Raw genomic sequence first — 53,016 nt, 5'->3', positions numbered from 1 at the left:
CGGGAAGCGCCGCCGCCGCTAGCCCCCGGGGACGACCCAGACGACTCTGATGCCGACTCCGCCGCCGATTAGGCTTTTTGTAGCAGTTTCTTTCTTTTGTTGTTGTCTTGGATGGATGTAAATATGGGAGTGATCCCTCGGAAATGCTTGTATTTTCCTTGTGAATATAATGGCAGCTTTTCTTTTGGCTCGCAACTCCAGTGTTCCTGAGTACTTAGTATTGCTTCCGATGTTTTGCCTTGAAGCCCCGGGGAGTACTCAGTCGGACCGTTCCTGACCTTTCCGTCCCCGAGAACGAAGTCGTTCCGATCGTCGCTCTTGGCTCGTTCAGCCCCCGAGCCCTCGCGAGTCCGCATCGTCTAAGCCAAAAGACAAAGACACGAACTTCTTTGCTCGGGAGATGGATCGATCCAGCACGGAACACGCCATGACCGGTGAATACTCTTTCATCTCGTGACCACTCGGTCAGCAGACCGGAGACGCGCACGGGCGGGAATGCGACCAAGAGTCCTCATGGTTCGGTGGTGCCCGGGCTTAAGACGGACCGAACCGAGCACCGACAGCCCGCCCCCGAGGCCTAGGCTCCGGACTACTTGAGTGGCTCGAGCGATAGGATTACCCAGGGCACCCAGGGACTCGGTAGTGCTCGGGGCCCTTAAAAGCGGACCGAACACCACAACCACCACGGAGGACTTCGGTCGGACATTACCGCACGTACGGTACACCTTTCTATGGACCGTTCTGTCGTTCTAGGAAAAAGTAGACACACGGTAGGGTTTTGTGTGCGAGGAGATCATCTCACCGGGTAGATTAGAATGCGAGGGCCCCCGAGGGCGACTCGGGAACAAAATATTATCGAGCGTAAATTCCTCTGAATTTAACCACTCACCGGACAGCTGCCGGCCTTCCGGCCAACCGATCCAGGAGGGGAGTGCGCTCCGAGATCGGGGTGCCCGGGGGCTTGGTTCCTTCATCCGGGGCGCCCGAGCGTCAAGGGGCACGCGAGGAAAACGGGGTCGGGTGATCTCGACCACTCATGCCTAAGCGGTAGGACCACCCGAGGATCCTTGGGGCCGATCAGCGACCTGGGCCTCGAGGCCCTCGCGGTCGAGCTGCTCTTGATTGTCGACCTGTGACTTAAGAGAGAATAGGGAATTTCTTTGCTTGGTGCGCTCTGTTGGTGCGGTACTTGTTATAGACTGCTCTCGTTTTCGACCCGAGACCTCTCGAATACCCAAACCGGCGAACGAGAGCAGACAGAGGCATAACCCAGAGGTCCTATGGTTTGGTGGCGCCCGGGTATGACAGACCAGACTGAGCACCGACAGCCCGCCCCTGGGGCCTGAGCTCCGGACTACTCGAGCGGCTCGGGCGATAGGATTACCCAGAGCACCCAGGGACTCGGTAGTGCCCGGGGATCAGTCACGACATCGAACGCCACAGCCTACCACATCGGACGTAAGTCAGCGGCAGCTGCCCGCGCGCCTACCGATCAGGATTCTTTTATCAGCGGGGAAAATATGAGAGGGCGAACATTTCTCACACAACCGAGCATCTCACCAGACAGATTAAACATATAAAATCCAGAAAAAAGAAATTGACATACGATTGCACATTAAAGTTCACATTGAATTGACAAATTTTACAAAGCTGGGCGACTTACCCAGCTAGTGGTAGCCCCCGGTCAACTTGGGTGAGGGGGAAGCCCCCGGCCTGGTTGACCTGAGCCGCGAGCACAGCCATCTACAGGTAGAACCTGCGCAAGTGCTCGATGTTCCATGGGTTGGGGAGCGGTTGCCCGTCTTCTGCCGCCAATCTGAAAGAACCTTCTCGCGGGACCCCGATCACGGTGAAGGGACCCTCCCACATAGGGGACAGCTTATTCTTTCCTTCGCGCGACTGGACGCGTCGGAGAACTAGGTCCCCCACCTCAAAGGACCGTGCCCGGACGCGGCGCTGGTGATAACGCCGCAAGCTTTGCTGGTACCGGGCCGCCCGGACGGCGGCACGCCGCCGGCGCACTTCCAGGTAATCGACGTCGTCGCGTCTCTGCTGATCTTGCTCACCCTCAGGGTATGCATGAACCCGAGGGGAGCCTAGAGTGAGCTCGGAGGGGAGGACCGCCTCAGCGCCGTATACAAGGAAGAATGGAGTCTCTCCGGTGGCGCGGCTTGGCGTGGTCCGATTAGCCCATAGCACGGCGGGCAGCTTGTCTACCCATCCCTTCCCGTGCTTTGCGAGCACGTCATAAGTCCGAGTTTTGAGGCCCTTCAGTATCTCCGCGTTGGCGTGCTCGACTTGCCCGTTACTCCGAGGGTGAGCGACGGAGGTGAAGCAGAGCTTGATGCCGAGGTCTTCGCAGTAGTCCCCGAACAGGGCACTCGTGAACTGGGTGCCATTGTCGGTGATGATCCGATTCGGGACGCCAAAGCGACTGGTGATGCCGCGGATAAATTGGAGCGCCGTGTTCTTGGTCACCTTGATGACTGGGACCACCTCCGACCACTTAGTGAACTTGTCGATGGCGACGTAGAGGTACTCATAGCCCCCGATTGCTCGGGGGAATGGACCCAGAATGTCCAACCCCCAGACCGCGAAAGGCCATGACAGGGGGATGGTGTGAAGAGCCTGAGCCGGCTGGTGAATCTGCTTTGCGTGGAACTGGCACGCCCTGCAGCGCCGAACCAGCTCGGAAGCATCCTGCAGAACTGTAGGCCAGTAGAAACCTTACCGGAAGGCCTTCCCGACCAGCGTGCGAAACGATGAATGGCCACCGCACTCGCCCTCGTGGATCTCAGCGAGAAGCTCGCCGCCATCTGCCCGGGAGATGCATTTCAGGAGGACGCCTCCTGCGCCACGCCGGTAGAGATCCCCATCTACTATGGCATAGCGTTTGGACTGCCGAGCAACTCTTTCGGCAGACGCCTCATCCCTGGGGAGGGACTTTTCCTTCAAGTACCCTCGGATGTCGGACATCCACGAGGCATCTTGAGAACATTCAGCAAGTGCCGCACACTCGCCGGACGGCGGTGCCCTGACGGGGCTTCCCACTGAGGGCACCGCCGGGGGTCCCCTGAATTAAGTTCGAGGTTTCCCCTTTGTCCTGTTCGGCAGGCGGGATGGAAGGCCGTGTGAGTCTTTCTTCAAAGACTCCGGCAGGGGTGCGCGCACGGGAAGAGGCCAGGCGGGAGATCTCGTCAGCCAGAGCGTTATCGCGGCGAGGGATGTGCCGCAACTCAAGGCCATCGAAGCGCCTCTCCAGCTTCCTGACTGCTGCCATGTACGCCGCTATTTGAGGATCCGTGCACTAGTACTCTTTGGACACCTGGTTGATCACCAGCTGGGAGTCTCCCTTGACCAGGAGGCGACGGACCCCGAGCCCCACCGCAGCTCGGAGGCCGGTGATGAGACCTTCATATTCCGCCATGTTGTTGGATGCGCGAAACTGCAACTGTATAACGTGCCGGAGTTTTTCACCCGTTGGGGAGGTGAGAACCACTCCGGCCCCCGCGCCTTTCAGCGTGAGGGAACCGTCGAAGTGCATGACCCAGTATCCGGGCGCGTCACGCCCGGGATACGCAGAAATCTCTTCTGGGACGACCTCGGGGACGGGTGTCCACTCTGCCACGAAGTCGGAGAGCGCCTGGCTTTTGATCGCCTGGCGACTAACAAAGTGCAGGTCGAACTCCGCCAGCTCCACCGCCCACTTGACAACTCGCCCGGTGCCTTCTTGGTTCCGGAGGATGGGTCCCAGCGGATACGTGGTAACCACCGAGACCTTGTGCGCTTGAAAGTAATGGCGCAGCTTCCGGGAAGCGATGAGCACGGCGTAGAGCAGCTTCTGAGCCTGGGGATACCTTGTTTTGGCCTCCCGGAGGACTTCACTGATGAAGTACACCGGTCGCTGTACCCGGCGGGCCTGGACGGTGGCTTCACCCGAGGGGCTGTTACAGCCCCCAGGCTCGGCAGCGTGGTCGGGGCTGGCCGGGTGCTCGGGCTCGACTCCCTGGTCGGGAGGAGCAGAGTGCTCGGACTCGACCCCCTGCTCGGGGGGAGCCAAGCGCTCGGGCTCGACCCCCTGCTCGGGGGGAGCCGCGAGGTCTGGGGAGTGCCTGGGTGCGGCCGGGAGCTGGGACCCAGCACCTGGCCCCGCGCACTCGTCGCGCTCCACCACCAGCACCATGCTTACGACCTGAGGCGTGGCCGATACGTAGAGCAGTAGGGGCTCGCCTTTGAAGGGAGCCACCAGCACGGGTGGTGAGGTGAGGTACTTCTTCAGATCGCGGAAAGCCTGCTCGGCCTCCGACGTCCAGTCGAAATGACCAGCCTTCTTCAGAAGCTTGAAGAGGGGGAGCCCCCGCTCTCCAAGTTTGGAGATGAAGCGCCCGAGGGCCGTCATGCAGCCGGCGAGACGCTGGACCTCCTTGAGTCGAGCCGGGGGTCGCATTTGCTCAATGGCCCGGATCTTCTCTGGGTTGGCCTCGATTCCTCGGCTGGAAACCAAGAAACCGAGGAGCTTGCCCGCGGGCACCCCGAAGACACACTTCTCGGGGTTGAGCTTCAGGCGGGTAGCGCGGAGACTGTTGAAAGTCTCGGTAAGGTCGTCGAGCAGGGTGGCGCGGTCCCGGGACTTGACCACGAGATCGTCGACGTAAGCCTCGACGTTGCGGCCAACCTGCGAGCTAAGGGTAATACGAATGGCGTGCTGGAAAGAAGACCTAGCATTGCGCAAACCAAAAGGCATTGAAACATAACAATAAGTCCCCACCGAGGTGGTAAAGGCGGTTTTTTCTTCATCCTCTACGGCCATGCGGATCTGGTGATACCCAGAATTTGCATCTAAAAAACATAAAAGATCGCACCCCGCGGTTGCATCTACAATTTGATCAATGCGGGGCAAGGGAAAAGGATCTTTAGGGCAAGCCTTATTTAGGTCGGTGTAGTCCACACACATGCGAAGCTTGCCGTTGGCCTTCGGGACGATAACTGGATTTGCCAGCCAGTCGGGGTGGAGGACCTCTCGAATAAATCCGGCGTCGAGGAGCTTGCTGACCTGCTCCCGGATGAATTCCTGGCGCTCAGGCGCCTGCCGCCGGACCTTCTGCTTCACCAGGCGTGCGTCCGGACGCACGGCCAAGTGGTGCTCAATCACCTCCCTAGGGATCCCGGGCATGTCGGACGGTTGCCATGCAAACACGTCAGCGTTAGCCCGGAGGAAGGTGACGAGCGCACCTTCCTATTTGCCGCCTAGGTCACCGCCGATTCGGAAGACCTGGGAAGCGTCTTCGCCTACCACGACCTCCTTCGTAGGAACAGAGGCGTCGGCGGCGAGTCGGGGTTTGGATGAAGAGGGTCCCGGGCCCCCTGCGCAGCCTTTGACCTCGGCCTGCGCTGAAACTAGAGCCATGTACGACTGCTCGGTGCAGGAGACGGCACCGCTGGAGTCGGCAACCACGGAGATGGGGCCTGCTGGACCCGGCATTTTAACCGTGAGATATGCGTAATGCGCGGCCATCATGAATTTGGCGAGCGCCGGACGCCCGAGGATGGCGTTGTAGGGGAGGGGGAGCTCCGCGACGTCGAAGAGGACGTTCTCCGTGCGGAAGTTGTCCCGACTCCCGAAAGTTACAGGCAGCTCGACCTGCCCGAGGGGCAGGGAGTGCCCGGGCGTCACTCCGCAGAACGGAAGCGACGGCTTTAGACGCCTGGAGGACACCTGCAGTTTTTCAAAGGCCTCCTTGGAGAGGAGGTTGAGGCCTGCACCCCCATCGACCAGCACCCTGCCGACCTTGACATTGCAGATGGTGGGGGACACCACCAAGGGTAGTCGCCCCACGGCTGCAGTACTGAGGGGGTGGTCAGCTATGCTGAACGTGATCGGAGCGTCCGACCACTTCAGGGGCCTAGCGGCCTCTTCGCTCGGGGTTGCCGAGCACAACTCGCGTCGCATGGTCTTGATGCCACGCCGCGAGGAAGGCGTGTAAGCGCCTCCGTCGATGAAGGCGACGGTATGCTCGGGTTACTGGAAGCCGAGCTCGGCATTCCCAGGGGTGGCCTCTTCGGCGCCTCCCCCGCGGGACTCGTCGCGCTCCCGCTGGCACTGCTCGACGAGACCTTTGACCGTACGACATTCCGTGAGGTTGTGCCATCTGGTCTGGTGTATCGGGCACCATTTGCCTAGCTCGGGCCCCGCGGGAGCGGGGACCCTCGCTGGAGCACGAGCACGGGCGGGCGCCGGGGCTCTTGCGGGAGCTGACGCCCTTGCGGGAGCCGGGGCCCTGGCCGGCGCCCTTGCGGGCGCAGGTCGCCTTTCGGCGGCTGGCCGGCGTTCTTGCCGGCGGTCGGGCCCTTAGGCTGCCCTATGGGTAGGGCCCTGGGCTGGCTCGGCTGGAGCGGCTTCGCGCTTCCTTCTCTTCTTCTTTTCCCGCCTGTCGGAACGGGAAGAACTTGGCTGGTCGGCGGTGGGGCGCGGAGCATGCCACGCCCGGGCCTCCGCCGCCTTGGCGCACTTGTCAGCCAGTGCGAAGAGCTCCGCAGGGGTTTCGATTTTGTGTGTTCCTAGCTTTTCGAGCATCCGCTCGTCGCGTACGCCCTGCCGGAAGGCGACGATGATAGCGTGGGGTGCTTTTCGCGGAATGGTGTTGCGGACCTGGCTGAAACGCTGGATGAAGCATCGCAGCGTCTCCCCCTCTTGTTGCTTGACGGCATGGAGGTCGCACTCCAGGCCGGGGTGCGTGAACGTGCCCTGGAAGTTAGCCACAAACTGGTGGCAGAGATCATCCCAGGAGCTAATAGACCCTGGGGGTAAGTTCATGAGCCAAGAACGGGCAGAGCCCCTCAAGGCAACATGGAAATAATTCGCCATCACCTTCTCACTGCCTCCAGCCGCCTGGACGGCCGTAGTGTATATTTGGAGGAACTCGACGGGGTCGATGGACCCGTCGTACTTCTCCGGCAGCTCAGGGCGGAACTTGGAGGGCCATTTGACCCGTCGGAGATCGCTGGAGAAGGCACGGCAGCCGGTGCCGTACCCCGTGGCGCAGGCGGCACCCCCTGGCGGCGAACACCGGTGAGCCGGGGAATCCTGGCGACCAGGGGCCGGAAAGGAGGAAGCTTGGTCCTCAGCCTCGGCCCCCTGCCGGGTCTCTCGCTGGCGCTCGAGGGTGACGCACGCGTCTTCGTGGCTCCTCTGCTCGTTGAGACGCAAACGGAGGTCCCGGGCTTCGGACTTGGCCAGGGGGGTGGCGCTCTGCCTGGAGGCCCCCCGGCCTGCGCGAACGTTGCCCGTTGATGGGCCGGTTCGGGTGGCGCCATGCTGGGTGGTGGCGCGAGAACTACCGGCCAGCACCTGGCGGCGAGCAGTGCCGACCAGGGCGGCGACTTCCTGAATCCAGCGACCCTCTGGGGTGTTCGGCGTCGCCTGGACAGGCGGATGCCTGAGGAGGGCGTGCGCCGCAAGTAGCGCGCTCCCCGGGCCGGCCTCGCTGAAAGCGAGTCTACGCCGAAGTGGCACCCGGCGCTGTCCATAGGCGGACCTGGCGGCCGGGGTTTCGACCACCTGCCGAGGGTCGGAGGGTACACCGGCGGCGGCGGCGGCGGTCCTGCTGGGCCCAGCGCCTTGGTCCCCTTGGGAGGGAACAACCGCGCGCGCAAATAGTGGCTGCTGCTGGAACGCAGCAGCGACTGGGGCCTCCTGGACGTCGCGCAGCACTTCGTCACTGGAGGTGGAGCCGGAACGCTGGAGGCGGTGCCCACCGGCCATCTTTTCCTGTGGAAGAAAACAAACGAACAGTTTCAGGGATGCTCCCCCCTACCTGGCGCGCCAGCTGTCGGAGGATTAACTCCTATCGCAGGGATCCCGAGAGACCCCTTTTTAGAGATTCGGCCGGGGGGATGATCCTGAATAAGTTCGTCGGAGAAATAAATGGAAGTGGATGTAGATGCGATGGCTGGTGGTGGGGGATGATTGACCTAGTGCAAAGAGGAATAAATGCACCGGAGTTTAGACAGGTTCAGGTCGCACGGGGGCGTAATACCCTACTCCTGTATGGATGAATTAACTGTCCTGAGGGAGATCCCCCGAGGATGTATCTGGTTACAAGAATATCGTGTCTAACTAAAGGCTTGAGGCTCTTCGTTTCTCGGCAGAAGCTCTGCTCAGGCTAGCTCACAATGTCTTCGTCTGTTGGCTTGGTTCGTTGTGGGGCTCGTCTTCTCTGTTTCTCTTCTTCTCCTTCTTCTTTTTTTTTTGCCTTCTTTGTCCCTCCGGTGTGTCGACTCTTTTATGCATTCGCCGGCTACCACATACCCCGAACGGGAAGGAAGGGGTACAAGTTCCAAGACGCCATGACCGAGAAGGGCGTCATCATTTTTTCTGGGCGAAGTGACTGGGGCGGTGGAAAAAAGAGCGCGGCACGCGGCTGGTCACTCGTCACGGTGGACGCCTTGTCAACGGGCGCCGTGAGAGGGCCCACCGGGCAGCCACAGAGGCACCCGGCGTGCCCGTCCTGTCTTGTTCCTCTGCCACGGCAGGGCGGTAAGCAGAACACCTTGATCCTGACAATGCTATCTCAGGACCCAACGGGAGATACGGGACGGGACCCGTGCAATTAATAGCCCCACACCCCTCTGCCAAAGCATGGCGGGAGCTGACGCTGCGGCGGGAGCAGTTGGATATGTCAGGCCACGCGTGCCCATTTAATGCGGCCTTGGACCTCTGACGGGCAGACACTTCATCGGTGGGCCCCTCGGGGGCCTCCCCGGGTCGTCGGAGAACCGAGTGCTCGAGGGTACCGTTGACCTCCCCGAGCACTCTCCCCCGAGCACCCTCGCACGAACCTTCGGGGAACCGAGTGCTCGGGGGCTGCCACGTGCAACCCCGAGCACTCTCTCCCGAGCACTTTTGCACTGACCCTTCGGGGAACCGAGTGCTCGGGGGCTGCCACGTGCAACCCCGAGCACTCTCTCCCGGACCTTAGCTCTTCTGATCGTCGGGGGACTCCGGTACTTGGACTCTGGGGGTCATCGGGGAACTGGGGTGCTCGGAGACCAGAGGCTGTGGCTCCGAGCACCTTCTCCCGGAACTCAGATTTTCCTCATCCCGCAGGAGGGACCTCGCGGGATGGTGACGCGTGACGGACGGCTGGCCTGGCCTCGGGACTCAGGGACCCCCGGTTCCTGATACACCGACAGTTTGATATTCCTGGAGTCTCTAGAGAAGTGATCGAACATCGACAAGCTGTTAAGTCCAACTCCAAACTTGTGGTGCAGAAACAATGAAGATTTGCAGAGAATAGGAAGCAAGCCATCCAGGAGGAGGTCTACAAACTCCTTAAGGTGGGCCTTATTCGAAAAGTTCATCACCCCACATGGCTCACAAATCCCGTCCTCATTAAGAAAGCTAATGGTAGATGGAGAATGTTCGTACTTCACCGACCTCAACAAAGCATGTTCGAAAGATCATTTTCCTCTTCCACGCATCGACTAGATCGTTGACTTTATAGCGGGTTGTACATTGCTGTGTTTTCTAGATGTCTATTCGATGTATTACCAAATTAGCATAGGAATAGAGGATGTGGAGAAAACTACTTTTACTTCTCCCTTCGGTGTATTTTACTATGTAAAGATACCCTTTAGTTTAAAGAATGATTGATGCTACTTATCAACAGTGTATTCAAAATTGTATACGACCCCAAATTGGGCACAATGTGGAAACTTATGTCGATGATATTATGGTCAAGTTGAGAATTGTGGATGCATTGATTGACGATCTCAAGGAGACGTTCGTCAACCTCATAAAGTATCGTATGATGCTCAATCCAGAGAAGTGTACGTTCGGCATACCGTCCTGCAAGCTTCTCGACTTCCTAGTGTCAAGTTGAGGCATTGAGGCTAATCCACGCAAAATTGAGGCTCTTGATTAGATGAGGTCACCACAGACACTAAAGGAGGTTCAAAAATTAATAGGATGTATTGAAGCTCTTAGTCAATTTATTTCTATGATGGGCGAGCGAGTGATGCCTTTCTTCAAGTTGATAAAGAAGCATGACTGGTTCAAGTGGACAGAAGAAGCGGTGCGCGCCTTCCTAGGACTTAAAAAGGTACTTATTGTCTTCGCCTATTCTTACACTGTCTAACGAAAAAAAGGAGCTCATTTTGTACATTGCAGTTACCCCACAAGTTGTAAGCACGGTCCTGGTGATCGAACAAAAATGTCGTGAGAAGAAGGCTAAGGTTCAGAGATATGTTTACTATGTGAGCAAAGTCCTACACAACGGCAAGCTACGATACCCACAAGTGCAACAGTTGCTACATGCAGTCTTGATGCCTTACCGAAAGCTACAACACTATTTCCAAGTGCACAGGATCACCGTCATGACGACGCACCCACTGAAGGATGTCATTTGCAATAAGGAGGCCACTAGACGAATAACGCAATGGGCAGTCGAGCTCAATGAATTCAACATTGGATATGCATCATGCACAAGTGTGAAGTCAAGAGTACTAGTGGAATTCATCACCGAATAGACAAGCATTGAACAAATAAGGTCAAGTGTGGTTGATGACCATTGGATGCTTTTCTTCGATGGATCGCTCACGCTTCCGGGTTCGGGAGCTGGCATTGTACTCAAATCCCCAATAGGAGACAAACTCAGGTACGTTTTTCAATTAGATTTTAAAGCTTCCAACAATGTTGCAGAATATGAAGGACTAGTAAATGGACACCGCATAGCGGCATCACTTGGAATCAAACGACTTCTCATGAAAGGGGACCCACAGCTAGTCATAAACCAAGTTCAAAAGAAGTATCAGTGCTCAAACGACAACATAGCGGCTTACTTGAGTGAGGTGCGAAAGCTCGAGAAAAAGTTCAAAGGGCTAGAAGAACACACATCAGGAGGAGTGACAACTCTGGTGCGGATGAACTTGCTATAATCGCTTCTTCTCGAGCTCTAGTACCTGTAGGAGTCTTTGTCGAGAAACTCCTCAAACCATCTGCCTCGACAGTTCGGTGAACGGATGCTTCCCAACTCGACCAGCAATCTGGTCTAGTTAGCGTGGCAGAACCCGCAGACACGGATGCTGCACTACTCGAACGCGAACTAACTTGGATGGCTATGTACCAAGCCTATCTCGAAGGTCGAGACATCCCTGATGATGATACGTCTGTAGAGAAAATTGCTCATAAGTCCAAGCTCTATGCACTTGTAAATGGCAAGCTCTACCAAAAGGTGAGTAACGAAATCTTGATGAATGCATCACGCAGGAAGAGGTCAATAAATATTGCTCAATATAACGCGTCTTACCACACCTTAGTCAGAAAAGCTTTTCGATAAGGATTTTATTGGCCGACTGCCCTCCATGATACTTCCGAGCTGGTCAAAAAGTATGATAGCTGCCAATTTTTCAGAAGGCAGACCACTCGACCAGCCCAAACTCTAGAAACAATTCCTCTTGCTTGATCTTTCTCCGTTTGGGGCTTGGATATACTAGGACTATTCCCGATGGTCCAAGGTGGTTATAAATTCTTATTCGTGGCTATCACGTTCACTAAGTAGATCGAGGCCAAACCTATGGGAAAGATTACCACAGAAGTGGCTAAGAAGTTCATGAGGATCATAATTACTCGATTTGGTATTCCACATCGGATAATTATGGATAATGGTAGCCAGTTCAAAAACGAAACCTTCACTGCTTCTACGAAAAATTTGTCATTAAAACCTGTTTCGCCTCAGTAGCTCACCCTCGAAGTAACGATCAGGTTGAGCGAGTCAATGGTATAGTCTTGTAGGGTATCAAAACTCGGGTGTTTGACATGCTAAAGGCTTACTCGAAACGCTGGGTAAAAGAATTTCCCTCGATACTATGGCCCGTTCGTACTTCGACTAACAGGGCCACCAGTGAAACTCTGTTCTTCTTAGTTTATGCAGCAGAGGTAGTACTCCCGATTGAGTTGCAGTTCGGATCGTCGCGAGTGGAAAGTTACTCAGAGGAGGTGCAAGAGTAGTTACGTCGGAAGGCATAAATTTACTCGAGGATTATCACGATCAAGCATCTATTCGAGCAGCTAAGTATCAGCAAGCGTTGCGTAGATACCACAATCAGAAAATCTAGCCCAACAAACTTGCTACTGGGATCTTGTCCTGCGAAAGGTGGAGAAACAGGCCCAATGCCATAAGTTATCACCTAAGTAGGAAGGACCCTACATAGTAGTCGAAGTTACTTCACCATGATCAGTACAATTATATACTCCAAACAGCGAGATACTCGAGCACTCGTGGAACATCGACCAACTCTGACATTTTTATTCATACAAAATGTAAAATATAGGTAGGTCAATTACATTTGATTCGACTACACACTTTTTCTTTTTCTTCTAACCTGTGTGGCTAGTGCAAAGTTGATGGAAAGGATTCACCTAGCTCTTGCAAACAGTGCAGGTTCTTTGTAACACCCTGTTTTAAAGGAGCAAAACTGGGCACAACACATATATGTCAGGATCAAGTTTCTATATATGTGTTACATCATCAATGTATCATCACAGTATCGCAAATACAATAATGATATTAACTTATTACTAGAGGACCCGAGGGTCTAAAAGAAAACACAACGGAATAAGAGAGCTTCAGCGTCAGAGAGTCTTCCATCTTCCATAGGCATTAACTGGGGGAACACCAGCCTAGAAAAGGAGCTTCGGGTTGAAGTCGTCTCCATCATAGGGTGCAACTTCATTACTGGCTTTTGAATAGCAGAAGAATGCAAGAAAGAGAGCAACGGGTCTGAGTACATAATGTACTCCGCAAGTGTACGAATGCATGATATGGGGCTTAAATCAAGAAAAGGTTAGACACTGGATTAACTGCACTAAGCAACCTTAACCTTTGACTCCAATCATAGACATACTATTTACTAAGTGTGAGGACACAACTAAACAAGAAGAACAGTTCATCGGATCCCATCCGACTACCAAACTCACCAGATATTCTATATTCGGCTACTAAAACTCACCAGGTAATCCCATTACCTAACTACCCGACCATCCATACCAGAACCCTGATCCCAACTAATCAAGAAGAAGTTCAGGCCCGCTCTTGACCGTGAGCATGGCTGATCGATCAGATTGAAACTCTGCAGAGTTTGCATAGCTTTCCCCATGAGTCATGATTCTCGTATTGTTTCACACTTCCATGGTGTGGAGTCATGGTCTCACTACCAGGCCTTTACAAAGCTCTCGCCGATCCATAGGCACCCACTGAGGTTTCACCGCTAACAGATGATTCCATCGTTGCAGGAGCCCTCTCTTGTGCCACTCAACCGTCCATTGGTGCCCACAGAACCGGAGATGTGGCTAATTAGTTGGTCATGCCGTACCCATATAAGCCTCGTGGTTGTGCGATTAAACGTGGTTACATGTTCAAGAGCTGATCCTTAGGATCCCACACAGGAACAACCACAAACCTGTTGTGCAGCACCACCTCAAACCAACCATCTAGTTAGGATCCCTATACCATGTTGCTACAAGATTACCATATCCGATTCTTGTTGCATAAACATTAGTCAAGTTTTTAACTCATAACTCGACCATGACAGCGACTAGCATATCTACCCTTTATAAGCCAAGACTCATCAACGGCGACAAGGATAATCATACAAAAGCTAGTAAACCCTAACATAGATTTCCAATTTAGACAAGCATGCAATGAAGGGTAAACAACTAACATATACATCCTAATATAGGAGCAAGATGTTCAAGGACAATTGCCTTCAGCTGAGGGTTGCTCGAAGTCTTCAAAAGCTTGATCTTGCAGGTTCACGAACTGCTCACCATCTAATCGGCACACCAGAAAAGCACACACAAAGGAACTACTAATAACAGTACACTAAACAGTAATAAACTTTTCAAACACCCTATAAGAATATTCTACACGTCACTACGAGAATTTGAGCGCATAAATCGCTCAAATCGGAGCTACGAGCAAAAGGTTATAAGCATTTGAAGTTCTAGGGGCTTTTTTGCAAATTTTACTAAATTTCAGAGAATTAACCGATTAACATTTATACTGAAAATCCTTTTTTACTGCACCTGCTGAAATCATAAAGCAATAATGGAATTATTTTTGTATTGAAAAACTCAAGGAAAAGGTCCATGGACCCATGGACCACAGCCTGAGGGCTGGTCCATGGTGGACCAAAATGAAGGGGGTATGCTCCGGCTCTAATCATAACCGCTCAAAAAGAATTGGATGGCCAGAGATCGATCGGGAGTTTTGAACTTGGCTAGGCAGCGCTGCACAGAGACGGTGGCCGGCCAACGGTGGTGCACGACCGGAGCATCAGCGGAATCACGCGAAAGAGAGAGGGGGACACGTGGAGTCTCACCATGGGCTCCTCCATGGCGGAGAGGGGTGGTGCACGGCAGGCGACGGCAAGAGCCAGCCGGTGAAATCAAGGGTGCGGTGAAAACGAGCACAAGAGGGAGTGGGTTTTCAATGCTCACCTACCCACCGGTTCGACGTCACTCAATGATCGTGGAATAGTCACAACCATGAGCTCGAGGGCTAGTTCTCTCAAGCATGTTGTTGAGAGTAATGTGTCGATGCTTACGCCCTTTTTTCTGTCTTGATTATCATGTCAACCAAAAAGTCGATGGCTACATCGCGTGTTTTTTGATGTTATGCTCTACTCTCCACTCGATTTATTCATCGAGTAGAGAGTTGAGGGCTACATCATATAACTTCGATTCGATGCATTTGCTTCACTCTTTGTCACTAGTTATCGCACCATTCAGAGAGCCGGAAGTCATGTTGTGTGAATACTTATGCTCCATCTTTTACTCGAATTCAGTCATTGAGCAATGAGACAGGGGCCATGTCAAGTGTATTTTGATGCTACGGATTTTATCGGTGTAAAGAATAATAGGGTCCCCTAGTAGGGGGACCCACGGTGGACAAATATCAGCCTTTTATACACGTTATGATTGAGTAGGAGCATGGTCCCCCGACGCGTCCAGCCAGTGACTATGCGACCAGTTTCTCCGACCAGTCCACAGGTCTTAGAGGGAAACCCTGCGACCAATTTTCTCTGGTCGCGAGGCAAGTATGTGCCTAATCAGTCTAATTTCATTACGTACTTTTCCACTCAAGTGTTTTCCAGGTCGTCCTTCTGGGTGGACCTAGACGTGGCCGGCACAGGCTTGTTGTGTCCTGTCCTGTAGCATTAAATACTACAGGATGACCTAGTAAGGTGTGGCAATAGGTTTTGCAGGAGTGCAGACGGCGCGTGGGGACGGGACCTGGCAGACCAGGTGATAAGGATGGCACGGACCCTGCAAATTGACAAGGCAAGTGGAATGTGGTCACTTACCATAATGATGGGCATACGTTAGAAGGATTAGCTAGGGTAGGTCTAGCTTGGGTACCTATGTAAGTCCTCTCTCCCTCAGATATATAAAGGGAGTGAGATACGGAGAAGAAAGAGAGTAGAACCAGTTCATTCAGACCCATATCAAAAAATACATAGGAAGTAGGGCTATTATCCCCAGGGAGGTCCGAATTTGGATAACCCTTGATGTTCTCGAGTTCATCACACACATGCAACTAGGACATACGGCCCCAGGTCACGGATCATGCACCTGTCGGAGGGTGAACTCCTCAAGCGGGGATCCGGAGGGACCCTCTTTGAGATTCGGCCGGGGGGATGATTCTGAATCCGCTTCGTAGGTGAAATGACTGGGAGTAAATGAGATGCAGGTGGAGGTGGAATGATCGGATGCAGGAAGGAGTAAATGCTCATGGGGTTTTTAGACAGGTTCGGGCCGCACTGAGCGTAACACCCTACTCCTGTGGTATGCTATAAATACTCTGAGAATGTCTCTCTGAGTATCTGCTGGGTTACAAGAATATTTGTCTAAGTCTAGAGCTTCGTGCTCCTTGTTCTTCGGTTGATCTGTCTTCTGTGCTTCGGTGCTCATCAAGGCTCCTAGACTTGTCCTCTGTTGTCTCGATCTCCACTCAACTTCTTTTTTCCGGGGAGCCCGCCCCGCTTATATACCCGTCGGGGCGGTAGCGTGCCCAGAAAGGATGGCGCGAGTTCCAAGGTGCCATAAATGGAAAGCAACCATCATGGGCTGCTGCGCGAGGTGACGGGGAGGGTTGAAAACGCGCCCCCGTCCGGTCTTGTTCGTCATCATGCCGCTTTTCAACGGGCGCCGCGGGGAGGGCCCACCGAGCAACCACCGAATAGCCCGGCGTGCCCGCCCGGTCAGAGCAGGTCTAACACAGCAGGGCGGCAGGCGGGGTGCCTTGAGCTCTGCGATGTTATCCCGTGGCGCGCCGAATGACGCGCGATGGGAGCCGTGCATTAAATGTCCCCATACCTCCCTGCCATGCCGTGGCACGGACTGATAGCAGGCGTGGGGGAGCAGTTGGAAATGATAGGCCATGCGCCCTCTTAAATGCAGCATCGGGCCTCTCACCAATTGACACCTCACCGCCGAGCCCTTGTGGGGTCCACCGGCAAAGGACTTCTCAGGTCCTCGGGGAACCGAGTGCTCGGGGGCCACTGTTCGCAGTCCCGAGCACTCTCTCCCGGATATGCCCTTTCTTGGTCCTCGGGGAACCGAGTGCTCGGGGGCCACTGTTCACGGCCCTGAGCACTCTCTCCCAGAACTGACTGTTTGGGTCCTCGGGGAACCGAGTGCTCGGAGGTCACTGTTCACGGCTCTGAGCACTCTCTCTCGGAACTGACTGTTTGGGTCCTCGGGGAACCGAGTGCTCGGGGCCACTGTTCACGGCCCCGAGCACTCCCTCCCGGAACTTGGCTTTTATCATCGTCGGGGGACTTGGGTGCTCGAGGACCATTGTGCATGGCCCCGAGCACCCTCTTCCTGGTAGTTGGTCTTCTCGGGTCATCAGGGAACTCGGGTACTCGGGGACCACTGTTCATGGCCCCGAGCACCCTCTCGCAGAACTTGATCTTCTTGGACCTCGGGGAGATAACCCCCGAGGGGGGGCACCACGTGGCATTCTGCTGTCCTGGCCTCGGGACTCGGGGACCCCCGGTTCCTATGTCACCGACAGCACCCGTCATCAGGTATACCTTGGTATCATTATCAGGAGCAACCCTCGCATTTGGCGTGTCACGTATGGGGCAAGTTTTTCGCATCTTGGTAAATTTCTGTAGTGTGTTTGGGCTACCCATGGCTGGATCCACCGCAATCGATGAGCCTGGCTCCAAGGACTCGGGTTGCCGTGAGGTGTTCACCATGAAGCAAGATCCAGACGAGCCCGGGGGCTGCAGAGACCTTCACGCTGCTGGGTCCTAATGATATACTCCAGGTCGTGTGCCTTGTGGGAAAATCTCCCCAACAACTACAGGTCATCCGAAAAGTCCCCCTCCATGCTGGGATGGTTCACCAAGCGTCCCGTTTGTTCCCCTCTTTTTATATGAGCCCTGAAGCTAACTATATATGAGCCCTCTTTGAGTAGGTTCATCCGGAGGACAAAAAGGGTCTTTCGCTCTTCAATTTTTCTAAAAGAAAGAACAATTGTTTTTTTTTGCGGATAGCAGGAAAAAACAGCTTGTTTAGAACATCATAAGACTATAGGTTGCGGACACGGTATGGGTCGTCTGGCAAGAAGGGCGTCCAAAATTGGGGATGGATGAGCACATGATCATAAACGCTGATAGGTCATTCGTGATAAGGGGAGCGGGGGCTGGAACAAGCTCGACCCCACCAACTAGCAACCTCCTCAAGTACATAGTTCATTTATATTTTTTCAAATTATTAGACAATATTGCGAAGTATAAGGGTCTGTTAACTGGAATACGAGCAACACCTGTACAAGGGTTAATACACCAACTAGCGATGAGGGATTCGCTGCTAGGCGTAACCCAAGTACATATAGGGCGCCAGTGCTCGGGCCAGCCAACGATGATGCTTCGAAGTAAGAAATATAGAGCGACGCTTCATCGTCTTTGAAGTCTAGCACTGTCCCTCGCAAGGATAACTTCTTAGGCTGGTGAGCTGGCCCGTCTGGCCTCTTCTTGACACCTATCCTGGTCAGAGTCTTTGAGAAAAAGATTCACACAACCACCCATTGCGGTCTCGGACCGACGTGTAAGGGATGCTCCGCTTGGAAACAGAGCACCAGAGACAACACCTTTGGAGGCAACGCCTCATTCGGTGCCATTGACCTTGGGTGGCTATTATGTGATCACTCTGCTTGATTCGGGTACAGTCTGGATGGATCAGATCTCGGACTACCTTCAGAATCAAGCAACCCCTGACAGTGACATGTCAACAGAAAAGGTCATGCAGCAAGCTCGCAAAAATACTCCTTGTTAGAGGGACGTCTTTACAACCGAAGGAGCAGTGACTTTTTACTAAAATACATCACCCTAGGGAGCACAGTGTTTCCCAACTTCCTCAGAGGCATCAGTGGTGGCCGTGCTTCATACCGCTCTCTGGTCAGAAAAACGTTTTGGTAAGGATTCTCTTGGCCCACGGCCCTCCAGGATGCTTGCGAACTGAGGAAATGATGCGTGCTATGACTGTACCATGACCGATATATCAACCAACCATCCCAAGCATCGAATAACTACAAACCATGAAGCTCGATTCGCTAGTTAGAGATTGCCTGTCAACCACCTTCGATGGCCAACTACTCGGGTAGTGACCCGGTGGCGCGACGAGAGGGTGATACAGACCCGAGCGAAGAGTTTCGCGAACGTGCTCTAAATCCGAGCAGCCTAATGCCGATGAAACCCCAGACGTTTCCACGACCACAAGGCTTGGAACGGGCACTAGTCATGGGAAACCCTGATGCGGCCTATAGTTCCTGACCTGGCATGGTCAATTTCGCCACGGAGGTCAGCCACAAATCACACAGCTCATGGAACATCAGTTCTATATGTAAGGCTACTCGTAAATGAGCATATTTTCCTATTTTATAGGGTCTTTCGGACGAGGGTGGAAATACGACTTGTAAGAGTTTTAAAGTTCTAGAAACTAGGCTCTCTATTTTGTAGGATTTCACGAACAGAAACGATTCCCACCAAATTGTAAGTTTTTTCGTTTCAAAGGCTTGACCATCTGATCGGAGTTTTTCTTCCTCCGACCAGACGGTCAGGGCCTAGAACTATTAGAATCTGTGTTTGGTTCCCTGGCAGCCAAGTTTTTTTTCCACCCGATCGCTCACCTTGATGGGGTGAGAACCAAATGTAGCCACTCATGCAAAGTCAAAGGTATAGACGCTCGTAGGATCGCGACCACAAGGCCACGGGTCCCAATTCAAATCGAGCGCTGGTCACCAACGAGCGACATGTCATGCTGAGGGCCACCCTAACGACCACGAGGCCACAAATCCCAACCCGAGTCGAGCACTGGTCGCCACCGAGGAACTTGTCGGACCAAAAGTCATCATTAGGGGTTTTATGGAAGCCATTTGTGTGCTCATGATTTTGCTACAAATCTAACTAAAGAGTGGAACCCTGCTAAATGATGCTCCTGTTAGTATATCTCCGATAGTTATGAGTTCAACTATTATTCAAGCTGATACTTCTCTTTTTTTTCTTCCTCCAAATTTCAGTTTGCCGCTTCGGTACCCCTCAGCTGCCTGAGGACCGTATTTGCACAAGCCTGAGTAGCAATTGTATATGTAGACATACTCACACTTCATCCCAGTTCTTGCTGTGCTGATAATTCCTTGTACAGAGGAAGGAGAAATAATCACAGAGGCATTTGATAGAATCTTGAGTTACTTGTCAAAGCTTGCAAACTCTTATGACCTTGTTTGGAACAACACAAATGTAGGTCTCATGCTTGGTATCTCTACTGTGACATGAAGTGATTGGAATGATAAAGTTTCTGTGCCTTTTCCTATATGATGTTCAGTTGGTTGCACGTCGAGGACCACGACCTTCACAACGTCAATTACATGCACTCCGGTGCCCCGAAGACGTGGTACGGGGTGCCCGCTACGCTGTGTTCGCGTTGGAGGACGAGGAGGTGGTGTTGTCACAACTGATTTTACAAGATTAAATCGAATACAAATTACTTATATATATATATATATATGTTAGGATCAATTATATATATATATGTTAGGATCAATTTTATCATACATACATTGATATTATCAGTGGTAAACAGTATTATATCGAATAAAAATAGTTTTATTGAAATAAATACCAGAGTTTTTAAACCGCAGTAGAAGAACAAGAGAAAACTCCAACAAAAACTTCAGGACACATCACATGCAAATGATTGGGGGCAACGCGACCTAGGACGCTCCGTCTTCCTTTTAGCCTTCAGCTTCCTCGATCTTTGTGCAGTCTTCTCTTGATCTTTGTGTAGTCCTTAGCCATTGACCTGGGCAAGACGACCACTAGTCGCATGGGTAAATTAACCATCATGAATACCAGAATAACCAAACTGTCTAGAACGCGTCCGCATGCCAACTGAAGAATACCATCACTAGAGATAACCATAATGTCACAACCACCCTCGATCCACTTGCCCAAGTCCCTAGGTATACATGTTGCTACCAAGATTACCAGATCAGTTCATATTGCATAGACTATTAAACAGATTAACATTTAAACCACCTGACATGACATCACAACTAAGCATTTCTACCCGTGACACCCAAACTACAACACAAGCTACAAGGATAATCATGGAAGAATCTAGTAAACCCTAGCTATAGGATTCATATTAACAAGCATGCAACTTAGAAAGTAAAAGACACACTTTCCTACACTAGGGTTAATGTGATCAAGGACACTAGCCTGGATGCTACTTAGTGTTGTCAAAATCTTGATCTTGAAGTCCCTCGAACTGTTCCAGAACGTTATCAACTAATCGCGAGAACTACCGACAAACAACACAAAGAAAACACTAAGAACAGCATGCCAAACAGCAACAAAGCACTATAAAAGCTTCCTAACAGAAAGTACTCGTTACTACGATCTCGTGAGCGCAAGAATCGCCTAAAACATAGCTCATGTGAAAAAGTTATAAATGTTTGAAGTTATAGGGGCCTTTTTTTAAGAATAGGGGCTATTTGGTAAAAATAGAAAAGTTTAGAGGCTTATTTGTAAAAGTTTAGAGACATATATGTAAGTAAATAAAACTATAAGGGGTTAAAAGTAAAATAACAGGGGCTAAAATGGGCTTTTTTAAACCCAAAAAGTATAGGGACCTAACTGCAAAATTACCTATTTAAAAGAATTAACAAATTAATTTTAATTTAGAAAACCTAATTATGACGTCAGCACGCAGACGTGGCTGCTGACTAGCTCGGCTTGACTGACGTGGATTGACACGTGGAAGGCTCGTGGTGCTGATATGGACTATGAGTGCTGACCGGGATAAATAGGACACATGACATCATCTGATTGGCTAGAGAAGATCTATCTCACCTTTTAATCTTGGCCGTTGATCTACGATCGGATGGTGGATGGTGGGCTTTTCATCTCCGACTCGGGACGGTGACAGGGCGGGTCTTCACGGCGGCGCACAGTCGAAAGGTCGGCGGAGGAGACTCTGTGGTGCTCGAGAGGCGATGACGAGCGGTGGAGGGTGACCATAAGTCGATGGCGAGTCCGTTTGATGGGGTTGCGGGCGTCGACGAAGTCTAAGGCGGCTCGGCGACAACGATGTGGCTCGAGAAAGGTTCCGCGACGGCTAGAGCTCCTTGCGTTGGTTGGAACTCGACGGGGATCGGTCGGGGACGTCAAGATGTGGACGGTAAATGATGTACTGAGCTCGAACGGCGTCGAGAAGCGGCAGAGCGGTACGGTGATGGCGCCAGGGAGCGGAGGAAGTCCGGCGATGGCGTGAGGGAGCTATAGTGGAGGAAATCCGATGATGTTTGAGGGCTTGGGTGCGGTGTGGCAAGAGGAGCCTTGGCTGGGGTTCGATTTGGATTTTATAGCCGCGGGCGGCAGTTGACAACATGTGGGGGTGCGACAAATGTGGGGGAGTAGCGGTTTCGGCCGACGGAGATGGGCGAGTGACAGTTACAAGTGGGACGGTTGCAGCGTGGCAAAAAATGGGTGTCACATGCGTCCACAGTTACTGCGGGGAGGTGAACTCCTTAGGTGAGACAACGGCATTTCATCGTTTTCAATAGAACCTCTGTTCTGTGCTGGTGTGATATTTCAGAATTGTGATTTGGGGTGCAAAAACCTTTGCAATGCTGGGGGACAAGACGACGGTGATGTCCCCTGAAGTGCTCGTGGACTCGGGGATTCCTTGCTGCAGGTGGTTCTACTGCTTCCTTCCGTTACTGAATGATTACGTTTGATACGCTTGCTGCAGGGGAGTTCGCAGTCACTGTTCCCGGATCATATCACTGCAGTTTCAGTCATAGTGAGCACTTTCAAGAGTTAGCCTCGCTGATATCCCTCTCTTTTACCTCGCTGAAAAGAAGATGTCTGATGCATTGCTTACTCATTTATGCCTGTCCAACTCATGCCTTGATGTCAATCCCTTTGGCCCTAGATATATGAAACTAGATTTGTCTTAAACAGTAACGCAACAAGGTGATTTTTGCAAATGCTATATCCATTTGATGCTGACCTTTTTATTGTATGGCGGGAAGAAAACACCTTTTTGGCCTCAACATTAATATTTAGTAGATACAAGGCATAACAGGGGGGGGGGGAGCAGAGGTATCTCTGGGACTGTTTTGAGTTTTAGCCTTTTATGCTAGACAACTGTAGGATATTTGTTGTAGGGATTAGCATTTGCAAGGTGCATGTTTTCTGTGAATACAAAAGTGCATGTGCATATGACCACAATAGGAATTTTCTTTTATCACATACCACTGGAAAAGGCAAACTTAGGCTGTTGGTCATCTCTTTGCTGTCTTTCGTGACGAATTCTTCCAATCAGCCTTGTGAAAAATATTTGTATTTGGGCAGGACTCCTGAATGGTTGAGAGTCGCGAAAGAGGCAGCAGTCCGTAGAGCCTCAATCAATCGTCCTCCCATGGTTTCCCATTATCAATTGCTCTATGAACTTGCACTGTCAATGTGCCTGAGGTATTCTCATATTATACACGCTTCATGGTGCAGACCTTTTCTTATGAGATAATTATTGCCCCCTGAATCCCACCCAAAAAAAGAGAGAGAAAAATTACAAACTGTTTTACAGCCCAGTTTGGTCGTAGAGCCTGTCTTTTCATGGGTCCAACTTTCATTATGTTATTACCAACAATAGGTGTGCCATCAAGATCTTCCGTGTGTTAACTTATTCAAGGCTCTATTCTCAGTGGTGTATATATTTGATATCTCCATTTCCATTTCTGCAATATCTCTACTACTTAAAAAATGTCTAACGAATTCGTTCATCTGCCCCTTCGTCCGTCCGCTTTCGTCCTGCGCCAGCTCCCTCATCAAATCAGCAAATCAGCACGCCGACGTGTGGGTAATGGTAGCTGATGTAACTCCCCCAAGTCGAAAGTAATCTTTGGTATCAGACGAGCAGGTTGTGTTTTTCCAGTGGAATTTACTAGCTGATAGATAGAAATAGTTTGCATTATGCTACTTCGGATCGACGATTTAAGGGCTCCGTTTTGTTAGGTGGTGGTCCAAATCCATGGAAGCACCCGGTTGCTACTGTAAACTGTAATGTAAGGCCCTGGATGTTGCCATGGATCTCATACAAGTATTTTGAGAAACAAAAACTAAAGCTAAAGCATCAAAAACCTGTGTAAACCCTGTTAGTTTGGAACCTGCTGTTGGTAGTGTCGATGAGCTAAAGCACCCTGTTGGATGGCATGTAAATTGCCTTGATAATTGCTGAACTGTACAACTCTGTACAAGTTTTTTTTTTAACGCAAAGTGACTGGAATGACTGAAATTGTCTCCCTTGAATTTATTCATTTTTCTTGAAGCCTTTTTTCCTCTGGTGACAGTGTTATTGATTCGCTTGTTTAAACAAGACACATGACTATCTTATTTCAAAGGAATTTATTGCCTTACTCATTTTTTCTTACTCCTATTAAATTAGGCTATTTTTGTTTTTGTACAAAAATATGACTCAATATACATATGAGATATGATTCTTAGAAGTGTGGCTCAAAACACTACTGACGTTATTGTCATGTACTGTTTTTGGCTTCTTGCTCTGTTGTTCTGAAGGGGGGGGGGGGGAATCATTCTGGATGTCTTTTGATACTAGGTTTTGTGAATGGCTACTATAGTATACTGGTGGCAACGGGATGATAAAATTGTTTCACTCTTATTCCAAGCGAGATATGATATGATTGAATTTTAGAGGCAAGAAGAATATTGGTCAGAGAATCGCTCCTTAGATCCACTGATGCAAATAATATGTCTGAAATATGCTTGATGTTATTTTGTAGAAATTTTGCATTTCCGTTGCAATACATGGACACCTTACTAGTATATAATGAATTTAAATTAAACTACTCCTTCCGTTTAGAAATAATAAACATATTTTTTTATCGGTCTTCAAAGTTGAATTTTAACTAAGCTTTTCTCATAGAATATATCATTTATAGCTATAAAACCTATATAGTGTGAAATCATTTGGAATTTTGAACCTAGTTGTATAATTTTTATACGCTGGATATTTTTATAATTTAATTAAATATCAATTAAAGCACATAAAATTAAACTTTTTAAAAAATAAATACGTCTACTATTTCTGAACGGATGGAATAGTATTCTAGATATTAGTGTGCTACTGCAAGTAACTAGCTTTCCAGTTTCCACCATTGCTGGCCATTATTGGAGAGTCAGCGTCGCCGAGAAGAATCCCTTCCTCTTGCCACGTGCACGCTTCACGATGAATTTATCCCCATTTTTCTTGGCTCGTTTAGATGACGGGCCGAGGGATACTAACTCCCTATATCCGAATTCAGCATTCAACACAACTATTCGATATCCGAGATTTATTTTGGATACCTGAGATCCGATTAGCATCTAAAACGGTTCGGGTGATCAAGCGGGCGGGAAAAATTTAACCCGTTTTCACCCCTAGTGACCGTACTAGAACTCTCCTAGTCAAATAATCTTTGATGACAAATGTTCTCCTAATTGAAGAATTCTTCCAACCGAATAGAACATTTTCTAATTAAGGAGTTCCTCCGACCGAATAGAACTCTACCTGTAGAGGCTTACCTAGTTAGAAATTACTTCTGACCACATAAGCTCAAATGTTGCATTTTCTTTTTTTCTCATCCTTAGGGAATATCTTATTAAATGTACGCAATTTTTAAACAGAGTTGAAACAATCATGATGTCCGAAAAATATGCTTTGATATTCGAAATGCCAATAACGTTGTTAACCTAGAGCGATAAACTTCTCCCACCGCCGCCACCGCTGGGAGCAACCCAACGACGACTCAACCACTAACGGGGCGCATACGAACGGCGGCAGCCCATCCTCATGGCGACGACAAACAACTGCAAGGCCCACGCGGCAGTGGTACACAGGAGAATATGCGATGACACCACGAGCCGACCGAACGGCCCTAGGCCGGTGGTGGTGCCCCGAGGTGATGCAAGGTGAAGGCCGCCAACAGCTGCGCTCCTTGGGGGCACTTAGTGAAGGCATCCACGGCAGCACACCCTAGGCCGCCGGCACCCCATATCCTCATGATGACGACGCGTGAGACGAACAGAGGCTACTCGACTGACGGTAGCCGATTGGATGTGATACAGCTCGAACAATGGCCGGAGTTCTCGCCATGGTGGACAGAGCTGGTGGTGCCCAGGGGCGGAGCCAGGATTTGAACGCTGGGTGTGCCTGGTAAAAAATTTTGAATCTAATATACAAGTATAAAATTTACTAGAAGTACAATATAATAATATTAAAAATTCTCAACATAGTAAATTCAACAAATAAATTTGAAATTTACGAAAAGTATAATATAAATAGTCCAAATATGAAATAAAATCTTATATAAATTGATACATATAAGATTACAATACATACTCTAGAACTCTACTCTATGCTTTCTCATGACCATGAAACTCTCGATTATATCATCCTCACTTATCTTGCAGAAAATATCACACTCAATAAATGTGACTAAACAATCGTTCAATAACTCATCACCCATACTATTTCTCAATTTATTCTTCACTAGACTCAATGCTGAAAATACTCTTTCAACGCTTGCCATCGCCAATGGTAGGATCAATACCAATTTAAGAAGTAAATACACCAAATCATAAAGAGAATGTTTATTTATTTCAACAAGCCTAACAGAGAGCTCCCCAAGATTGTTTAGGCATTTGAATCTATCATCTATTCTCATATCATGAATAAAGTTATCAAGTTGGATTTCTAATCTTATCAAATCCATGCTTGATATGTTCTTGGGATAAAACTTGGCAAGTCTAAGTACCTTGTGTACATTATAAGAAGCAAATGAATTGAACGGATTCAAAGCTGACATGCAAAGAAGCAACTCCATATTAACCTCATCAAACCGATTGTCAAGCTCTTGCCAAATTTTATCAATGACACCAAGATATACCTCTATTCTATAATGATGATCAATTTTTTGTTCGGGGTAAAACCGTGAGGATCTTCCATGAGGCACATAATTACCATCCAATTACGGAATGCTGATGGTATATTTTACACAAAATAATGTAATATTTCCTTTAAAGAACTCTTCCCACCCATGAGATCTCATATGTTGTATTCTTTCCTTTGCCAAACTCACAAGTGACATTGCATTAACAATATCTTGGCCTCTCTTTTGTAAAGACTGACACAACTCATTTGTGTATCCAAGAATGACAAGCATCAAGTGAGCATTGATAACAAACTCAAATGACTTAAAGACATCAACCATAGCATGTATGTTCGGCCAATCACCCCTTTGTGTGGGATCTTTTTCAAGAATTATAAGCACTTCTCGGATTGTGGAATACATATCAATAATGTGCAAAATAGTTTTGTAATGAGAGCCGCACCGAGTATCTCCGGGTCTAGCTAAGCCCATCTCTTGATTTAATCCACTCCCACTTTCTATTTCACCCAATTCAAGTGTTATCTTTAGTTTTTGAGCTCTAACATTTAGAAGCATATCATGACGCTTACAAGAAACTCCAACAATATTCAACAAACGAGAAAGTTGAGCAAAAAATCATACACAACCATCATTTTCCTTGGCAACAACAACAAGAATCAATTGGAGTTGATGTGCAAAATAATGGATGTAATAATCAGAAGGAGACTCTTTCATGATCAATGTTTTCAGCCCATTAATCTCTCTTTTCATGTTACTAGCCCCATCATATCCTTGTCCACGAATTTGAGTAAGAGTCAAGTGGTGACCAATAAGTAAAGATTGAATTGCTGCCTTAAGTGACAAAGATATGGTACCAGCTACATGAACTACTTCAAGAAACCTTTCACATACCCTTCCATATTTATCAACATAACGCAAGCAAAGAGCTAGATGTTCTTTATGTGATACATCACTAGACTCATCAGCTAAAATTGCATAATGATCATCACCAAGTTCTTCAATTATATGTCTAGTAGTTTTCTCAGCACAACACTGAACAATTTGCTTTTGTATGGGAGGGGAAGTCAAAATGCAATTTTTTGGAGCATTTTTCAGAACCAACTTATTAACTTCTTCATTATTTTCTGCAAGCCATTTCAAAAGTTCAATAAAGTTTCCTCGATTGCTAGATTCTTCACTTTCACCATGTCCACGGCATGCCAATCCTTGATGCAAAAGAAACCTCAAACATCTAAGTGAATAAGTCAACTTAGCCTTGTAAAGAGATAGATTCTCTTGTGACACCTTCACAAGAACATTACTAATTGGTTTACCTTGCACAAATAAGTTGTATTTCTCTTGAGCCATATTGTGAGCACTACCTATACCCCCTACATGTTTGTCTAGTGCGTCACTTTTGTTCCAATTTCTCCAACCATCCTTAACAAATTTATCACTTCCCTTGCCAAACAAGAACAAACCATGCAAAATGTTGCATCCTTCTCAATACTATATTCAAGCTAAGGGTATTTATGAAACCAAATAAGACTGAAGTGGCGATATTTACCGTATATTTTTCTGGTTTCATACTCATGAGCATAAGTTTGGCATAGACCTTTTAGAATATATCCTCTTCAAACTGCATCTTGATCATTGATATGATAGCTTGTAATAGACATCCTTAATCCTGAATCAAGTTGGAGACGATTAACATCGTAAACAGGAAGTGGTTCTTGTTCTTGAGTTTGCCCTTAAGCCACAACCGGAATTGGAGGTGATTCTTGCTGTTGAGTTTGCCCTTGAGCCACAACCAGAACCAGAGGTGATTCTTGTTGTTGAGTTTGCACTTGAGCCACAACCGGATCGGGAGATGATTCTTGGTGTTGAGTTTGCACTTCATTCACAATCTTTTTTGTCTTTGCTTCATGTTTCCGAAAAAGTGACGCAATGTCGTTGTTCCTCTTCATGTCTTCACAATTCTACATTTGCAATTCAAAAGTAAAACTAAGTGAGTTACAAATAAGGTACAAAATGTGTGCATGCTTATGCATTGTTTCAGTTAAAACTTTAACATCATGGGAAAATCTTTGGCATCAAATACAAAAAGGTTGGACTGAATATATAATATCGAGTTATCGACGAAGTAACATACTGAATGAATGACTCTCTTTTTTAGTTGTGTGAAATGAAGTAGTGAACCACTGACCTCACATCCTCACCATCACTCCATCAGTTATTCAGTTCATCAGCGTCAAACTAACGACACATCACAGATTCACAGCTGACAGACCGTTAGACCTAGGGCCGCAACCATTGGAGCGTGCAGAGGTGGGGTGTGGCGGCGTGGGGGTGAGACCGTGTCACCGACTCACCGTGAGACGCGGTGGGTCGCACTACCGCAATGGCCGTGCCTCGGTGGCTCGACACGGCGGTCGGCTGGGGGTTGGTAGACGGCAGGTGGCGGCTCAGCGCAGCCACGAGGTGGGTCCGTGAGTTACGGTTCGGTGCGGCCGCCCAACGGGTCGACAGTCGACTGGTTGGCGACTTGGCGCAGCAGGGGGTCGGTGACGCGGGGTGTCGGTTGGGACTCGGGTGGTCGGCAGCTCGACGCAGATGCGCGGTGGACAATGGTCGGTGGCCCGGCGTGGCAAGGGGTCGACGCGGCAATCCGGCGCGATGGAGCCTTAGCGCGGCGGGGGGTCGGCGGCTCGATGGGTAGTGGCTCGGTGCAGGGATGCAGATTCTCGGATGGGGAGCTCGATTGGTTGACAACTTGGCGCGGCAGGGGGTTGGCGACTCGGCGACGCGGGGTGTTGGTCGATGGTCGAGTGGTCAGCAGCTTGACGCAAACACGTGGTGGACAGTGGTCGGCGGCTTGGCATGGCAAGGGGTCGACGCGGCAGTCCGACGCGATGGAGCCTTGGCGCGATGGAGGGTCGGCGCGGCGGGGGGGGGGTGGCGGCTGGCAGGCAGTGGCTCGACGCAGGGATGCAGATCCTCGGATGGGGATCACCGGATCGGAAGGTTGGGAGATAGGGACTGCGCACTACGGAGAGCCAGAGATGGGGATTGCGCACTGCAGCTGTGTGTGTCTGTGTTGATCCCCCTCTTTTTTTGGCTGCTAATTGGACTGGGCCGCGAGGTAAAAAAAGCCCTAAAACATAGGGTAGTCCTGGACCTACTCGGACTACCTGTAGCTCCACCCATGGTGGCGCCCATGGCCATTGGTCCTAGATATGGCTAGATAATGCTAGACACTGGGAAGGCCTTCGGATACTACAACATGCGAAACCGAAAGTTGGAGACGGTGTACTCTCTCAGGGGATCATTAGCAACCACCACGGCGATGGCATTTTTTTATTGCAGCCTTATGTGAGAATATCTTACAGTACATTTTGTATTTAGGGTTTGTTACCATCAATATTTTTTTAAGTTGGATATCTCTAAAGATGTCCAAATAGGCCGTGCCTACTGCGTCGGCTCGAGGCACGACATTGTAGGCACGACCGAGGCATGGCACGGCCTGAGCCGAGACGGGCCGGACCGGCACGGTAAGGCCACGGGCTGTGCCTGGGCCGAGCGCGCGGCACGACGTGCTGGCACGGCCCGGCTGAGTCGGGTTGGCACGGGCATGACCCAGCTAGTCACGATCTGGCCCGGTACGTATGGACCCGGCTATTTTCTATTTTCTATATTTTTTTTAATTTTGTAGCTATTTTTTTATCTATTTTCTATCATATTTTTATCTATTTTCTATCATATTTTTATTTATTTTCTATATATATTTTTATTTTATCGGACCGGCTGTACCAACAGGCTGCTCGTGTGCCGTTGGGCCGCTCGTGCCTGTCGTGCCCGTCGTGCCAGCCGTGCCGTCGGGCCGCAATCGTGCCCGGGCCGGCACGGCACGGTGACCGACAGGCCGTGCCGTGGGCCGAGGGGAGGCATGCGAGCTGGCACAGCATAGCCCGTTACAGTAGCCGAGCCGTTCGGGCCATACCGTAACCGGGCCGTGCCAAGCTAGGCCCGTGCTAGGCCGGCCCGAGTAGCTCATTTGGCCATCTCTGGATATCCCTGAGCTATAGGGATTTGTAGTCGTTGTAGTTGATCTGCTTTGTTCGTCCCTGATTGAACGGCTACAGATACGTGATGTTAGAGGTGGGGCATTATAGCAATATTAAAGAGGCCTAACATAAGAGGATCTCGTTCTGTTGCCATCATACTTCAGTTTCCCCATCTTGTCACTGTCTATAGATATAGAACCGTTTTTACTGATATAAATAAATAAATAAATTAGGAGAAAAATAATCGGATAATCTTCTCCTCTTTTTCGGATTCTATCTGAAATTAAACTACGACATCGCTCCTACAGTATTCATTCGGCAACACTTATATGATGCATCTATATCTTCGTATCTTAAATTTATATTTTCGTTGTACCCTAGAGTATTTAGCTAGGTTTGTTTGGTTATAAGTTGGTTATGGAAACTGTTGTCACCGATGACCCATGTGTCCGTGCTAGGTCATGGTACTAGTACGGACCGAGCGCGACCCCCGTACTTTGGGTGGTGTGGCTGGTTAGATTTGTCGCATCGCGCCGTCCAGCGTGCTTCGGCGTGGGCGCGTGGGCAGTGTCAAGCCTGCTTGTTGTCCAATGGAGACACCTGGGACAAGCTTCACCGTTTACGGCCAGGATGTCCTGTCCTACTTTTCATCAATGGCTGCCGTATTCCTTTTCTTTTACCGTTTGTTAGTTCTTACAGTTACTGTCTGAAAAACTATCGTTATCGTTGTTTTTACCGAATGGACCATCTGCTCTGTAACAGCTATAAAGCTGACTTGCCATGCAAGATGTAAACTCGAGAAGAATTATGGTGAACTCTAGTTACCAGTAGAGATTAATATAGATGTTCATCGTGGTTCCATCTCCACGAAACCATCCCAAATCCTTGTTTCATTCCAGTTTATCTCGTTTCTCTGTCTGAGTTGAATCCGGGGCTTGACAAATTGGTATCAGAGACCCGCGATTCTTGGCGGCGACGGCGGGGATTGGGATTCAGGAGAGGGAATTTTTTTTTACGGAGCCGATCTCTCGATCCAGGCGGCGGTAGACCTGATCTGAGCACGCGATAGGAGCAGGTTCCGATCCTTGTGATCGTGGTAAAATCCCTAAACCTGTTGCTCGGATCCGATGTCGAAGGCTGGCGCGGGTGCAGATGCGATGGCGGCGGTGGATTCCTTGCGAACTGATCTGAAGGGCACTCAGGACAAGGTCTTGCGCATGGAGAATCATATGTTTGACATCACCACCACCATATCTTCCATGGAGAAGTTGTTGTCGAGCATGAATGACGCAATTCTTCGTCTCAGTGGCGATTCTGACCGGGAGACTCCTCTGAAGATGTCTGCAAAGCCTCCACAACTTGGTTCAGGTCACAACTCAATTCCTCTTCCAACTCCAGTGCTTGCTACTTTTCAACCTGGATGTTCTGATTTCAAACCAATCTGTCCTGTTGATGATCCTGATAACCTGGATGTTACTAGGCAGTTATCTGAATTTGAGGGTACTAGAACTGTTGGCCATTTTAATCTATCTATTGCTCGTCCAAAGCTTGATTTCCCATACTTTAATGGCGAAAATCCATCTAGTTGGCTTCGCCAGTGTGAGAAATATTTTGAGCTTGCCTCTGTTCCCATGGAAATGTTTGTTCCCTTAGCAACTCTACACTGTCAGGGAAAAGCTGAACATTGGTGGTGTGGATTAAGGACAGATGCTACTAAAATCACTTAGTTTCGTTTTGGTAACATGGTTACGAATCGATTCTCTGAATTTAGTGTGTATGATGTCGTAGAGCATTTCCATTCTTTACGTCAGAACTCTACTGTTTCTGCATACATTGATGACTTTGAACAAGTTATGGCCATAATGCAAATTCAGCATCCTTCCATGTCTGAAGAATACTATGTTAAGAGTTTTGTGGGTGGTCTGAAAGATGGCATTAAACATTATCTCAAACCTCATCGACCACAAACTCTCTGTGATGCTTACTGGATGGCTAAAGATTTGGAAAGAGGTCTGAACTTCAAAAGATCTTTTGCCTATCCATCATACACCCAGCCTAAATCACCTTTTGTCCCAAACCCACCTCCCCCAAAATTACAGCCACCTATTTCCCCACCAACAGCACCTTACCCCACCAAACCTGATAATCCACCTAAACCTCCAGTTTTGGCTATTAAGGCTAGAGAACCTGCTCGATGTTGGGGTTGCAATGAACCATATACTCCTCAGCATAAACAAGTTTGCAAGTTTAGAAGGGCCATCCATGCTATGTCTGTAGATCCTGAAAATTGGCTGACTAATGAACAAGAGCTTGAGGACTCTACCAGGCATGAATTTCAGACTCCTCCTGACAGTCCCTCTGAATTACCTCAAATGATGATGTTATCTTCTCATGCACTTCATGGGTCTTCATCAATTTCTACATTTTGCCTGCTCATTACGGTTGGGGGTAAAAATGGTATAGCTCTTGTGGATAGTGGTAGCACCCATTCTTTTATGAGCAGTTCTTTTGCTTTCAAGGCCCAATGTGAGTTTTCACCTGCTGTCAAACAATCTGTAACTGTAGCTGGAGGAGGCACCCTTTCAACTGATACTCAAGTGTTGAACTGTCATTACACTATTCATGGAGAGGCATTCTTTGACAATTTCTCCATTCTGGACCTCAAAGGATATGATATAGTACTTGGTTGTGATTGGATTTTTTAGCACAGTCCTATTGGCCTTGATTTGCAGAAGATGGAATTTTCTATCACAAAAAATGGCTCCAAACCAGTGGTATTCCCTGATTTCACTAGACCACTTCAAAAATGCTCAATTCATTCTGCTCAACTCCAGAAAATGATGGGTAAAGGAGTATTGGGTTATGTCTTGCAAATTAACTTGATCAATGATGCTCACCATTCAGTGCCTCCTTGCACTGATCCTACTCTAGAGCAGCTTCTCTCTAATTATACTGATGTTTTCAAAGAACCTGCAGACTTACCTCCAGTAAGGCAATGTGATCACACCATTCCCCTGCAGCCTGGTTCTACTCCTCCAAATCTGAGACCATACAGAGTCCCTCATAAACAGAAGCAAGAGGTAGAAAAGCTGATTAAGCAGATGATCTCTTCTCATTTTATCAGACCTAGTACCAGCCCTTATGCTGCTCCTGCTGTCTTAGTCAAAAAAAAGATGGTTCATGGCGTCTATGTATGGATTACAGGAAGCTTAATGCTCAAACCATAAAGAATAAATACCCCATTCCTATCATTGAAGATTTACTTGATGAGCTCTTTGGTGCTATCATTTTTTCTAAACTAGATCTCCGATCTGGTTATCATCAGATCAGAATGCAAGAGCAAGACATTCATAAAACTGCATTTCGAACATTTATGGGACATTATGAATTTGTTGTCATGCCATTTGGTTTAACTAATGCGCCTGCTACATTTCAGTCCCTCATGAACACAGTATTTGCTGAATATTTGAGGAAATTTGTCTTGGTTTTCTTTGATGATATCCTTATTTACAGCAAATCTAGAGATGAGCATTTTCACCATCTGAAACTAGTCTTGGATCTGTTAAGAGCTCATCAACTGTCAGCAAAATTTTCTAAATGTGTCTTTGCTGTCCCCAGCATTGATTACTTGGGTCACACTATTAGTGGTGAAGGGGTAGCAACAGATCCAACCAAGATTGTAGCTATTACTCAATGGCCTACACCATCTTCAGTTTCACAGTTGCGAAGTTTTTTGGGGCTCACTGGTTATTACAGGCGTTTTATCAAGGATTATGGTCAAATATGCAGACCTTTACATGATGTTCTAAAGAAAACTGGTTTTCATTGGGGCCCTGATCAAGCTGCTGCCTTCTCCACTTTGAAAATGAAAATGACATCAGCTCCAGTTCTAGCTCTCCCTAATTTTTCTCTACCTTTTGTCTTAGAGACTGATGCTTCAGGTTCAGCTATTGGTGCTGTTTTGATGCAAAGGGGCAGACCATTAGCATTTTACAGTCAAACATTGGGCCCTAAAGCTTCTGCTGAATCTACATACACCAAAGAAGCTATGGCAATTCTGGAAGCTTTAAAGAAATGGAGACACTATTTTATTGGAGGAGAACTGATCATTCGAACTGATCATCAAAGCATCAAGTTTATGATAGACCAAAAATTATCTGGAGGAATCCAACATAAACTGATGCTTAAACTCCTTGAGTTCAATTATAAAATTGAGTACAAGAAAGGTAGACACAATGTTGTTGCAGATGCACTCTCTAGAAGAGACATTACCTGTCATGCCATTTCTATAGTCACTCCCTCTTGGATTCAGCAAGTTCTTGATTCTTATACCAATGATGATCATTGTCAGCAACTTATCACTGAATTGGCCATTAATCCCACTAGTTCATCAGTTTATTCCTTGCATGAGGGTATTATCAGACACAAAGGTAAAATTTATGTGGGTAAGAAAGATGAGTTGAGGCAGCATCTCCTTTCAGTTTTTCATGCTTCTTCTCTAGGGGGTCATGCTGGAATTCGAGCAACATATCATAGAATCAAGAGCATCTTTTATTGGCCAGGTATGAAACACCATGTTGAGCACTTTGTTACTGAATGTCCAGTTTGCCAGCGTGCTAAAGCTGAGCATTGCTCTTATCCTTGACTCCTTGATCCCTTGCCCATTCCTGACATGGCTTGGACATATATTTCTATGGACTTCATTGAGGGTTTACCAAAATCCCAAGGCTATGATGTGATACTAGTAGTTGTTGATAGACTCACTAAGTACGCACATTTCATACCCCTCTCTCACCCTTACACTGTCCAGCAAGTAGCTCACCTTTTCATTGATAACATCTTTAAACTTCATGGTCTGCCTGTTGCCATTATCACTGATAGAGACCGTATCTTTACTAGTCAATTGTGGCAAGACATATTCAAAGGACTCAAGGTCTCACTGAGATATTCATCAGCTTACCATCCACAGTCTGACGGCCAGACTGAACGCGTAAATCAATGCTTAGAATCTTATTTGAGGTGTATGACTTTCAAAGAACCGAAAAGGTGGTCTAGTTGGTTACCTCTAGCGGAATGGTGGTACAACACTAATTATCATACCTCCCTGAAGCTTACCCCATTTTAGGCACTATATGGTTTTCCTCCACCCTTGATCAGTGAAGTCCTCATTCCAGGTCCTGAGTCTCCTGCTCTAGAATTTTTACAGCAGAAGGAGCTCACACTGCAGCGCCTCAAGGAAAACTTGTCTGATGCTCAAGCTCGAATTAAAAAGTATGCTGATAAAAATAGAACTGAAAGGTCTTTTGTTGTGGGTGATATGGTTTATTTGAAACTCCAACCTTACAGGTTAGCTGCATTTGGCATTAAATCTTCTCTGAAGCTGACCACTAAGTATTATGGACCGTTTAGAGTTCTCCAAAAGATTGGCAATGCTGCTTATAAGATCCAATTACCTTCTTCAGCAGCTATACACCCTGTATTTCATGTCAGTCAACTGAAAAAGCACATTGGCCCAAAAGCTATTCCCCATGCTGATCTTCCAATGGTGGATGCTAATGGACATGTCAAAGTTGCCCCTGTTGCTGTGCTAGGAACCAGGGCTATCCCTCGTGGTGATACTGTTGTCACTCAATGGTTGGTTCAATGGCTTAATCTCCCTCCTGATGATTCTACTTGGGAAGATGCAGATACTATCAAGAAGCTCTTCAGACAATTTCATGATGCAACTATCAAATCTTGGTTTCCAAATTGGAATCCTTGAGGACAAGGATTCTGCAAGGGGAGGGCATTGTCAAGCCTGCTTGTTGTCCAATGGAGACACCTGGGACAAACTTCACCGTTTACGGCCAGGATGTCCTGTCCTACTTTTGATCAATGGATGCCGTATTCCTTTTCTTTTACCGTTTGTTAGTCCTTACAGTTACTGTCTGAAAAACTGTCGTTATCGTTGTTTTTACCGAATGGACCACCTGCTCTATAACAGCTATAAAGCTGACTTGCCGTGCGAGATGTAAACTCGAGAAGAATTATGGTGAACTCTAGTTACCAGTAGAGATTAATATAGATGTTCATCGTGGTTCCATCTCCACGAAACCATCCCAAATCCTTGTTTCATTCCAGTTTATCTCGTTTCTCTGTCTGAGTTGAATACGGGGCTTGACAGGCAGCCACCTCCGTGACCCCGGTACGCGCCGTCGTCGACTGCCATTGCCACGCTCTCGAGCTTGATGACAAGGTGCCATAGCCGCCGCAGCTTGCCCTTACGCGCTGCCGGTCTTGGAGCTGCCCGGCGAGGAGGGACATCGACGACGGTCTCGGCCATGCTTAAACGCCTCTGAATATTTGATGGCATAGCTAAGTTGTACAGTATGAGCTCTGAAGAAATCTTTGCATTGGCGAACTCTTTCATCTTGCTCTCTTGGACAAGATAAAGGACATTGGGCATCAGACGTCGAATTGGTGCTAATGATCTGCAAGAGTTGCCTTAATCCCGGTCTACGCGGACTGTGTGCCTGTGAGTTTATTATTTTTTGGAAGAACGAGCCTGTGAGTTTGATTTATTGGAATCAGTCATCTTAACAACATTCCTAGTCTTCATTCCAAGGATAGCCAGTCAACTCAACAACATTCCTAGTCTTCGTTCCAAGATCGCCGGCTTAGCCATTCGAAGCGTGGACACAGAGACACAAATTGATCCCCACATCCTTACCTGTTGATCTCAACCGGTGCGAATACATGAGGGCTCCTTACCCTCTAATTACATAGGGATGGTGGGAAGAAACCTTCTCTATTACAAATTACTGATTTCTACGTAGATATGAACTTCCCCTTGTATTAGATGGCTTGTGTTGAATGGCAATTTCTTCATAGATTTCAATACGCACTCCTGTGGATCTTTCGGGGACTATTTGGGCGCGTTTGAATCCCTTGCCGTCGTTTGTCTTGCCTGGCTAGGCAAGAAATTTAACCCTTGTTGTCTTGCTTGCTACCTTAGTGTCTATATTTTTTTAGGATTTATTTTGTCAGACTAGACAAATCAAAACCGCTCTTTAATATTAATAAGGCTAGTCATACCAATGATATGAGCTGGACGGGCAAACCAATTAAGGGTATTTGCTTTTTTGCCACCAATGATTTTCGAATTGTATCTTATTTATCACTCTAACTCACATGTACAGATTTACGATGACTCGTGTGTCATCCTCATTAATAATTACCATTTATTGAAGGTGGCAACTGAGCTCCACGCAGCAGCCCATGCCAGGTAGGTTAGATCATCTTCAACTATATTTCTTTCGTTTCGTTCTCTTTCCAGTTTCCTTCCCCGTTCATATTTCTTTTATTTTCTCTCATTTTAAACAGCTTCTTTTTGAAAGGAATTGTGAAGGGAAATGAGAGAATCCTATTCTAAAGAGAATAATCTTAAAAAAATTTATAATAAAAATCGTAAAAAAAATTATTAAAATACTGAAAAAAACGAAAATCTCTTCGTAATATAATTTTAGCCAGAGACTTTGACGTAGTCTTATACAGCCTCGCCACAGGCCCACCTACCTAGCGTCCAACTTCCGAAGCTCGCCTCGGCGTTTCGCTCCTCGCCGCCGCACGCACCCGATGCCGTAGGTAGAAGCGTAGAACCCTAGCGCCGCACCCCCGAAGGCCGACGACGCCTGGAGCCTGGGATGCGCCCCGCTGCCGGATGCTCCTGAGCTCTCCGCGCCGCCGCACGAGGCCTCAATCTGGTGCTGAGTGCTGACTACCAACCCACTGAGGTATACAGCCAATTCCCAAGCTTTTTTTTTCGGGATGGATGCTCCGATGCATCCAGTTCGTCGCGGATTTGTTCTCTGTAGTCAGTTTATTTCCCTGAAATTGTCGCGGGAGCGGTCGAGATGTGGGGGTTTAGGATGTGGCTTTCGCCGCGTCTGATCTGAGGCCAGAGTGATCGATTGAGTTCGTCGCGGATTAGCTGGATGGGTTCATCGTATTGAAGCTTTGATCTTTGATATCTGTTGTTCGTGCGAGTTAGGGTAGCGGGTTGGTGAATCACCGAATCATGTAGATTTAGATTGTGGAAATGTGGAATTTTGGGTGTTCTTTCTGATTGATGGATGGACTTGTCGGCGAGCGCAAGATCAGTGTGATGGTTAACACTGGATGATGTTGTAAATTCAGGTCACTTAGGATGCTACCGTGCTTTTGAGTTCTTGTACAGCTGCCAACTGCCAAGTGATAATGGCTAAGGGCCAAAGCTCCCATGACTAGATGATCTTGTGCTTTAGCTATTGCTCTCCCCTGCATATCGGTGTGCAGCATCTGGGAACTGGGAGAAGCTAAAGCATCCTAACTTTTGTGGATAATGGGGAAAAAATCCATGTGAAAGAGTCGTTTTTTTCTGGCAACTAGTTGCTCTGTTTGTGTAGGATAGCCAGTGGACTTCCCTACATTTTATTAGCTGCTGTCTTTCAAAGGTTAAGTACTTATTCCAGAACAAGATGCCTCTATTTGTCTACATATATATGCCTCTATTTGTGTGCTACAAGATGCTTATGGATCCAAAATGGACTCTGGGCATGTTGAGGATTTTTGTGGCATCCCATTTACTGTTGATTTCTTTTTGTTTTTGTTCTTGTGCAGGAGAGAATATTACACTCACATAGCTGATAGTAGGATGAGTCTCTGTACAATGGCAAGACGGCTATGTCTTACAAGACTGTCCTCTTGCAGTCGTCTTTCAGCAATTTGGGCTCATTTATACAGCACCGAGGCTGCGAAGGACTCCGGTGCTAAGAAGTACAAGTACCCTGAAGTATATGACCCATTTGGGCCTATGCCACCACCGTCAGAGAAAGTTGTGGATCTGGCTGACCGTATTGCTGCTCTCCCTCCTGAGGAGATCAAACAGATTGCTCCGGTCCTCCTCCTTAGACTGAACCAAGAGCCACCACAGGCGATATCTGGCCAGGGTTTCAGTTTTGGTCCTCAGGGTGGTTCTGGGGCTGGCGCTGCAAAGGCTGAGGAGAAGAAAGCGGAGAAGACAGTCTTTGATGTCAAGTTGGAGAAATTTGATGCTGCTGCAAAGATCAAGATTATCAAGGAGATCAGGACATTTACAGATTTGGGGCTGAAGGAGGCGAAGGAGCTAGTGGAGAAGGCACCAGTCATTCTGAAGCAATCGCTCACAAAGGAGGAAGCGGAAGCAATCATAGAGAAGATAAAGGCAGCTGGTGGTGTTGCTGTGATGGAGTGAAGGATCATCAACTGAACACAACAGACCTTTTCTTTGTTCCTATTTTTGTTACCATGACCAGGCATTTGAGATTGCACATTGCAGTGGCTCTATGCCGATGGAGGAAATAGTTCAGCTACGGTGGTAAACAAAGCGACAATGGAACTAGAGATTTAGTTGCTATGATGATAGCCACGACTTGTTCTAGAATAAGCTGTTCTTTGGGCTCTACACAACTTTTCTGGTGGAATGCCTTGCACCATAACTCAGTGTTGCCATGAACCTGATGCCTCATACCTTCTGTTTATCTTGTTGTATTATGACTTGAAAATGCTTCACGATCGCTTAGGGGCCCTAAAATCTTCTCTGCCAAACATATCTAGCGATGTAAGAATATCATTGTTCTATTGGTTTGTCCAAGAAATCTCATGTTCTTCATTCAGTATTTCATCACATTGACCAATTAGTCATCATTTCACTTTGTGTGCGCATGTTGGTGAAGCATTCCATCTGGCGTGCTTGGATTTAATTACTAGTGACAGGAACTTTGATTTACTTGAATCATTTCTTGTTACAAATTTGTAAAGCTGAATAAGCTGTCAGTGTCATTCATTTTAAGAGATCAGTGGCACACACCAAAACAAGGATAAGATCACTGCCCCAGCTTCCAAAGTTCAACCCTGCCCTATACGGCGTGTCACGGCCTCACTCCGTCCTCCATGCCTGAAGGAAGAATCAGAAGTCAGAACCTCACACTGGATGCCATTCCCTCCGCTTTCCTCCTGGACCTCCCGGAGGGCACCGGGCTTGAAGACAGAGACTGCCTGCGAGCCTGGGCCGGCGAAGAGCCAGTCGTGCACGTCGCAGACCACCTGCACCGGCGCCTCATCGACGAGCACCGTCTCGTTGCCCCGGAACTTCCACTGCAGGTTCTTGACGTGCAGCAGCACGAACCCGTCCACCGCGACCCACATCTCCGGCCGGGTCCCTTGACCCGGCGAGGGAACTCTCGACGACGATCTCGTGCCCCTTGCTCCTCCTGGCTTCAAGCCGCGCGTGCGCCACGAAGCTGCGCCGGCCGAACACGCTCTTTCGGCGGCACACCAGCACGGCGTTCTCCAGCGACGGCCGGGACTTAGTCCGCTTGTACGCGTCCTTCTTGCAGTCGCCGAGCAGGAGGACGATCTCCTCTGTGTTTTAGGAGTTTCGAGTTAGCTGAGAAAGTGGTTATAACTATTAAACTTCTCAATATATTAAAAAAAACCAGTTAAAACTTATTTTTCAGCTTTTAATTTATTTTTAGCTATAACTACTTCCTAGTCATAAAAAACTAGAAATCAACCGTTTGAATAGTTTCTATTTGTTTTGAAAAAGCAGAAAAAAAACTCTATCCAAACGGGGTAGTAGCCGCCAGCGGGCTCCGGCTGCTGCTCGCCGCGAACTTGGCCGACCGGAGGTCCCAGAACATGTCGACGCGGTCGCCGCCGACGTCGAGCGTCTTAGCGCCCTTCTTGCTCCAGAACGGCCACGGCTTCAGCTCCACCTTGTGGTGGCCGGTCTGTCGTCGTCGTCGTCGGGCGATGGAGATGGTGAAAGACTGGTTGATGTTCTTGTTCCAGACGGAGGTGACCAGCCGCGGGGCGCCATTGATCTTGGCGAGGTACACCGTCACAGTGGACCATTGCGCCGCGGCTGCCGAGGACGGCGTCTTGCCGGTTGCGGAGTCGTCGGAGGACGTCGCGCCATTGTTGCACCCGCCGTGCTCCTCCATCTTGCTGTACGGCTCGCATGATTTGGAACGCGTGTGCATGATCAAATATCAATCCTCCGTATTGTAATTATATTATTATTAATAAGATCAAACGCATTGGCGTGGGGTGTTCCACGTTTGTCGGCTTGTCGCACCAAGAATGTTGGATATGATCAAGAATTAGGCTCCACCATGCTCGTCATGGGCAGCATGCATGAACGTGAAAGGCTTTAATAAGCAACAAACAATAGAGTGAGAAAAAACATGAAAGAAATTGAGAATCGAACAACTGAAAAATGGTGATGCATAAGTATAATTCGAGGCGATGAACATACTTTGGTGTTTGCTCGCAATCAATTGTCGTGGAGAAAACTCTTGGTTTTTTAGAACGAGAAGATTCCTGTTTGGGCGCGAGAAAGAAGGTTGCGTAAACCGAGAAATGGTCAAAGGAAGAGAAAACAGGGAAAGGTTGACGGGCGCCTCAAGTTAGTGCATTATAATAGCTTCTACATTTCACAGATGAGAGGACTGAGACTAGATTCCAAGGACGTGCTGCATTGTCAGCCGGCTGCTACTATTTAAAGCCATAAGAAAAGTGGTTACTATATACGTACAAATATATATATATATATACACACACACCAAGTATCTTGGTGTTTGCGATAATTTTACTAAAGTATATGTAGTTTTACGAAATTTACTCGTATATATATATACACATGACAAGTCTAATCTGCGCCCAGATTAGTTTGCCGCTGCACCGCGACACTCGATCGAGGCTCGGTCCGCGCGCCTCCTCCATCGACAGACACGGTTTCATCATGCGCGCCATCCCCGACCGCGCCCCACCAATCCCTGCGCGACTACGACCCGAGCCCACCTTCCTCCCACCCGGAGCCAGCGACCGACTCCGAACCCCGGCCGTGCCCCACGGTTTTGAAGGTACTCGGATGACCGCGGAGGAACTCGGCGCCCGGGCTGATTCATTTTTGTATGCCGTTTGTTCCTGTCTTTGGACCGTCCGGTTCGACCCTCTCAGGGTTATTTTTGGGTCATAGGAGGAATATCGTGGGCTTGTCTGGAATCACCCCTGGGCTTTGTAATGACAGGCATTTGACCCTTATGTGGGTCTTCTCCGTGTTTGGATGATGAATAGCCTTCGAAGTGCCTGTATCGCTTAGGGAGGATTGCATTAAGCTGCTCGCGAGTAACATTCAAGGTGCTAAGGGAGACCCTTAGCACAACAAGCCTATCGGTGGCGACCAACGCTCGACCCGATTTAGGACTTGCGGCAATGTGGTCATTAACCCTCGGGCGCCTTTACCCTGTCATCGTGCTAGCGGGTTAGCTTTGGATCTCGTCCCACCAATACGAGTGAGCGGGCTAAACAAATCTCAGAACTTGGCGGGAAACCGCGTTTGTCCATGGAGTCCTGCAACATAAAGAGCTTGATTACTTTAATTTGGAAAAAACTTACAAGTCATGTCCACGCTCGTCCGGAAGGTCCTGCAAAATAGTCAAACAGGCTTGTCTCCGAGTAGCCTCATACATAGAGCTAGCGCATCGTGAGCTATATGATCGGTGGACGACCACCCCAGCCAACCCGACTGTGTGAGGCCGGGAAACTGGGGGTCGTCAGTGACCTACGACCAGTTTCGCGTGTGGTGATCACGGCCGTGTTTGAGGTTAGGAATTTAGGGCTGCCTGGGGCTTTAGAGAACGATCCCACGACGTCCAGCCCCCAGACAGCGAAAAGCCGAGAGAGTGGTATGGTTTGTAGTGCCCGGGCTGGTAGGTTGGTATTCCGGTCGTGGTGCTTGCACGACTCGCACCTTTTCACCTGCTCATGAGCATCTTGGAGGGAGGTGGGAGGTCTAGCCTCCACGTCTGCCTCCGAGGATGTTAGGGAGCGCTATGCTCCCCCTTTCCTGAGCGATGTACTTCAGTAAAGCGTCATTGCTCCCTTGGTGACAGAGGTGTCCCTCTACCAAGGAGGATTCTCGCGGTTAGCCCGCGTGACCTTTTTTGCTGACACATCGTCGTCAGGGGTTGCTTGATTCTGAAGGTAGTTCGAGATCTGATCCATCCAGGTCATACCCGAACCGAGTAGGGCGACCACATAATGGCCACCCGAGGTCGACGGCACCGAGGGAGGTATTGTCTCCAAAGGTGTTGCCTCTGGTGTTCCATTTCTAAGCGGAGCATCTCTTCCGCTTCAGCCCGAGACCGCAGCGGGTGGCCGTGTGAGTCATTTTCTCAAAGACTCTGACCGGGACAGGTTCGCAAGAAGAGGTTAGACGGGCCAGCCCATCGACCAGGAAAAAAATCCTTGCGAGGGACGTATGTGACTTCCCAGCCGATGGAGCGTTGCTCTAACTTTCTCACTTTGGAGAGGGTATGTCGCCATCGTCCGATCCGAGCACTGAAGACCCCTTGGCGACGGGGTTACACCTAGTAGCGACTCCCTCATCGCTAGTAGGTGTTTCTCCCAGTGTGGGTGATGCTCATGTTCCGGTTAAGAGGCCCTCATACTCCGCTTCGTATTTAATAACTGGAAAAAAATAGAATTGAACCATGTACCTGACGATGCATGGTCCTGTGCTTGCTCCTTCCTGGTCGGGGGAAGCATATCCCGCTTAGCGACCAGTACCGCGTCCATGACCCTTTGAAATCCTGCAAGGTAGAACAAAGATCCCCCCTTCTGATCGAAGGGTGGTCAGTATCGGGAAAGGGAGAGGGTTAACTTTCTGAGACTCTGGTAGGCTGCCTTCCTTACTAGTACCCTGTGGGGAGTGGTCATTACTCGTGCCCAAAGTTCGAGATGTAGACCCTTCTGTTCGCCTTGGGGTTGAACCTGCTCGCAACACACGTGATTAGTTCCCCGATATTCTTCTGTCGGATCGAATCATACCTGCCCGATGGTTTCGATTCACATCACGGGGCTAGGGGTGGCAGTCCTTACGCAGTGAGCAATCCTCCGGGTGGGGCTACCACCGAAGAAACCCGTTCTCCCAGAGCTTGCAGTCCATGTGCTCTCCTTAGCGCCAGGAGCATGGATGCCTCAGCTGCCTCCCGGAGCCTTCGGATCCTGATCCGATGTCCTGAGTTTGGGACACATTGGCTTTGTCTGGGTTGTACCCAACAAAGAACACCTTACAACAACTTGAATTCTGAACTTAAAAACGTGTCCCCCTACCTGGCACACCAAATGCCAAGGGTAAATTCCTGACAGTGATTCCGGGATATGTTGGACAGTGGGTGCGTGATCTTTGTTCGGAATGCGCCTACAGAATCTGACTGTGTATGTGCAACTTAAGGACACTGGGGTTTGTTGGACAGTGGGTGCGTGATCTTTGTTCGAAATGCGTCTGCTGAATCTAGTTGTGTATGTGTAACTCAAGAACATCGGGGTTTATCCAAGTTCAAACCCCCTCAGGGTAATAGCCCTACATCCTGTGTATTCTTTTCTTATGGTCTAAGTGGGGTATAGATGATGTTCTTGTCCAGCCTTCTACTCGTCCCCACCCCCCCCCCCCCCAAAAAAAACTCACCCTTAGGAGCCTGGTACTCCCCCCTTTATATATCAGAGCGAGAGAGGACTTACACGTGAGTCAAGACATAGACCCAGGTCTAACTAGAGCTTTCCACTAGGCCCATCATTACTAAGAGCGGATTTATCTCATTTGCTCTATGGTGCTACAGAGTATGTCCCATCGCTCCACCGCCTGTGTCATCTCGGTCGTCCAGACTGCCCTGTCCCGTCCCCACGTGTCGCCTGCGCACCTGCAAAAGAACTCCTGCCACGCCTATCAAGCCATGCTACGAGACGAGTCACAGCCACTATGCGCCGACCACGTCGTGTACGACCGAAAAGGGGACCTGGGGAAGGGAAATACTCAAGTGAAAAATCATTTATTGTGATTAGATTGTTTAGACACATATCTGCCCCACGACCAGAGAAGACTGGTCGCGAGGTTTGCTCCTGCGACTGGGGATGGGTGATATGGAAGGGTATATTGGAGATGGTTTGTTATGATTCTTGATTACAGGAGATGGTTTCAGTTACATTTATATTCAAGTTGTTGGTTATATGGTAGAAATATACTTTTGGTTAAGTATAGATACTTATATATAGATGTCTAGGTTGCTTATGCTTATGAATCTACTTAACCTTGTGGTCTAGTCCTTGCTAATAACTTAAATGCACAATCATTGGAGTCGGGTTATTATATGTATCCATTATGGATTAAGTCTTGCGAGTACCTTCGTACTCACGCTGCTCTTTCAGGTTCCACAGGTGAGGAGTAGCTCGTGTTTGGCTAGTTCACACCAGTCGATGTAGGTGATGGGAATTATTAGTGTAAACTACTCGTATAGTGAGGCTTTTAGGTGGAGCCTAAGGGTAGATGGTTTCACCTAGCTTTGCTGGTTTATAGATGTTAATCTTTCCCTGTGTTGTTCTAGTTTTGGCTAGGAGGGGATCTATTATTTATCCTCCTAACTTTCTTTTGATGTAAATTATTGTAAATGGTTGAATGCTTAAGAACTTGCAATATAATTTAATTACTCGTTTTTTTCTTAAACTTTGTTATGATGCTATATGTTGGAAAAGTATGTGTTCCGATTTTAAGCATAAACCACATACCGGGACTACCGAGATGATATTCCGGTTAATCGTCATGATCACGATTAAGCAAATAATAGTCCTGATGATTAATTGTAATACTATTTGGATGGTTTCTCATATTTTTAAGTTGGGTCATGTATTGATGCTTATATTTGAGTTTTAAATTTCTTCTACTTTTTTACAGAAATTTTGGGATTTCCCATCGTTTTCTGATTTTTAGATTTTTTTTTCTAAATGGTTGGTATTTTTATCTCTATGTCTTTCAAATGACGGCCGAGAATATTCCTCAGCTATGGTTTCTATCCCTTCGGTTGGAGGGGATGACCCATGCACATGAAAAATCATCTTTCGTGATTAGTTCCACATGGTTTTTTTCTCCCTAGCATCCAAACAAGACCGTAGTATTAATCAGCTTATTTTGACCATTTGTGTACCCTCTTTAGCCTAACATTATCCACTGTAATACACAATGTGCACCACAACTAGTTTGATTCTAGCTTCGTCCCTGTTCTTGGAGTAGATGTACATGAAACAAGGAACGGTTGTCTCCTCCGGCTCCGTGGTGGAGTATGGCCACCGGCGACCGTCGTTGCCGCCACCACCCTTCATAGAAACAAATCAAGTCGGCACGGGCAAGGCTTTAGGTAATTTTAGGGTTTGCTATTGGCTTAAAGCATCCGAATTTGATACAATTTTTCCTATGCGTACGAATGCTAATTCGCGAGGATTCAACCATCCACAACTCAACTCAACCCACACCTCCGCTTTTGGGTCCTGTCTAGGCATCCACCTTTGATTTTTTATTTATATATTTTTATTTTCAAAATTAGCAAAAATATGCGACCATTTTTTAGTAAAAATAGTTTCTTGTCGTCTGTTCAGTGGACCAAATATAAATCTTGCCCACCGAATAGGATAGATACATCAAAACTGCCCTCGGCAATAAACTTCCTCGCTCAGTGAGAGGGTGAGGAAAGGCCATGGTGGCACAGCTTGCTCGGTTGCCACTGGGGTCATTTCGTGGATCGCTGCCTATTGGACTGGTGATAGGTTCAAAAATCTCCCACCCATCAGGCGATCTAGGTGGCTCCTCTCCCCTCACCCTCGCGCTCTTGGTGGAGCCCCGTGACGGACCATTCGTTGTTGCGGGAATTAATTATCCGTCCAACATGCGATTATTGGATGAGGTCTATAAAAGGCCAAAATTCGGTCACAATTGTCATTTTAATCCGAAAAAAGATGAGGGAGGGGGAGAGGAAGATAACCAAGCCTTTTTGAGGGGTTAGTGCATGTGGTTGTACCCCTATCTACTAGGGATAAAATCTTAGGTTTGCTCCTTGTGTGTCTTGTTAAAGTGAAATTTTCTTTTAGTGGTAGGTGATATATCCATCAACAGCAAGACGTCTGTGGTAACTTTATCAATCTACAAGCTGCATATCTCCGGTCTTCAGTAGACATTGTGTGAGTACGTGTGTGGTGGTGTGAGTGTGTGCGTGTGTCTGCGTGTTGTACTGAGATTTTAAAAAAAAAGTTACCTAATTTTGTTAATATATTTTGCAAACCTATTATGTTAGTCATCAGATCCAGGTCTAATCTAGGTTGTGATGTCATTTAGGGGTGACTGTACTGCTGTTTTTTATGTGATATTTTGTAAAAATTAGTGTTAGGTTTTTATAACAGGTAGAGTATGTTTTATATGTACTATAATTTAAAATCTAGTACTTAGAGTTTAGTGTTCTTTCTCGGATTTAGTGTTGGTTAATGTTATTTCTGGGAGCTGTTCTCGATTAATGGAATCTTGAGTTGGAGAAGATACCTGGAGTTGGCAACTGAACATGATTGCCCACTTGTGTTGCTTGCTCAAGCTAGGTATAGACATGGAGTTGCGGAATTGCATGCTAAATAAGAAGGTGGACCAAATATGGTTTATAAAGGTGGACCAAAGATGAGGTACAAGAACAGAATGTTGAGTAGACCTCAACTCTGTTGATGCAATATTTTAAGAAATAAGGGATTGTGTAAATTTTTTAGAAAATCACTTCTAGCCCATTAGATTCCTTTCTCACTAAGTGAGCGAGAACTGCTTCTCTCCCACTAGGTGGGCGAGAAGAGTCTTTGCTGCCCTCTCCTATCCACGCTGGCGTGCCATGCAAAGATGCCGCCTGCTAAATATTTCTCGCTCATTTAGTGGGCACAAGCATCTATTTTGCTAATTTTGAAAATAGTTGCATATTTCTACTAATTTCAAAACTAAAAAACATATAAATAAAAAAATTCTCCACCTTTAGCTCCATGCCGGGAGGCGAAAGCCGATGGCCTGCTCCGAACCTCTCTATCTCCAAGAGCCCCACGTGAGGCCCAGGCCGCTTGGACATCAAAATCCCCGGGCACTGGGACGGAATGAGTCAACTCGATCGCCCAGGAGAATTTTTTTTATATATTTTTTCTTTAATAATTTTAAGAATACATGTCTATTTCAAAAAACTCATATCTAACCTACCGTCACCCGTTCAACGGCCGAGAACAAGGATGAGATGTTATGGGCCCAGACGTCTGTGGTTTTTATGCGATTTAATTAATCAGAGAGAGGTAGATCTCGTCCGTTCACTGGGCGAGATAAAGTTCTCGCCCGTTCAGCGGGCGAGACCTTGATCTCGCCCATTCAACGGGTGACATCTTGTACTCGTCCACTGAATGAGCGATATGTGCATATATATAGGAAGTTTTATTTGTAATCTCTATATATATGTATATAAATTTGTTTAGATGAAAATTTAAAAAATAGTGCATATTTAGCATAGAACGCAGCATAAATGTAACATACGTTGACAAATATTTTATAGGACATGGAGTTTATCGCGACAACAAATATTGGCATGTACGGTACGCCTGAAGACTAACTTAATAGTCTGCTGCTACTATACCTAATATGCATTAGAGAATGAAAATAGGTCGGTTATAGTATATTATTCTCGTCCGTTGAACGGGCGATGGTAGGTTAGATATGGCTTTTTTAAACCGACGATTCTTGAAATTATTTAAAATATATATAAAAAATTCCCTCCTGGACGCCCGCCTGGGCAAGGCAAGTTTGGATGGGCCGCGTGTTCACTTTTTTTTGTTGAGACAATCCGCGCGTTAACTGGCTACGTACGCCACAGTGTGAACCTCGCGGCTGGGCTTGTTCGGCCTGATCCATGATGCATCGCGCGGAATTTTTATATTTTTTCTAACATTAATATTTAAATAAATAGATCACTGCTAAAAGATTATACCAACTACTGTTTAAAAGGACGGTTAGTCCTTACCACTTCCTCTATACACGGAGCCGTAACTAAGAGCCTATCCACCCTCAGAGGACAGTAAACAGCCCCATGGCATTCCGTGGCAGCATGAGTTCCAACCATTATCTGAGCGCACGTAGGCTCTTAGTTAATGCTCGGATGAGCGGTACCTACGCTGAGTACTGTTTATATTTTAGTTTTTTTTCTATATTCTCTGTATAAAATAGTACTTTTCTGTAGCTCTAAAAATTATAGAATTTTTTACACGTTTTATAATTCATGTGCAACATATTTTAAATAGATTCATCCAAAACACCTGTGTAGAATTTAAACTAAAATTCTAAAAAAAAGGCTATTTTATAACTTCGAATAATTGTTAGAGCTTCAATAAATTTTTAAAAATCTAAAAAAAATCACTAATATTCTTCTTATATGATGAATTAATTTTTATAATTATTTGCAGTCCTATGTTATATGATGAAAAATGAGTTACTTTATAATGCTTTATTTATATGCATTTTTATCATTTCATGTGACATTCTTCTTTTAATTCAATTTGAATTCAAACATATACACCTTTTGATTTTATTAATAATTTGGGAAATATCATGAACTTAATAAGGCATAACCAAAACTCAATGTACATCCTATAGAAGAAGTCACACTCTTTCGAAAATATCAACTACGGCTACACGGAGGCTGAGGCAATGAGACGCGTGGATGTTGAACGGTCAAAAATATTTATTGTGCAAATAGTTGTCCAAATAGCATAACTTAGTGCTTCAATTATCGTATAACCGAAAATGTTTATTGTGCAAATACTAATTTTGTGAACAATAGTAGTTGTAAAGCATAATTATTATATAATCCACACGGAGGTTACATACGTTGATAAAGATTACATGGGATATGAGATTTATTATCGCTATGCAAATAGATCCTAACCATAAAGAGATGACGAAAACAAACTTTAACTTGTACGGTACGCCTAAACACTAACCTAATAGCGTGTAGCTGCTAAACCTAATATACAATAGGGAATGAAAATAGGCCAGGTTACAATAGATGTTCTCTCTACTGAGTGCACCTAGGATATCTGCAGAGATTTCTTGTGAAAATTGTTGCTTGGTGTGGTCATTTCATTTTGCAAAAATTCAGCAAAGAGTTCTGTGATTTTTAGAGCAACAAAAGCCACAGTTTTGTATAGAAAAGATAATAAGAGAAAATAAAGATATAAATAGTACTTCTGGCACAATCAAGGGACGTATATGTCTAAATTCAAATTGAATTAATAGAAAAATATCACATGAAGTGATAACAATGCATATAAATAGATTATTATAAATGAACTCACTTTTTCACTATATAACCTAGGGCTACAAATAATTTTAAAAATTAGTCCATCACATAAAAAGAATATTAGTGAACTTTTCTAGATTTTTGAAAATTTATTTCAGTTCCTAACAATTGTTTGAAGTCATAAAAGTAACTTTTTTGAGAATTTTAATTTTAATTCTACACATACTTTTGAGTAAATATAATTAAAATAGATTGCACATGGATCATAAAACATGTAAAAAATTCTAATATTTTTAGAGCTATAGAAGACTACTATTTTATATATAGAATATGAGATGAAAAAATGAGATGTAAACAGTACTCAGAGCTGGTATAAGAGCCTACCCGTCTCTATTAAAGTGCGGTTAGCACTCACGCTGCCACGGAATAATGTGGGGACTACTTACTGCCCTCTTAGAAGGTAGTAAGTCTAACCAACTTTTTAGCGGGTGATAGATGCACATTTATATAATTTTTTTCATCAAATGTCTATTTATTTAAATATTAATATTAGAAAAATAAAAATAAAAATAAAAAAACTCTCGCGCATGAACATGATGCCACCCAGGCGTGGTGCTGAGGACAACAGTACCGGGCCGTGTGGTCCGGCTGTATGCCGTACGACCAATCTCCGGAATGCCGTGCGCAACCATCCAACATATAAACTCTGTTGATCGACATGTATGGAATCATCATCATCCGATATATAATTCTGTTTATGCATCATCTTTAGAAACCGAACCAAAATAACAATTTTTTGTTTGATCGGTTTTTAAAATGATGCTAACCAATTTTCCTTTTTGTGATTTGATTTTCAACTTCCAAAAATCAAACTAACCTAATAAACCGAATTAATGTATACACCGTACAAAATAGCTCTTCGGTTCAATCCAATAAACCCAATGTAATAGGTATACCTAATCCGTAACCCCTTTCGCTTTGCAACCACCATAGACGGCAGCATATTGCCCTTTGCCCTAGCCTCTCGCCCATGCAATCCCTGTTCTCTCACTCCTCATCTGCGTGAAGAACCTTCCGCTCATCTTCTAGTCCTTGAAACATTATCGAGGAAGACGGTGTGCGACAGCAGAACGCCAGTTTTCATTAACTCAGCTGGCACGCACACCAACCATGCCAGCGCCCGCCGAGTAGTCCAATTCCGGCGTTGATCGGCCGGCCGAACGCAGTGGTCGTAGCTGATTTTGAAATGCTCGAAAAGCAGATGTTTCAAAAGAAGAAGAGATCACGAAGAAGAATCGTTCCTGATGCTCATTGGAGACGGAGAGCACGGTACCGTTTGGTATAAATAAAGAACCGTTCCTGATGCTCATTGGAGACGGAGAGCACGGTACCGTTTGGTATAGTTTGTGTTTCTGCAAAATTCGTTTGCTGTAGGATTATGTGAAAAGCGGATTATATTTGTTCAGATTACACAGTTTATTCTCATAATCCGTTTACTGATAATTTACTGTAAATTCCTGCCGTTTGATATGGTTTATGCAGAAACCACAAGCAAAAGCTGTTTGACGCAGTTCGTCGTGTGTGCACTGTTCTGTTCTTACGTTGATGGCGTCGCAGGTAATGCAAGGCCAGACCCACACTCAAGCAGTTGTCAAAGTGGGGCATGGATTGATCCTTTTATATATATATATATAAACTCCTATTTAAGATCTAGCGTGTTAAATAGAAATTTTTTGTTGGTCGGTTTTTCATTCTTAGAACGATGGTTTTTCTGTATTTGCAATAAAGATCTGTGATAGTCAGTTTTTCTATTTTATAATATGTGATTTTCTATTTTGTATTAAAGACATATTACTTATATCCTGAGTTGGCACGTGCTTCAATGTGGACATATATTATTTTTCACGAGTCAGATCGATCGATCACTCCCTGCTGAATTGCCCACTCGTGTTGTTTAACGTGCTTCTACTCTTGAGAGAACGCGGCCCATTCAAACGCAGTCAGCTAGGCTGCGTGTACGTAGGCCGTAACCGTGCATCAGGCTGAAAGCGATAACCTTGCTGTTTTGGTCAATGATGATAATCTTGCAGCTGTTCTTACTTTGATAATACATGATCCGGTGAGAATAAGTTTCTCCACAAAATCCAAATTAGAATAATATGGCATATCTCGCGTGCGTGCTTGACTCATTGGTACGAGTGGTAAATGCAATTGGTATATATTCTGCAATTGCGGGTTTGAACTAACCTGTTTCGAAGTTCA

General features: G+C 47.3%; 2 protein-coding genes and 1 pseudogene across 2 annotated transcripts; 1 reads left to right on the top strand and 2 right to left on the bottom strand.

Moving 5' to 3' along the window:
* Window positions 1-27,137: 27,137 nt before the first annotated feature.
* LOC133917773 (uncharacterized) lies at window positions 27,138-27,869 on the bottom strand. Its single transcript, XM_062361632.1, has one exon. The coding sequence runs from the start codon at window positions 27,867-27,869 to the stop codon at window positions 27,138-27,140; it is 732 nt and encodes a 243-aa protein (XP_062217616.1).
* A 10,227-nt stretch (window positions 27,870-38,096) lies between these two features.
* LOC133918574 (uncharacterized) lies at window positions 38,097-40,244 on the top strand. The gene is made up of 2 exons (XM_062362509.1): window positions 38,097-38,337; window positions 39,203-40,244. The coding sequence occupies exon 2, from the start codon at window positions 39,237-39,239 to the stop codon at window positions 39,813-39,815; it is 579 nt and encodes a 192-aa protein (XP_062218493.1). The 5' UTR covers window positions 38,097-38,337; window positions 39,203-39,236; the 3' UTR covers window positions 39,816-40,244.
* Window positions 40,245-40,499: 255 nt separating this feature from the next.
* Window positions 40,500-41,661, bottom strand: LOC133917404 (uncharacterized; annotated as a pseudogene).
* Between the last annotated feature and the right edge of the window lie 11,355 nt (window positions 41,662-53,016).

Source organism: Phragmites australis, chromosome 5 (assembly GCF_958298935.1).
Source record: "Phragmites australis chromosome 5, lpPhrAust1.1, whole genome shotgun sequence".
NCBI classification, from domain to species: Eukaryota; Viridiplantae; Streptophyta; class Magnoliopsida; order Poales; family Poaceae; genus Phragmites; species Phragmites australis.
The sequence above is the reverse complement of the archived record's forward strand: the minus strand, read 5'-3'. Positions and strand labels throughout refer to the sequence as shown.

Bases quoted from the DNA above. Each gene is read 5' to 3' on its own strand.
- LOC133917773 (XM_062361632.1), bottom strand. From the start codon at position 27,869: ATGGCTCAAGAGAAATACAACTTATTTGTGCAAGGTAAACCAATTAGT.
- LOC133918574 (XM_062362509.1), top strand. From the start codon at position 39,237: ATGAGTCTCTGTACAATGGCAAGACGGCTATGTCTTACAAGACTGTCC.